We start from the raw sequence: 72089 nt of genomic DNA on the forward strand, positions 1-72089 counted from the left end.
TTTCAAAACATTAAAAAAAAACAATTATCATATAGTAAAATATGTTGTTTTCATCCATTATTTTTTCAATATGTTAATAATAAAATGTTTTACGGAGTTCCACACTTGTATTATCCTGTATGTCCGAAAAACGTTTTTCTTAAAATTGAAAGTTGAAAATTGTTGTTTTGTTAATAAAGAGTTTATTGGTTCATTTATGATAATAATGAAAAATATATTAAATCCTGATACTAAAAGTAAATTCGGCCAATACAAAAAACCAGCTAAAAGAAAATTTTTCTTTCTTTCTTCCAAGAAACACACATGACGTTTTGCCGACTTTAGATAATATTTAATGGGACTGTTCTTTCTGAAAGATTTAAAAAAATAAATAAATAAAACCTTTGTAAGAATATATTATGTCCAAAGTGGAGTTGATGTGAATAAGATGTCTACTTTTAGATCTGAATGTTTGGAGTTTTAAATTTAAAAAAAAAAAAAAAAAAAAAAAAAAAATGAAACTTGAAAATTAGGGAATTGAGTTGTTTAATTGGAGCTGGCCAATGATTGGGCTAACTGGCTTAAATGTTGAACTTGTCGGGCTTGACTGTGCGGGCCTAATGCTGAATTTTGTCCAAGTTCAGTTTGTTATTTAAATATTCACGATCAAGTGGTTCCTTAATTCCCAATATTAATATGTTTTAAATATGGGTTAATGCACATTTATTCACATAACAATGACGATATAAGGGTAACTAGCATTATAAACTGAAAGCTAGACTCTAGCAACATGCATAGAGAATACATAATAGTCGTAAAATTAAAGAAACTTGCATCAAATATAAGTTTAAAATAACATTCCTGCTCCAATGGAATTTTCGTAAAGTTTTGGGTCACATCCGATGGTACAAGTTGCTTTGGTTGTTGTACCCTTATAAATAAAGAGATGGAGAAATATGATTTCAGGAAATCATGTCAAAATAAAAAAAAAAAAAACACGAGTTTCAGCCATCATCGGCTTCGATTTATGTATTTCTACATTTTATTTCGATTTTTCTTAACAATTATAATCAAATTACAAGCCAACTCCAACTACAAAACACTAAAAACATGATTTTTCAACATAAAAATACAACTGTTACGACCGCAAACTAAAAGTTTACACTAAAAAATAAAAAATACATGTATTATGTTTTCATTATAATTTATCAATGACTCAATAATTATAATATTTTTAGATTAGTAACTATAATAACAATATTATCTTTTTAAATCGTTAATATTTCTAACAAAAATTACGATTGTTACATTTTTGTATTGTATTGTATTGTTATTGTTTAAATTATTAGTTATTTTAAAACATCTCCAATGGTTTTCTCAAAATTATAGTATTTAAGGTAATTTAATTGAAAAATGATGGCAAGTGGCAGAGAGTGGAGAGCAAATTGAATAAAAACAAAGACTTTTAATGTCGAACTCAAATGGAAGAGTGTTTGGTTTTTGTTTTGTGGTAGGTTTTTCGTATACACATCACGTTCATGACATGATGTTGATGTGGCCAAAAAGACACATCATGCACACTCTCCATGGTCGGCATGGAAGCTTCTTCGCATGTTGTAAGTGCCTAAGGGCACGCCGCACGCCTTCGAACGCAGATTTTACTCGGTCACAAAGGTTTCAACGGTTGTTTATAAAAAAATTCCAACTTTTTTAAAACATTACCTATAAATAAAGATCAACTCTACACATTGTCTACATAGCAATCACTCTATTATTCTTACACAAATATTATGAGATTTTAAATATCCTTCTTCTATTTTTTGTTTCTAATTTTTTTTTATATCTATTTAACATGGTAACAAGTGTATAAATTTAACATCTCATTTAAATTTAAATTAAATTAAATGATATTTGTAACCATCTAAAATAGGTAGGAAAATATTAGACACAAAAAGTAGAAGAATATTTAATTTTTCAAATATCATACAAAACAATTAGAAATAATAACGTAACATATGTTTGTATCATATTGAATAATTAAAAGATAATCGGGGACTTATGACAATGTGGAGTGTTGAGTATTTTTAAGTAAAATCATAAGAAAGTGGTATTTTTGGTGTGGTCCGTATAGATATGATAATAAAGAATTTATGATATATTTTCTTGAAAATGGGTCGAATAAAATCATCAACAACAAATAAATTTTTTACTTGAATTTTTTTTATGAAAAACTCAGAATACAAAACCCGTCGTATCTTTTGCAATGGAAAAGCTTTCATTTTGCTTTTAATAAATAGTTTTTAATGTTATATACTTTTAATTGGTGAAAAATCTAGTGGTCTGGTAAAAGAAATCAACAAGCTTTGTTAATTAACAAACTTAGTAAAAAATATTTAAGATTATGTTTGGCGTACTAACTGATAAGCTACCTGTTAGCTGAAAAACTGGTTGATAGTTGAAAAACTAGTTGTTAAATAAAAAGCTATCTGATACCTAAAAAGCTAGCTGATAAAAAAAATAACGTTTGGTAAAACTAGCTGAAATATATAAAATTACATAAAAGGATATGTGAGAGTATGTGTTTCTATAATTAATTAAGGGGTGTATTTGGAAATTTTTAAAAAAAGCTCCTAAAAAGCTAGTCTAAGTAGCTTTTCAAAAAACTAATTTATAATTACTTTTTGGCTTACCAAACACGACAACATAAAAAAACTCGAAAAATAAGCTAGTTTATCAGCTAGCTGTAGCGCATCAAACACAACCTAAATTAAAAAAGCTTTCATTATAGATTTTTTTATTATTTTGAAGTTTATTTGTTTGAAAAAACTTATTCTGTGAATGCTTTATATTGTATTCTTTTATCAAACGCATCAAATAAAAAAATAAAAAATAAAAAATAAAAAAACTAATAAAATAAATCAAATAGTATAGTATCATAATATTTTTCATTTAAAATTATATTATTATTTTATATATCTTATGTTATAGGAAAAAAATAAAAGAAAATTAACTTATTAAGGTAATTAATTTTATGATTTGTTAACATTTGGATAATTTTTTTTATATATCTAGATAATAAACTTTTTGGAAGTGTTTATATATGATCATTATGACCGACTGTAACATGTTATATCCAGTCATAATGGTTATATGTGAATGTGAACACTTCCAACAATTTTGTTATTAGATTTGTACAAAAAAAAAACTACCCAGATGTGATTAAACCGAAAAGTTAATTAGCATGATAAGTTAATTTCTTTTCTTTTTTTATTTTACCTTATATTTTTAATTTGGTATAAAATTAAACCTAAATGATAAATATTTTTAAAACCACACCATTTTGGTAAATATCTTTATAGGAAAATACTACTTTGGTAAAAAAAAAAAAAAAATTAAAAAATTAAAAAATTAAAAAAAAAAAAAAAAAAAAAAAAAAAAAAAAAAAAAAACCTTTATATTTGACATGAAAAAAAACACATCGTCGTTTTATAAAATTTTATTGTTTAAGATATCAAATATAAAATTTTAAATTTACTAGAGACTAAAAATATCGGAAATGGAGACCAATAATATTAAAAAAAACACACACACATTGTTTGATAAGTTAAAACTTAGAATGTTGTTAATAGAGTTTCAGGTTTTCATTGCATTTCAAGTTATGGTTTTCAATTGATTTGGTTCTTCGATTCTTCTTTCTGGTATCAATTTTCTTTTCCAGCAAGGATTGTGATGCATTGGGTTGTGGTCGTGAAAAATTCGATGAAGAGACAGTAGGTTGTGACATTAGTTAGCCGGATTTGAAGGACCGAAAAAAAAAGGGATGGTGAAGACGTCGATGTCACTAAAGACGACAATAAAATAAAAGTTGAGGAGGATGAGATATGAGATGGTGACTGGTGGAACCCAGATTAAATTTCTTAAATGTGGTTTTAAGTTTAGGGTTAGGAGCTACAAATATGTAGAGTCTATTAATATTTTTAAATATATAAAAAAAGAAATACATGAATAAGAAAATTAATTAAAAATAAATTAATAATGGCACAATAGTCTTTTTAGGTAAAACAGAGACTAAACGCTAAACAAAAATAAGCAGTAGGGACAATTCGAGTTAAACAAATAAGTTAGGGACCAAACGTACAAAGTACACCTAACCATAGGTACCATTCATGTAATTTACTCTCACATTTTTTTATTTTGTTCACGTATGGGTAACTATTTTTTTCGTATACATCTAGGTAACAAACTTTTTGGAAGTATTTACATATGACCATTATAATCGGCTTGGAAAGTGGTAAATAAAGATAATAAGATATAATTATTTTTTGGGAAATTGATTTATTAAAGTAATTAAATTTTCGGTTTGTTCACATCTAGATAACTATTTTTTTTACATATCTAGGTAACAAACTTTTTGGAAGAATTTACATATGACCATTATGATCGGCTGTAGCCTACTACAGCCGATCATAATGGTCATATGTAAATACTTCCAAAAAGTTCGTTGCCCAGATATGTAAAAAAAAATAGTTATCTAGATGTGAACAAACCGAAAATTTAATTACTTTAATAAATCAATTTCCTAAAAAATAATTATATCTTATTATCTTTATTTACCACTTTCCAAGATTTAATCAAAAATCATGGGGCGAACTATATATAATTTTGTTTTCAACTTCTAACTGCTAAATGAAAAAATGAGAAAAATTCTCTAAACCTAGTCTAGAATAGTCCAAGCGTTGAAAATACTGAAACAGAGTTTCAGAATCGTCAGGTGACAAGTAGTGCGGAAAATAAAGAGTTGTGAGTCAATCAAATTAATAGAAAAACGTTTTTTTTTTACTTAAGATCAATGATTCAAATGTGTCTCATATTCATGAAGATTCAATTATAAGTGTTTGAATGTAAAACACACTAAAATTCTCAAATGGCTCTCTTAAGACTAGTGTAAGCAGCAATTTGTGCAAAATGAGTAGGAATGATCAGAAAATAGCAACTTTATAATGAATATCAAGGGGCCTATTTATAGGCTTTGGAAAAGCCCATGACATGGCTTGACCAATCAGGTGCTAACACGTCATCATGACTTAGTCATCAGTTGACACATTTGCCCTACTTAACGGAAAATGGATGGAATATTCTAATTTCGTTAGGATTCCATCCAAGTTATGAGTCTTCATAATTCTTGAGCCTTCTTGATCATCATTGAATATGTGATGAGCGTCATGTTGCTCAGTTGTCTTCTTAGATGTCATCAACTTCCAGAAGTGTTGTTGACCAAGTTGAGTTGTTTCTTAAGTGTTGGACTGTATCTTGAACTTGAAGATGTACCACCACATGTTCATGATGTACCATGGACGAAATTCATGTTCCTTTGAGCATGTAGACGAGCCATCATTGTACGTGATGTGCCATGTGCAATCTTGTTGAGCCATTAATGTGATCATATTGATCCATTGACTTGAGTTGAGCCACCAAGTATTCCTGTTGAGCCATCAACTCTTATTGAGCCATAGAGTTATGGATGAGCCAACAATGTTTCTGATTATCCATCAATATTCCAGATGATCAATCCATGTCTTGATTCTCCACATAAGATCTAGATGTGTCATCGGAGATCATGATGATCCAACTAGCTTTCAGCAAGTGCTCCATGTCAACAGCAAGTGCTCCATGTGTACAACAAGTGCTCTATGTTCATTTCAAGTGTTCCAACATTTGAGTCTTCAAACACTTGTCGAATTTTCAAGATCTTTTCATCCTAAAACATTATGATAATGTTTATTAGAATATGTAAATCAATACTCAACTTATTTCAAGTGACAATCACATCAAAATATTTCCAACACTAAAAGGTGAAGATATGTTGAGAAAATATGACTATGTTTCAAGTTTATGAGCATCATGTGGTCTCTTATTAAAGGTACAAAATTACTATTTTCGTATTTTTTTCTTTCAATTTTTGCATAATACTCTTTGATAAAATGACACAAAATCACCAAGATCTACCCCTGAAAATGGCAAGTATTTATGTGTTTACTTCAAAAAAATTCGTTGTTTGCTAAAACCCCACGTAAAATAACCATGATTTATGTGAACTTGAAATTTCTGTAGATGTCATCCATGAAACTATCAGAGAATATATGCGAAAATTGAGTTTTTCTCAAACGCATCACAAGTAGGATATGTGAAAATCTCAGATTTGGAAATGATCTTGAGATTTTTGTAAGTAAGGTTCGATAAATGTATGTCTTCTAAGTGTTTTTGAGATTTTCGCAATTAAAGTTTGAAAATATACATTATCTTAACGTTTTGAAGATTTTTGCATTTAAGTGTTACGAAAATGTATATTTTCTCATACCTTACTAGTGAAAACCACTAAAACATTAACTTTTCGAGATAAGGTGATGGTTTAGGATTTCACAAACAAGGGCTACAAATACATTTCTCATACCTCAACTGTGAAACCTCAAGAACATAGATTTCAAGAGATAAGGTATTCTAAAATGTATTTTTCGTAGACAATACCTGCAAAAATGTACATTTTCTCTACAAAGTTTGAGATTTTAGCATCTCTTACTTGCTAAAGTCTCTAAACTTATGGAGTTTTCGGATAAATAAAGAAGAATTTTATATAAAAACATCAATACATGCAGTTAGAAATTGGGGTATAGTAAGGCTTGAAATTCTGAGAATTGTGTAAAACACTTTCAGATTAAAGCATTTGGGTGGTACTCCCAATATTCTTTAATCGGATAAAATTCAGAGAGACAAGAATTTAGAATGCTTTGATGATAGTTTCGTCTGTAGCAGAAAAATGAGACCAAAACCGAATTTTTGATCTTTGTCTGAAAACTATCGTATAGCTGTTTTCAAACTGTCATAAACTATAAAAACTGAAATAAAACGGAAGCCAGGGGCTCTGCCCCTTAGATCCTACTCCGAGGGGCGCTGCCCCCGGACCCACTTTCATTTAGGGGCTTCGCCCCTAAATGACAGTGTACTTTGAAAACTTAATCAAACTTAAACAAGTATGTACTCCACACCTTCCTTACTTGTTTAATATTTATCAAGATCATCTTTGGTCAACAAATATAATCCAATTACACTTAAATAATATTGATGATAACAAATCACCAACACATGTCATTTTTAGGAAATTTGTCATTGTCTTGTACGGGTTTCTGTAAAAGAGTTTTTTGTACCTCATATAAGTTTTGGGAAATGGACTTAATAAGGTAATTAACTTTTTGGTTTGTTCACATCTGGGTAACTATTTTTTTTTGTACACATCTAGGTAACGAACTTTTTGGAAGTGTTCACATATGACCATTATGACCGGCTGTAGCAGGTTACATCCGGTCATAATGGTCATATGTGAACACTTCCAAAAAGTTCGTTACCTAGATATGTACAAAAAAAGATAGTTACCCAGATGTGAACAAACAAAAAATGTAACAGTAAAATACACGAATGGTCCCTATAGTTTGGGTAATTTGTGTGTTTGGTCCATAACTTATTTTTTAACTTAGATGATCTCTACTATTTATTTTTGTTGTGTATTTGGTCCTTGTCCTACCTCAAAAGACTATTGTGCCATATTTATTTATTTTTTATTTTTTTTCTTACTCATGTATTTATTTTTTATATATTAAAAAAAATAATAGACCCACATATCTACATCTCCTTACCCTAAACCTGAAACCACATTTGAGAAATTTAAGTTGGGTCCCACAATAGTCATTTGAGGTATGACAAGAACCAAATGCACAACAAAAATAAATAGTAAGGATCATCTATGTTAAAAATAAGTTATGAACCAAACGCACAAATTATCCAAAACTATAGGGACCATTGGTGCATTTTACTATTACCTTTTCGGTTTGTTCACATCTGGGTAACTATCTTTTTTTGTACACATATATGTAACGAACTTTTTGGAAGTGTTCACATACGACCATTATAACTGGTTACGACCGGATGTAACCTACTACAGCCGGTCATAATGGTCATATATGAACACTTCCAAAAAGTTCGTCACCTAGATGTGTACAAAAAAAAATAATTACCCAGATGTGAACAAACCGAGAAGTTAATTACCTTATTAATTTCATTTCCCATAAGTTTTCAAAAAGAACTCCTTAGTCGTGCAAAAATCAAAAAGAAAAAAATATATATGAAAATGAATATTTATTTTTCTCTTAAATACAAGGACCACAAGAGGCGCATAAACTCATTAAACGAGTTTGGCTCGATTGCTGTCAAGATTGATTCGACTAAGCTAGTTTTCATCCTTAATCCATCCCATAATATTTAATTAAATCTGAGTAAATAAATAAGATTTGTATTTTTCTCTTTTATTCAGTATTTTAGTAGTATTAAATATTTACAATTAATAATATAAAAAAATTAAAACAATAATGTCATGTCGATACTCAATACTGTGAGACATTTTAGCCCGTTTATTTTAACACGTGGTTCTCTTGAACATGAAGCAACATTACAATGATAGAAAAAAGGAAAAAATAAAAGAGAACAAAAAGGGACAGAAAAAAGGTTCGATGGTCGCCGGATATCCCATGGAAGATGCTGTCCTTTTTCTGCAAGACCTAAATTTTGAACCACTTCATGCACGCCCACCACATGATCGCCATTAACACCACAGCCCTTTATTATATCATCTCCACCACCACTAACAGACTCTCCCTCTCTTACTAGCTACTCACCACCTCCGGCCACTCGTCCGCCATGGACTCCATGGTCTCCGGCAAGACCTGTTCAAGGCTGCAGACGTCGATGGTAGCTGAAGATTCTATTCGACTACACACTGTATGATGTGATCTTGAGCCAAAAACGAATGGGTGTCAAAGCTTTTCAGCTCTCATTCAGAGGTTTACTTGACTCTTGAGTCTTGATCATATCTAACAGGGCAACTTAACTCCTTTGGCATTTGCAACTATTTTATCTTTATGTGATGGAAAATCGGATTTTGGTTTGTTTGTGACACTCGATTTTCTGCTTTATGTGTTTGTGTTTAAGTGAATAAATATATTGGGACTCTTTATCAATGATATGTGGTTGGTTGAGTTTGGTTTGACATATCCGCGTAGCTTCTTTTCTTCCACCATGATCATTAATTATGTGATAGTCATTGGTTTTGTTCTTTTTGTCTTGTTAATGTGTGATAAGGTCGTTTGTTGATGTTTCGATTGGCTAGAGAGTAGAGAATAATATGTAATTAAACTGATATACATATTATTTTAGGACCATCCATCTTCCATCCTCTTTCCTTTTCGGTTACCTTTGTTTTGTCTTAAAAACAACAATAAAAATCGTTATTAACATGTTCTTTCAAACTTGATGGTCAATCTAACAAATAAAAATAATAAAACGGTAACGGTAACGGTAACTGTAGTTCAATTATCCGTAGTTACTTAGGTTGTGGGTGTGAGCAATATATTATCACACCCTAAAAGTTGTCACCTCACGAGTTATATCAAAATGGTGTTATAACACAAATCGGAGAAAATGGAGAACATGTTATAACATGAAGTGGTTACTTTTCAAAGATGACATTTTAGCCAATAAACATAGAGGTGTTTGTGATTACTTTTCAAAGATTTTTTATATTTTTTATTTTTTCAAAACGCTAAAAGTTTAAAAAAAATGTTTGACAATTTCAAAAATTTTTTTAAATTGTCTTTTTGGAAAAAAATCGTTTTAGAAGTCAGAAATTGATGACGTTTGATTTTTGTTCATTTAAAAATTAATTCAAACACATTTTAAAAACTTTTCTTTTTGAAAAAAAAAATCATAAGTAAAAAAGTTCTTTTATCAAAATAGAATTTTTAAGTTAAACAATCTCAAACCCCCTTAAAGGGATAATCACTTACAAAGGTAATAACACTCGTTTATTTAGGCTATCTGGTGCGGGCAACAACCCACTGGTATTTTTATCCGATTTAAGAAGGAAATGGCATTAACGGAGGTTGTGGTGGTAACGGGAAGGAACGTCAAACATATAAAGCACAAAAAGGGTGAAGGGGGCGGTGTTTGTGCCATGGTAACACCGTTTTCTTGGTGTCACGTTGGAAAAACGCTGGTGGAGCATTGCCTACACCGGATAGCCTTATATTTAGTCACTTTTTTACATTATTTACCATTGAATTTTTGTCACACCCCAAAACCAAGAACGGCGGAAACGTTTTGGGGCGGAGGACGTCATGTAAAGTATCACAACACAGTAAATGTAAATAAGCAAACAACATCATCCATTGCATTAAATAGATAATTTTAATACAAGCGTGTTCTGTACAGTTTTAAACACCAAAATATAATGTAAATCAAAATAATGTGATGAGTCTTGAATGCGCTCCATCTTCTCAAAAGCTGGCATCGGTACCTGTCTACTGATGACCTGAGAATACAAGTTATTTTGAAAGAGTTTATCAGCATTAAGCTGGTGAGTTCATAAGTGTTTTAGTGTCGGTGTTTGTTTATTAAAAACGTTTGAACCTGTCACAAGTATAAGTTGTAAAATGTATGTAAGTGTTTGTAAAAGTTTGAATCTCTCAGAAAAACCTATATTTTCTATTAAAGTGGCCTTCTACCAAGGCTTAACTGTCTTGTATGCTCGTTTGATGTAAAAGTGTGTAATTTCCCAAGTGTAACTATCTTTTAACAAAATATAGTTTGTACATTAAAGTTTAAGTGAGGCTATCACTAAAAATGTAATGGGTAAATCATTGTAGGACTGTAGTTTTGTATTATTGGAACTACTGCTGTACTAACTACCTTAAACCGGATTTATATTAAGGTACAATGTGATAATTGCACCATACTATCGACTGATAACAACGACATAAAGAACGGTCGTAATAACGGAATGACGTTTGGCACCCGCAGACCTGCAGGTCCGGCTGTAGCTAGCAGCAAGGTGTAGGATAGTCAATCCAGTATAGATCTATACGCAAACTCACGCTCTCCCTCCAAGAGAATTCTGGCTACAACTCGGGCCATGACATTTAAGGCATGCTCCGATATAGTGGATCACAATTGTTATCGTATTCTTATATATGTAATGAAATGTTTCTCGTTCTAGTATAGTTGTATATGTTCTCATAGTATAGTTGTATATGTTCTCTTCCTAGTATAGACTCATGAATGAACTGACTCGTTGATCTAGCAGTTGTAATAGTATGATCCTGTGTTACCCCGATGGTAACTTACTAATGGTGTGTCTAGTACGTATGAATATGGAAGTACTTTTATGTCTATATATGTATATTTGATATATAATTAATATGGAAACGACCTTCGGATGGTCACCCGAAATTCCACCAGACCACATCCAAATCGAGGAAAAGGAAATAGGGCAGGTGGCTTTCCTAAGCGATTTAAACATTATTTACACATCTATACATATATGGGCATGCAATGTATAAGTAGTAAAACAAAGATTAAATAAAAGTATTTGATAAGTAAAAGAGTTTGTAAAACATTTTGATGTAAAACATTTTGAACAGTGATAAAATCATTGGTTTCCTAGTTATTAATCACATGTGATTAATGCAATCACATGTGATTGAAGCAATAACTATAAGTATTTAACTTGTATCCCCCCCCCCCCCCCCAATAAAGTATTTAAACATTTAAAATCATTTCAAAGGTTGATTTAAGGGGTATGAACTCACTTGAAAGTTTTAAGATAGCGAGATGGAAAACCAGGCAGAGTTTCGTCTTGGGAAACGGATTTTTCTCGGGATTCTCGAGAATCTCGGGAGTAAAATCGACCCTTGGGACTTGAGCAAAAAGACCAGAGCTTCGGGTTTGAACGGGCACGGAAATCGAGGCAAGATCGTGAGAGAAAGAGAGAGAATGAGCAAAATTTTCGGAAAGCCTCGCATCCCTTTTATAGGGGTGCTAAACTGCCTCGGTACGCTGGGCGTACGAGGGTACGCAGCGTGTACGAGACGTCATCGCTTACGTATTTCAGATGGGGCGGGTCGGATGGGACGGCGGGTCGGATAGCTTCGCATAGGGGCGACGTGGACGATCCGAGGCCCTTGATTCGAGAAGGCGGGGCGTACGAGGGTACGCAGGGCGTACTCCGGTCCTATCTGCTGACTCCCCTTCGGATATTACCAAGAATTTATATTTAAATTTATATTTATTTTAAATAAACTTCTAAAATTCATATCTCCTTCATACGAACTCCGTTTTCGACGTTCTTTATATCCACGCGTAGGTGAGACTACACTCTACAACTTTCGTTTAGACTCCGTTGGCAAATTCCGAAATTATTTTTATTATTTATTTATTAAAATGACGTGATTAAGGAATTTCTTTAAAAATTCATAACTTCTTTATCTGACGTCGGTTTTTGCCAGACTTTTTACCGCTGAACTACCATTGACGAGACCTTCAATTCTCGTAGAGGTCATTTCGGCCAAAAGTCGTTCGATCTCCGATTCGAGTTTTTAGTTGTCTGTTGCTAAGCTGGACTTGGAAAAATTATAACTTCAATATATGAAGTCGGATTTGGGCGTTCTCTTTACGTACGATCATGGTTTGATGACATTTAAACATAGAAGAAATTTAAATAGGAACTTTTTGGACTTTTCAATATCGAAGTTAATTTTATTAACTCAAAAGTGGTTACAATACTTGACTTTTTAAGTCACTATAAAGAGTTGAAATATCGGGTTGTCACAATTTTTTTTATTTTTTTTAGTTCAAAAAACACATTTATACCAGCTATTATACATCACTTACCATTGAATTTGTTTTTATTGTTCACATTTAGCCGGTTTTAGCCAACTTTGGTATCTCTGACGATTCTCCGGTAAGTCTCCGATTAACATAAGTTTTCCATGGGTTATGGGCCGTTAGAAAGGCAATCTTATTCATCAAAAACAAATTCCATAAAAACCCTTGAGATCTCGATTATTTTAATTTTTTAAAGAATTGATTCTTGAACATGAGTTCTTGTTTCTTTTTTGTAGAACGGAAAAAAATTTATAAAAACTATACAAGCAAAACGCTACAATAACTCCATCGATCTATTTCCGACTGGTTCCCACTTTTTTAAACCTAGAATGTGATTTAGGGTTCTATAGACCATTTCTTATCGTTTCCCCCTAACCAGGAAATACCATCAACCCTCCCATATTGGTCATTGTTGTTCTTGTTCCCTTCTCTTATTGTTGCCTGATTGCATCTCGATATCAATTTTCTAATTGACATCTTCAATTTGTTTCGTTATTTTCTAATCAAAAAATTCAGATTGAGAAATCACTACTGATGTTTTCCTCACCGTTGCTCTTTTTTGTTGTATCTTGTAAGTCCCTTGACTTCGATTCCTTATACTTTTAGTCTTTCTATTTGATTTCCCATAATTTCTAGTTGATCAGTTATTATTCGGGATTTGGGATGTTTTTGGAAGCAAATTGTTTATACACAGATTGAATTGCATTTTCTTTGACTGCTAAAAGCTTTGGATGATTTAATACTCTTATTGTATCTACTTTTCCTTATCTTCTCTTCATAGTCCGCTGTACTTTTTTCTTCTCTATCTCATCTATGAGCATAGCTCAAAAGCCATTGATTTCTAAGCCATGCATCTCTGATTCAAAGATGGTTATTTGTGACATCCCCATTTTCATGGCCATAAAAGACCGATTTTGTTTATACTTGTTTGAAAATCAGAGTAACATTTTAAGTAAAAGTGTTGCGGAATTTGTCCCTGAACAAAATATGATAAAGATTTATCAAAAGCATTTCCAAAGAAATGTATTTCATTAAAAGACTCGGGATGTCGATATAGATCAAAAGCATAAACAATACAACATAAGCCTTACTACATTATTTCGTATTTACAGGCCTATAATCCATTATCTCTCATCCAACATCTATGCTCATGTGCCACTACCTGTAATACAAGAAACTGAGTGGGTCAGACTTGGGATCCTGGTAAGCACATAGGGTTTTCAACCCATAATAAATAAGTTTATTATTTTCATCAACCAAACAAACCCGATGTACAACCTTTGACCAAAAGATAGATCCAAGCCCCTTGGCTCGATCTAGCACGTAAAGTTACAAACTTTACGTGCATGCATGGAAGAATGAGCCCAAATGGATCAAAAAGGAAATCCCAACATGCATAAGCCTTTCCATGGGTTCTAAAACAATTGCTTTCTACCTTAGGGTCCCTCAAGAACCCTGGATCCGAGACCCTAGCCCTCAACCATGCTTGCAATCACGGTTGGTATCCAAAATGGCTCTTAGAAGCCCTAACTTCCTTCAAGAATAGATCTATAATAATAATGAGCAAGGTATAACTTTATACCTCAATTGCACTGTGGAAGATGCTCAAAATCGGATCCCTCTAGCCCCTTCTTGTTTCTTCAAGCTTTTCCTTCCTTTCTTAGACCACAAAAGCATCAAAATCACTCAAAAGGCCTTAGATCTTCACTCACACGATTGGGGTTCGCTATGGGGGTCTTCTGGGAGCAAATGGGACGATGGGTGACTGAATGAGATGTTTAAATAGGATGCAAATACTCATATTAGGGTTTTTGTACAGCCAGGACCTATTCATCGAGTCCGGGACCCGACTCGCCAAGTCCATCACTTAAATCTCGCATCCCGCTTCTACTCGGCGAGTTGGTCCTTCAACTCACCGAGTCCAAGGCCAAAAATGCAGAACACTTCGATAAAAATAAAAAGAATTACTTACCAAGAACCAGGTGCTACACTTGGAGTTTATGGCCGTAAACCCAAGTGTCTTGGCCGTGAACTCCTCTTTTGAGGGTTTAGTGCTTGTTTGACAGGTTACAAGTTCAACTGAAACTTTCATTCACATATTCCTTTGATGTATTTAAAGCTCAGAATGCTCAAACGGACACCAAAAGTGCTAAAAGTTACCAGAAGCAAGTTTGACTAGATTGAAATGTAGGGTTTGTATAAGATAGAAATTCTGGTTTGTCACACACGAGAAGTGATAAAACTATGAAAACAGAAGGATTCATATTGTAAATGCAAATCTTGGTGATTTTTGGATTATATTGATGCATATATATAAACTGCCTCATGACAGTTTATATAACATCAATTGTGAAGATAAAGGATTCAATTGAATGGACTCAAATTGGTGGCCCATCTGTGTAGATTGTAAAGCATAGAATACTTCACATACCATTTGCCTCATTTCAATACAAACTTTAATTAAAATACAACACAAAAGTCATCAAGAGCGACATTAAAAGCAAGAAAAAATGAGGAAAATATTTTCCATTTTAGCACACTTCACATATCAGCTACTGACCACAAGTAAGCTTCTCTTTCTGTAGCTTGTTTTTCATTTTTTCTATTGAACATTTGCTTCTCAAATCCTGCAAAACAAACAAACATCAATTCATCACTTCCAATCAATTCAAAAATAATTTCAAAGTACTTTGATTTTTTACTAATGATAACAATATGTATTATGTAACAAATAAAGTACATAGCTGACATAAGAAAAAAACAAAAAAAGAATTTTGACTAACCGTTGCTGCGGTCAACCCCATCCCAGTATCAACCTGGTCTGATACCATAGCGATTTGGTGCAGCCTCAAAGCCTCTCTTCAACTAGCTGTGATTAGGGACTTGTTGAGGAACTATAAATCCTGATTCTCCCATCCTCTCGTTGTCTCCTATATCTGGAAGAATCACTTCTGATTGCTTCTTCTAAAACATTACACAAATAATATCAGGCAGTTGAATTTGAATTAGGGTTTAGGGTTTAACTTCATTACTACCTTCACTAGATGTGTCATGGGGTCACCCCATCTAACTCTTTCCTTCAGCATATTATCAAGATCTGGATCATCTCTGAAGAAAAAAAAGATGCATCCAATAAGGGTGTGTATTCTTTTTATAGTGGAATTCTAATGTTTGATTGACAATTAATTTGATTAGTTTTTTTGTAAAAACGACTTATTTATATAAACTTGGTAAGGTTTCTTTTCGTTTACTTTCGTAATTTAGTAAAATGTAAAATATATCAAAATATAATAGAGCTAAATCGATAAATAATATGCAAACATCCTTAATCTTACTAGTCTTAACAGTCAGACATGATTTTCAGATTTGTTGTTCAGTCCATTGATATCTATGTTATCATCTTGTGATTATACAAGATGTAGAGATCTCCAATAAGAATCTTTAAGATATTCTACATGAAATATAATTAAAGTAGTAAACAAAGAAACGGGTATCGACAGTAAACACTTGAGTAGTAGATTAGGGAAAAATAATGGAATACAAGTATCAAATTATATTTGAACCTGAATTTGGGGACGTGATAAGATTGTGATATTAGAAGTTGTGAAATGTAGTAAACAAAGAAACGGGTATCTGTAATCATCGTTATTGGATACGAGTGAAACTCAAATAGAATAAATATAAATACTCACAAATCCATAGCCTTTTGATCTTCCGCTATGCTTATCAGTTATAACAACAGCCTCCGAAATTTCCCCAAATTGTTCAAAATAACGATGTAGCGTCTCGATCTGTGTCTCCCATGCAAGCTCTCCAACGAACACCTTTGTATATGTAGTGTCCCCAAATGGATGATTCAAGAACTGTAAACTTGATCCGCTTCCTCTAATCGGCTGATAAGCAACCATATAATTACAATTGTGTAGATATACAAATGGTATCTATATACTCAAAATCAGAAGATAATTTCAGTTCACATAGTGATTGAATTGATGAAGAATTTAGAGAGAAACCCTCGTAGAACCCTAAGAATTATGTCAGCGATGGAGAGAGACAGTGAATGATGTGGCTGAACACGCCGATATAAAAGCCCTAGTTCGTGGGTGCGCACTTATGACGTCCAGAGCATAAAAGCCCTAGTCCTTCTTTGATACCGGGGACAAAAAACCTTAAAATCATCGCCGTTTTGAGTGTGAGGAGTCGTAGAGCACCAATCGCTAACTCCATGAGTTCAGCTCCCTGATTGCAGAATGCGTATGAGTCAATGAGTAAAGAAAATGCATAATACCACTCCCTATAGTGGCTTACAACACTGAGAAAAAAGATTGGAAACATCAAAACAAACGTCGTCGCGAGGCACTTGATCACGAAAGCAAGAGCAATTCTGCTATGAAGACGAAGGCCCTAGGGCTTTTTCTTGCTAATTGGAAAAGGCGGGGGGTTTAATTTTTGGGATCCAATAGGCGGGTGAAATCCCGCTTAAAACGCGTGTTTCATTAAAAAATTATAAAGCGACACACTTAGATGACACATATTTTATGAAAGCGCCCTCCGCATTTCCATTTTTTTCTTTTCTGACACTAATTTTAGGGCACGCAAAAATGCTTGTCTTCTATCCTTCATATTTTGCAAAATTGACATTATTTTTTAGAGCACACACAAATGCATGTCCTCTATCAACGCGTGTCATTGTTTGCGCGTCACTAAAGGGTTGTTTTCTAGTAGTGGCGATCACTTAACCCTTCTACGATGGGCGTACTCTTTCACTGGCCACCTTGCATGCATGGTCTTTTCTTGCCATCTTTCTCCATTAAGGACCAATATTGCTAATAACTTCAAAGTGCTATAACTCCTTCATTCTAAGTTCGTTTTCGACGAACTTTATACCCACGAAAAGATGGCGAGAAGCCCTACGCTCTTAAGTACACACCCAAGCCTTAAAACTTTTTGAATAAAACCCGAGACCCACAAAAGATCGAATCGCTTATACCCTAAGCCTCTGAAACCATAACCGAAGTACTTTTCAAAACACGGTGTCACATTAGCAAACTCATCAATTGTAAATGCTCTAACAAGAATAAAACTTGTTTTACTAATAACATGTTCTCGAGTTTATTTTAGGTAGGGCGAAGGCAAGTTAAGGAATTCTAAATTGAAAATTTTTGTTAAGTTTTTTTTAACAAAGGAAAAGAAATCGATGAAAAGGGAGCAGATGGAAAATAACTTACAAACCATTCGAGGGAACAAAAGGATAATATGCTACAAACCATCTACCCACTTTTGAGTGGATTAAGAAAGGAATAGAAAGAAATGTGCATAAATTACCTATTTGTCCATAAAAAAAAAGTCTTGTTTATTTCCAATCAAGGGCATATATATAATATGTTTATTCCATTCTGGTTCTTTTTAACTTGAGAACATTCATATCTGTAATGGATGAGTGGGAGGAGAACTGTGATGGTTTGCAGGTTAAATCTCAGTCCCAGGAAAATTATTCTGAAAGTGTAAAGCTGAAGTTAAAAGAAGGTTATGAAAGTAGATGCACCAAAAGTGTATCTGTGAATCAATTGCCTTTAATTAAACATTGTAATGCTTATTCTTTATCGAAATCATATGAATACATTGAAGATTTAGGCATTACGATGATTCCTAGCAAGACATCAGATTGTGAAGCTCTGTAAGTAAATCAGATGACTAATGTATACAAGAAGAAATCAATTGAAGGATTTAGAGCAGCAGGCTCTCTCTCTCCGGTGAGACCAAGCCTTCGTCACTTACGTTGCCTCAACCAACGACTCAGGAAGCTAAAGCTCGCGGCTTCCCTGATTTGATCTCCATTCCTATAGTTAAAGGGGTTTTTGGTTGCTGATCCCACCCCTCTTCGTGCAAATCAAAAACCTAGAAGAGGAGATGATGTGAACCGAAAGCCTGGAAGAAAATTTAACCATGGCCAGAGAAGATGAAGTGGGCGACTGAAGATGAAGCGGCCGGAAGTGTGTATGTGTGAGAGTGTGTGTTGTGGTGGCTGTAGAGAGAGAGGGTTGGTGAAATTTTATTTTTTATTGTTTATTTTTTATTTTTAATTATTTAAATATCAAAATAAATAAATAAAATAGAAAAAAGAAATGAAAAGGGCAAACTCGACTTTTCAAGTGTATTAAGGACTAAAACCCCTAAAAAAACTTTGATTTTGGACCTTCCATGTAAATTGAAAACTTTTTGTACCCTATCCAAAAAAATTTAAATACCACAGGGACCAAATTTACAATTTTGTCTTATTTGTGAACCTGCCCCTTCCCCTGCCCGCACCCGATTATTTTAAACAAACACCCGTACGGGATCGGGGTTTCATGAAACTTTCTGACATCCTTATAAGTGAATTAAGAACCAACATGTTCACAAAAAATAGATTCAACAGGGTTGATCCGACCTCTTAAAAAACTGATTTTTAAAATATATGTTAAAGAAAATTTATGCAAATATTTCATGTTGTTTTGGGGATTTTTTTTTTAAACTGCAAAACACATCATCTAAATCTTACTCTTGAGCTATATATTTGTCAATCACAAGACATGAACTCATCCCTTTATTTTAAGGTTTTTTTTGTTTTGTATTATTTATAATTCTAAAATTAATAATAATATAATAATAATATCATTTGGTTTTTTTACCGAATCGACCACAGTCAAACCGTTAAAACCTATTCAATAACTGAAATAACCATCTTCAAAACATTGATATGTGTCTAGAAAAAAAAACGATTTCACATTTTTTAAAGATTAATAATGATCAGTATTATTATTAAATAAAAATGAATTAGTTTTCTTTTACACTTTCAAATTTTGAAAATTGAAACCAATTTCCTACCGTTGCAAAATAAAGTAATAATTTTAAAAAACACTATATGTACGTGAAAGTAGTCTCCCTTTGCCCAATTGTCCATCACATTCTTCCTTTCTACGTCGTCACAACGCTCCCTCACTAAACAGGTATCTAGGGTTTTTCATTGATCCTCAAATTTCTTAATTTCTACTAAAATTTCGCCCCGTTTGTTTCATTCATCATAATCTACACTTATTCTAATCCCTATTTCATCAGGATTTGGTTAAACTTTGCTCAATTCAATCGATTATGGGTCAGATCCAATACTCCGAGAAGTACTTCGATGATACGTTCGAGTACAGGTAACAATTCTTCTCTCAAACCACTTCGATTTGTTCTCTATTTCTCCTAAATCGTGCTTATCCTGTTCAATCTTTCGTATAACGATCTCTAACAGTTAGTTTTACGATGTTCTGAACTTGTTATTGATAGGCACGTAGTTCTTCCTCCAGAAGTCGCGAAGCTTCTTCCGAAGAATCGTCTTCTAGCCGAGGTATGTTGTTGATTCCAACGATAATTAGGGTTTCATATACGTGTTTATACGAGTTCTAGAGGAACAAAATCGATCATTACAACTATGAGACTTTTGTGATTTTGATTTTGTGTAGACGGAATGGAGAGCAATTGGGGTGCAACAGAGTCGAGGATGGGTGCACTATGCGATCCACAGACCAGAGCCACACATCATGCTGTTCAGGAGGCCTTTGAATTATCAGCAGAACCAAGAGAATCAGGCTCAAGCTCACCAAGGTCTGCTTGCTAAGTGACCCAACAACAATTAGTATTTTGTGGTATGAAGTATGAACACACATCTCATTTCCTGTAGAAATGGGTAGATGATAAAGTTTGATAATCTGGCATCTGAATCATATTTCAGAGTGTTATGTTACTGTAGTTTGGTTTATGATGATGATCATGTTTTCAGAATTTTAATAGTTACTCCTTGCTATGGATCAGTTACTCCATAATACTTTGGATTTTTTTTTTCAAACTACATTTTTAGAAAATGCAAAGTTTGAGAATTGTTATTTCTCAAAACTTTGATCAAAATTTCATAATATATATTTTATTTAAACAAGAAGTAGGTTCGAAAATTGAGAAACTAGTTTGAAATTCTGAAATTATTCATGAGTTTTGAACCTTGTTCATCGTGTGTTTGAGTTGATTTTTTAATCGTTTTCAAAAATGATTTTTTAATCGTGAGAAAGAGATACGAAATTTTGGAGACGGGGGGTGGGTTGCAACTGTTTACATCTTATTTACCCATATTAATTAATATTAATTAGAAATGAACTTACCAACAATAGACTTTGGGATTTCAAATTTTTGTCAAAAATCTTTTGGATATTTTGGTCCTTATAATTATTTAGTTTATAGAAAAGGTCACTGTGAGTGTTTTTTTCATTTTGTTTTATTTTTATTTTATAGAAGCAATATGTTTGTAGGTTTGGTCAATGTATAAAATAAAATAATTTAAAGAAAATTTATTTACGCATTGTTTTACTGAAACGCGCCATATGTTAAAAAAATCTATACACAAGTGTTTGGTCAATGTATAAAATAAAATAATTTAAAGAAAATTTATTTGCGCATTTTTTTACTGAAACGCGACAAAAAATATATACACAAGAGTTCGTATACCCCCCCCCCCCCCCCCCCCGGGAATATATTGTCATATTTCTTCCTTATATTTATTGTTCTTGCGCTTTGACCACATGAGTTTTGTATATTTGTTGTTGGTTTGCTCTCTATACTTTCGTTGTTACATAATTTCGCTCCAGCGAAGCCGTAGTAACTTGCTAGTTTTAATTATTTTGAATAGTTTTAAATAGTTTTTAAAAAACGGTTATGAAAAGGTAAATTAGATATATCATTCAAAATCATAAATAAAAAAAAAAAATTCATTAATAAAACCAATCTAATTAATCGTGAATTTTAAAAAATATTGAAATAAATATGTTTAGGTTGATTATCGGATAGATTTTTTGAAAAATTACATAGAACTAGAAAAGATTCTCCTGCATTGCGGGGGTTAGAGGGTATTCGTTTCGTAATAAAATCAACTTTAAAACTTTTCAGTTATATTAGCAATGTACTTGCATTTCTTTACATGCAATAATCACAACATACTTGCTGTGTCTTTACTCATACTAGCAATGTACAAATGGCATTATGCTTTCATTTCAAAATGTAAAAAAAAAACATTACAATGCCTATATTGGAAAGGAGATGCCTCAAGCCAATGACTTTATCAGCTTTCCATATCTTACCAACTGCTCCAAATGAGTTTGCAATTATTTCACCATCTTCTTGTGTTGCACCTCCTCCCATACTTGTAACTAATGTCATACAAAGTATAAACAAAAGTGTGTTGCTATTTGAAGGGACAAAATTGTAAATCTAATTTTATATTGATCTTCAGGTTTATTTCATTTTCTGTTTTTTATTGCGTTTAGTAAATTTGTCCCTGCTTAAGGTTTCTTAAAAAAAATAAAGATAAAATAAGAAAGTACTAATCCTTACTTACCCTCTCGATAAAAATATATGTGAGTGTCCCATCTGCATATTCTCGAAGCTCTTGCTTGCTAAGTGTTCTGTTCATATCTTTATCAAGTGCAAGGAACATATATGTAGTGTACATGAAAATATAATGAGGGTAGTTTCGTCTTTTTATATAGAATCAAATTGTGTCCTCTTCCTCCCATTAAGATGGATGAAATCCATCAATCATGAAGATAAATTCTACCTACTTGGTATATAAAATTTTGTTTCATTAAGTATATAGTTGAGGGTATTTTGGTCTTTTGGAGACTGGATATACTTACCACATACACAACCCGAGGGTGGAGATGTTGATTACATCAATGATTATGCTTCCACCAGAAGGCTCCACCAACCTCAACAGGATTAGAGTTGATTCCCTACCTCCAGTTGTATTCCTTCTAAAGCTTAGGTGACTAACTAACAGGAACACTGGAAACACAGATTCCATTCCTCTCGTCCAAGAAAGTAGATCCCATTTGGCTGCAAAGATAAAGGAAGTATATTTTATATTCAAGATCACATAATGTTTTAGAAGGAAGTGGAATTTGTCATGAGTTTGGTTGTTATGAAATGGAAGGGAATTGAATTCCAGTTCCAGCCAAATCTTATGGAATTTTGGGAATAAAGTCTTGAAGAAAAATAAAAAATTGTAAATACTTCTTACCATAGCAGCTAATCCTTTTGTTGTCAAGATAAACGTGACATGTATCAGACCATATAGAGTCTATGCTGCTGATTCAATCTGTTCAATTTGTTCCTCTTAAAAGGAATCACCGTGAGAGGATTCATAGTCCAAGATGAGATCAAGGGCATGGTCATAAAATGGAACTTGGTTGCTTAATCCACATAAATTAAAATCATCTTGAATATAGTCATCATCAACTTCACAGAAGAATTCATTGCCACGTAGACTACAAAACCTTGAAATCCAAAATGTTTCCTCCCCATCTGAGCTACTAACATCTAATTCCTCCACATCACTGTCTGTTTTAGATTCCTCTACCACTTTTTCCTCTTCTACATATCCATAAAAAATTGTTATTAAAGGATAAAAATCAAGTATGTCCTCCATTGTCAACAATTCCCATAACAGGTCTGCAACTAAAATCAAATGGAAGAGTTGCTTAATCTACTTCTCATGTTCACAGGCATACAAACATAACAAATAGATTCATCTCGTTCTTCATATTCTATAATCTATCATCCAAACAAAAAGACTGCAATTTCACATGAAGAAAACTACCTCATATTGATATTATGTAACACCCAAAGTTTGGAAGGCCAAGAAAAGAAAGAAAACCCCAATTTTAAGGGGAGACTCAGCGAGTCCAAGGAGGGACTCGGCGAGTCCGAGCGGGATCCGGGTCGAGGGGTAAGCGACCGACTCGGCGAGTCGGCCAAGGTGACTCGGCGAGTCTGGTCTGAACGAGGAAAACCCTAATCCCGGGAGTTGTATCCTATTTAAAGAGTGCTATGTCCCTCCTTCAGCCCCCATATCACCCTAGAGAACCTGTACACCCTTGATTTCATGTGAGCTTCCATCATTTGAGAGTAATAGCTTGGAGAAGGAACTTTGGGAAAGGAACTTGAAGATTAAGAAGGTTGCTTCAAAGGAAGAGGTGTAGATCCGAGATCTACTCCAGTGGTGTCCATCTTGGAGGTAACAAGCTGCTATTTTCCCTCCTTTACACCTAGATCTATGTGTTGTTGTTGGGGTTTTTAGCCATGATGTTATTCTTTCAAGTTAGAAGCCAGATCTGAAGTTGCTACTTCAGATCTAAGCATATGATGGTCTTGAGAAGCACAAAGTATCAGCCCTTGAGTGGATCATGGAGCCTCTTTGACTTAAACCCTAGTTCATGGTGTATTTTGCCTAGATCTCCTTGTCTACGCGTAAAGTTTGCAACTTTACGTGAGGAATAGGCTTGGGAAGGATAGATCTACAGTTTGGAGTCCATGTATGACTCAAAAGCCCTCTGCATGTAAAGGGATTTGAATGGACTCGACGAGTCCTTTGAGTGGACTCGGCGAGTAGCATAAAGGTGTGGAGCAACTCGACGAGTGGGATGAACAACTCGTCGAGTCAGATGAAGATTGCCTTGTACTCGGCGAGTCTGTTCTTGGACTCGGCGAGTCAGGTTGCGAAACCCCAAACCCTTCGAGTTGGGACTCGAATCAGTGAGTTGGGTGGAGACTCAGTGAGTTGGACAGGTCAGGACTCAGAAATCGGTAGACTCGGCGAGTCATGGACTGACTCGGCGAGTCGAGACGCGAATGGAAGGAATCTGAACATTTTGAACTCGGCGAGTCAGTAGGGTGACTCGGCGAGTAAGGTTGACTTTGACCAGGGTTGACTTGGTTGTCTTTCGGGGGTCAGTTAGACTCAGTATTGCTTTGATATTGGTAGTTCGGGGAGCAGGAGTTCAGTGAGTTGTCGGGCAACAGCTAGTGAGATCATCAGCAAGTTCAGCCAGTGCAGGTGAGTTTTCCCTTTGTGTGAATGGTTCTAAGGCCACAATGCCGGCCCATGTAGTTATGAGTAGAAGACCCGGGGGTTAGCCCTAGGCACAGTATGCTAGTATGATATTCAGGACGAAGTCCAGTAATAGCGGGTGGGTGCCCAAGGATTTATTTATATGATAGATTATACTTGTTGTCTGTGTGATACATGTATGTGCCTGGTAGGGAGGTGAGTGTGGGCGAGGTCCCGTATCTCACCAATAGCAGAGTGTGGATGGGGTTCCATATCTCATTAGAAGCAAAAAAGGGGCGAGGCCCAAGCTAGAACCGGAGTGAGAGTGGGTTGGACCCGTATCTCACTACCATTAGGAGCGTAGATGGGGTTCCATGACTCATCAGTAGCAGGACATGGGCGAGGCCCAGGATAGGCGAGGCCTTAGGACAGAACCATTTGCATGTGTTTAGTTATGTGTTGTGATATGTTTATGTGTTATTATTTGTTGGCGGGTGAGGCCCTGTGACAGGCGAGGCCTAAGTAAAACAGATTTGTATCCGAGCGGGGCTCGAAGCCAGGCGGGGCCTGGAGTGGCGGGGCCGTTGTTGGGGGCGAGGCCTGAGGTAGGGGGCGAGGCCCAAGATAGCGGGCGTGGCCCAGTATGTGCAGTATGTGGTTATGCATGGTATGTGGTAGGGTGGGGAACTCACTAAGCTTCGTGCTTACGGTTTTCAGTTTTGGTTTCAGGTACTTCCGGTAACGGAGGGAAGAGCTCGGGGTGATCGCATAGCACATACCATAGATTAGACAACCTGGGAATGTTTACTCTGATAATGAACATGTGTTTTGAAAACTTATACTCATATTATGTTTTGGAATGATGACTTTGCTTTAAGTAATGTTTTATTAAAAGAAATTTTTGGTCTTAAATTTTGGGTCGTTACATATTACCAATATTTGATGCATTTCAATGAGCTCATTTGGTTACCGACAACATACAATCGTACAAAAACAGATAAATGGCTAAAGTCATAAGTATAACCTACAAAATCGGCTTTTTAACAATGATATTGCATGAATCTCGAGAGAGAGGCAGAAAAGAAAAACCTTTACTTGGTTTCTTATTAGGATAAGATGACACAGAGAGTCTGGAGTTACCAGCTGATAAAGGGTCTTTGTTACGATCATTTCCATCTATACTTGACCCCCCTTCGCCTCCAATCAAATCCATGGTTGTTTCTGTTTTTGCTTTCGATCCTCCTCCACCTCTCTCCCTGTACATTTTATCCTTCTTTCTTGTCTGTATCTCGTTGAAAAAACAAAGTCTAATGGTGGTGTCGATTTTAACACATCAAATCAAGTGTCTGAAATCAACCAATTAATGAAATCGAAAACCCATTAGTGACGATTCCTTCAGATCAATGTTGAATGGTTTGGCGATAGTTTATCCTGCGAACCTTTGCAGGAGGTAGAAGATGTGCTGGGCTGATCATGGGTTTATAGAAGAAATAGAACAGACTAAAGAAAAATGTAAAAATATTACTCCCCATCTTCAAGGATCGGTGCGGATCGGTGCAAGGGACAACGCCATCTTCGTCGATATTCCCGATGTTTTCTCCACCGATGATGATGAAGAATTTTATTGGTATTCCCAGGCTCAACGAATTGAGTCTCATACGACGTCCACAATGTGTCCCACTGAACCTTAATCAAATAGAGAATTCAGCGAGTCGCAATTCTTAACAAACCCAACACCTCCGGTACTCCGACTACCTGATTTGAATCCTCAATTAGGGCTTACAGAAGAATGATGTCAAAGAGGGAGCCGACAGAGATGAAAATTTAGGCGGAGGTAGAGATAATAGAAAGGTGGTCAGCGTACAGGAGGTGGAAGTAGTGAGAAGAACAAACCCATCCAGCTCCAATCGACGAAGCAAAAATGAAGGAAGAAGACGGCGCGTAGTGGGGAAGGCGGTAACTAAGGCGTGGAAGTCAACAGAGAAGAATGGATGATAGAATGGGAGTCGATGTTCAATATGTAGATCGGTGGGCAGTGGGTTGTTGAGGACACAGCACGTAGCACCTAGTGTGTCAGCAAGCAAAGGAAAAAAAAAAAAACAAAAAAAAACAAAAAAACAAAAAAAAGTTTTCAACTTGCATGGAAGATCCAAAATCAAGATTTTCCTTTGATTTTGATCCTTAGAAATTTGAAAAGACTATTTTACTCTTATTATTTCTTTTTTATATTTTCTTTATTTATTCTAATTGTTTTTTAATTTTAAAAAAAAATGGGCCCACGACATTACAACAACCCACCTCACTACCTCACCCTGCATTTCTTTCGCTCTTTCTCACTCATCAAAAAAACGTCGGCTTCATCGTCTTCATTCCCGTCAAAAAGCCCTAATGGTCCCCGCCCAAATTTCTCGTTGTCCCTCATCATCGGTAAGTATGTTACTTCTCATCGTCTTCACTCCCCCTCTCTTTCTTGAACCAATGGATACACAAACCTGCAATTACGAAACCTCGATGATTGGACCCAACAATCGGATATCGCATGTCCACCGTACTCCACTCCATTGTCGGTTTAATAAACACACCTTTGATGAAACCCCCTTCCCCTTCAGGAGGTCTGATTAAACTTTATCTATGTAGCACTTTTTCTGGTAAACTTGGTCAGGTTAATTGAAAGTCTTATCTTTATATAGAACTTGTATGGAGAAATTAGATGTTCACATTAGATCAAAAGATGAAGAAATTCGATGTAGATGTAACAGAGAAACAGAGGTGAGTTTGGGTTTGAAATAAGATGCAATGTGTTTGGGTTTTGTGGATTCCACATTTGGAACAAAATAGTAGATTCCAGGTTAGGTGATTCAACGGTAAGGAGAGATAGAAGCAAAGATCAGGTTTATGGGTTATGTTCTCCGGCGACGAAAGTTAGCTCAGTCCTAATTTCTTAGGCGTTGTAAGCGATCATCAATTATGTGTGTGTGTGTTAGAGATAGTTGCAGGTATCGAATCGTCAATTATGTATTATTTTTTAATTTTTTGTATGTATGTGATTTGGTTTGGAAGAAAATAGGATGATGAAGACAATCAAATAAGAGAAATGATCAGAGAGAGAGAGAGGGGGGGAGGTAGGGTAGAGTGGAATCTTTTTTTTTTTTTTGACAAAACTACAAATTTGGTCCTTGTGGTTTGCAAAAATCTTTGGATGGGGTCCAAAAAGTTTTCAGCTTGCTCTGAAGGTCCAAAATCAAGGTTTTTCTGGGTTTTTGGTCCAAAAATATTTAAAACTACTGATTTACCCTTTCAATTTCAATTTTATATTTTCTTTTCGTATTTATTAGAATACTTTATGAAATAAAAATAAAAAAACAAAAAAGATAGACCCCACTCCACCTCTCTCTCTCTCTCTCTCTCATCACATGACCAAAAACCCAATTACTCCATCGATTCTTCCCACAGTTCCATCATCTTCTCTCCATATTCTCTCCATGGACACACGAACTGCAACCTCATATTGTTACAGTTCACGATAAGCAAACACTCTTCACATCACAATTCCCACTGTCGACCACCACAATCATAAACACAACCTGCAAATCAGAAAGAAAACACACACAAGTTAATTTTTCTTCAATCGAGTTTACACCATTTTTTTCTTTCTCGAGTGTGTGTGTATGTGTTTCAGTTTTTCACTATGTATATTGAACCCAGATGTCAGATCTTCGATTATTTGTGGAAATATGCTTCAATTTATGTTGTTTATCAACCCTTACTTCTTAAGAGCCCTAATTTCTTTGATGGTGGTTGTCCGATGATTAACAACATATATGGAATCCCTTACACAGGTTTGTGTTGAACCAAAGGTTAGGGTTCTGATTCAAAGACGTAGTAATGATGATGACGACACTAATGGAGCAAATGAAAACTTTGACAGCTGGAACTCAATAACGGCGCGTGCAGGTGAGAAAAAGAAGAAGAAGAAGAAGAAGAAGAAGAAGGGATGGGGGAATTAGTGTGCATTCCTCATATTCTAGTTCATCATCTCATCATCGACGCATACGTTACCAGTTCATCATCTCATCATCGACTCATCAATTGGGGGAATTTGGTGTTGTTGATGATTGTGTTTAGTTGGAATTTTTCACAACCTCAAAACAAAACCCAGATGGAACACAAGCTCTCTTTTTTTCCACATATTTGGGTTTTTTAATAGGAGCTTTTAGACAGAAACGATTGGTAATTTGGAATATATGTGTATGTGTTTGGTTTATGTGGATTTGTTTTTATTTTCAAGCAAGAAAGAAGCACACAAGTCCAACCATGGCGTTTTATTTTAAGAGAGAAAGAGAGAGAGAGAGAGAGAGAGAGAGAGAGAGAGAGAGAGAGAGAGAGAGAAAGAAAAAGAGAGAGAGAGAGAGAGAGAGAGAGAGAGATAGGGAGAGAGAGAGAGATAGAGAGATGAGGAAGAGGAAGAAGAAGAAGAAGAAGAAGAAGAAAGAGAATTGGGGAGGGCTCCGATGGGGTGGGGAGAGAGAGAGAGAGAAAGAGAGATGCAGTGAACCAACCTAATTCCTTTTTGCATTAATATTTATAAAATAAAATATAAAAAATACAAAAAAGAAATTTAAAGGGCAAAACAGTCAATTCAAGTGCTGCATGGACCAAAATTACAAGAATTTTTTAAGTTTATGACCAAAAACCCAGAAAACCCTTAATTTTGGACTTTCTGTGCAAGCTGGAAACTTTTTGGATCTCATCCAAAGATTTTTGCAAACCATAAGGACCAAATTTGCAGTTTTGCCTTTTTTTCTAATTATTTAAATTCTAAATTAAATTTTTAAAAAAAAGGAAATAGGAAATAAAAAGGGAAAAATTGACCTTTCAAGTGTACCATGGACCAAATTCACAAGAAATTCTTAATTTTATGACGAAATTCACAAAAAAAATCGTGATTTTGGACCTTCTATGCAAGTTGAAAACTTTATGGATCTTATTCATAGTTTTTTGCAAACCATATGGACTAATTTTGCAGTTTTGTCTTAATATAATTATATAATAAGTTGAGAAAAGTAAAGAATCTACTAAATTCTAACTGTTTTATTAAAAGAATATGTTTCATTTTTGAAAGATTACAATCATCCTTTTTTTTCTAAAATGAAAAGAACTAGAGCACATGGGTGGATCCAATGTAGAGCCCGGGATAGTGTTTCCCTTCACTTATATAGTGTATCAAAAGATACTTCAACTTCATGTTTATATAACATGACTTTAGGTTATCTAAGGATTCGATTAAGGTTTAGGTTTAAAACCGAAACCAAAGTACATCGGAAAAAAATTAGGCCATCCGAAATTTTTTTGGGATACCTCTTTACTTTGAACCTGGCTCCGCCACTACTAGAGCACAAAAATAACGAATATGATTAATTCTAGCCCTTCCTCCTTTCTCTTGTAATCGATCACACAAAGGTTGTATAAAAACGAAGAACCGAGGTCCTTTTTTGTTGTATGTTTGCATGTCCTTCCTCCTTTCTCTTGTAATCGATCACACAAAGGACAAACATGAGCGTCTCCTTCCTTCCTTCCCTCGCTCGATACTTTCTCTTAAATCTGGATTGTAAGTCATGTGGTCACAATAAAATCAAAAAATATCCTTTTGTGCGAGATAACGATGGTGAATTGGCGATGGTGTCGGTGGTTGATGGTGAATCAGCAGTGGTGTGGGACGAGATTGAGATGATGATGGTGGTGTGTCATCATGACTAAATCTAGGCTAAATTAATGTCAATTAGTTGTCTGGCACTTAACAAGTTGTTTGTTAATTACGACATATAAATATAATACACGTCCCTTACAATTTGTGCTTTTCCTTTCACTTCCAGTTTCACACTTCCTTGACCCATGACTTTTATCCGGATACTATTTAATTCCCAATTTGTGTTCTTCCTTTCGAGCCTAGTTCTAATACCACTGTTCGCAAATCACTTATATATAAAAGAAAACTCAGAAGATGTATCAACTGTTTGAAATTGTTTGAGGAATCAATGACAAAAAAACATAACAGAAAGGCAAAAAATCTAGCCACTATCTCTACTATATCCAAAATGGAAATTCAAAAACACAAACTTAATTGATTTCCCTTACAAATAGCTTTTACATAAGTGATTTTTACATTAAGCTTTGTAACTTACAAATAGCTTTTACATAAGTGATTTTTATATTAATGAACTAACAACATGTTAGAAAGAAACAAAACATAAAATAATAATTGACCTTTAATATGTTGAAAATTTATATTAATGTAACCCTTCTAAGTTCTAACTAAGTACTCACTACGGAGATATGAAGTTAATTTGTTTTCGGGTATCAAGGTATTCCACGTTATAATTTTCACTATAAAGATTAACTTCAACATCCCAAAAAACATTTAAAAAAAAAAACGAACGTGTGCATGTATATATTGATTGAAACTAACAAGACATAATTGAAAGATATGTTGGAATTACACTCATAGCAAGATTTACTTAGTTGTTTCGCATGAAATGGGAGATTCCTTGGATCAATTTATGAGTCTCTTGAGAGGTTTTTGGGTCCACGTCAATGGCGATCTTATTGAGATAAAAACTGTGTCCAACTCCATTACTCATCAACAACTCAACCTTCTTCCCAGCTTCTTTCATCTCTTGATAAAACTCCATCTCCGTTTCTATCATCAAGTCATCCTCCGCCAAACACACCAGATACGGCGGCAAATCCAACCCACGCAGCGCCTCTCCCTCTCCCATCGGACATGTTATCGGGTGGTCTCTGGTGGTGCCCTCCGGCAACCCCAGCTGCAGAAACTTATACAACATGTCCCGAGTAAAAAACGGAGACTCTGGTTTTTCCAACTCCGACTTGCTTTTCACCGATCTGAGAAACCCTGGATGGATGAGAATCGCTCCGGCCAGTCTCAGTGGATGGAGGTTTTCTCCGGCTACCCTTTTAGCCACCTGATGGACTATGCTCCCACCGGTGCTGTTTCCGACGAGGAAAACACGGTTGAAGTCGCCTTTACTCGACACCCATGGTTGGTGTGCTTTTTTATTGGCCAAATCTTGGAGCCAGACAAGGGTGGAGTAAGCTTCATCAATGGCGGAAGGGAGGCGATGCTCAGGGGCAAGATGGAGGTAGGTACTAACAACGATGGCTCCAGTTTCACATACGAGTCGGGTGTAGGTATTATAATACATGAACCAGTCAGCTTGGCTGATGCAAAACCCTCCACCATGCAAGTGGAGGATTATGGGCAGCTTTCTGGAGTCGTCGGGAACCTCAGGGAGATAAACTCTGACGCGAAGATCATCGGAATCTGGATGGATGAAAAGGTCATGGGTTGCTACGCCGTGGATGAAGTTGTTGTGTGGCGGGACTGGATCAGACATGAACTTGAATTCTGGTGGTCCTGTCCATGTCCGATCAACAAAACCGTCGTCATAGACTGTGAACCAGCCGGAAACTTGGTCGACGATTGTTCTTTGGGGAGCCATATTCATATTCTATTGCATTGAGGTGGAATGGTGGATGAATTCAATTGTATCTATTTACAGTTTCGAGTGGTGTTGGGGTTTTTTTATAGAAGTGTTGGATGAAATTGTTTACGGATTCAATGGTAAGAAAAGGTGATTAAAAAATATGAATAAAGTAGAAAAATGAGGGGTAAGGACAAAAATGTCCATTCCATGCATTTAACAATTGTTAAATTTTGTCTAAACTTATTTTTGGGTAATACAAATATAAATTTTAACATTAATAAAATAAAATATTACTAAAAATATAGGATGAAAGAAGTAAACACTATGTTTAATGGAGTTGGAAATCTATATTAAAATTTTTAAGCGAAGAAAATATTTTTAAAGCTTTTTTTTTTTTTTTTTAATTTATGGTTTATTTATCTCGATAATCTCCTAAAAATTATATTACAGATGTTCTAAACACAAAAAGAAAAAAAAAAAAGAAAAAAAGTGCTTTCTTTTTTAAATATCTAATTTTTTTAAATCTCTCGGATAACATAATGTTTTCAATCAATTTTTTATAACAGTAATAAAAAACAAATTGTTTGCATAGAAGTTTTTTATATATAATATAAGTTTTTTTACGTACATAATATTGTAATACGGGGAAAAATTGTTATTAAATAATAATAAGGGACAAATTGCATTCTATGTTTTAGTCATTTTTAATATTAAACATTATTAATCAATTTATTCCAACCTACCACCCAACTTTCATATTTTACTACATCAACCATTGTATTTTCAACTTTAACATGTTGACTTAGAACCACTTAGAGCATATGGTAACAATTTGAAGTGGAGTTATAACAAGAAGCAACAAAAAGAGGGAGTGGTGTTTATAGTGTTATAACACCCGTTAAGAGTCGAGATAGAGAGAGAATTTGTGCAGCCAATAGAATATCACATTTCATCTAGTCATGACCACAACAAGAAGCAACACAACTAGATACAACAAGAAGAAATGGTGGTGTTCATCTTGTTATGACTAAGTTATGAGATGTCACATTAGCAATAATAAAATCTATCGTTACCCATATCATATGTTCTGATCCATTTATTCCAACAAATCACCCAACTTTCATATTTATATTTTCATCATGTAAAATTTCCCAAAAAGTTTTAATATTTTGGATAAATCTACAAAATAGTTCCAAATTAACTATTTTTATAAAAAAAATCCCTAAAAACCCATAAAATATTGCATTTTCATCATTTTTTCAATTCAGCCGGTAACAAATTAAGGTGTGATCATTTCGTAAATTGTCGCAAATTGTTGGAACTATTTCGTCAACTGACATAAAATATTGAGACTTTTCTGCAAAACATATATTTATTATTTTTATTTTTATTTTTATTAATTTAATGAAAACTCAAATAAATATATTATTTTCTAAATTTGTTATTATTAATATTATTAAATAAATACATTTTAAATAAATACATACATATATATATATAAATATATATATATATATACACACACACACACACATAACAAAATACATATAAATATAATAAATACATATCAAAAACATGTGTATGTGTGTGTGTGTGTGTGTGTGTATATATATATATATATATCACTGTTGTAAAAATCCCGATTAGGTTCCGATTAATCCTTAGGCGCTACTCGACCGATTAGAGGGCGCCTAGCGATTAATCTGTACATACATAATGAGTGAAATAGTATAAAACGATGAAATTGTAACATTTTCAAGAAGTTTTATCTCAATAGAAACTATTTGAGGCATGATTAGTGTTGTATTAATCATAGTAACCTATTTTATTATGATATTAGTGGTATTTATGAACTTTGGTATAATATTATTCATATTTAATTTTATAAAATTTAGTAAATTAGCAATTAATGGTCCCCGATTAATCTCCGCCTAGCCGATTAATCGCTTAACCCCAGTCCCTCGACTAGCTAACGTCGAGCGTTTTTTACAACCTTGATATATATATATATATATATATATATATGTGTGTGTGTGTGTGTGTGTGTGTGATATATATATATATATATATATATATATGTGTGTGTGTGTGTGTGTCTCAAAAACAAACAAATCAGGTCATGCTTAAGTATGATGGACCAGACCATGCTTAAATATGATGGACTAGAAGTGCATGATAGACAGACAACCATACTCAAATGTCACACCCCTAAACCTAGATGGCAAACACGTCCGGAGGCGGACGACTTCGTGTATAGTATCATAACAATTAAATATGAATGAAACATAGCAACCAAACATCATACATTGAAGATACACATTTACATAGTTTACATATTGAATTTGTTCATCAGTTACACAAAAGTAAGAAAGTAAAATTTCTTGAAGTTGCACCACTTAACCTCATAGTCGAGCTTATTACCTGCTACTGGAATTCCTGAGAATACAAGTTGTTTTGAAAAGCATCAACTAAAAACTTGGTGAGTTCATAAGCAGTTTTGAATAAAAATGGTTTTTGTACTTGTTTAGAATCGTTTTCATAGTGCATTTAAAATCCGATATTTTCTAATAAAAATGGTTTGAAATATTTTTGTTCGATCTTATATTAATGCATGTGTGTTAATGTTTACAAAAAAATAGAAAGAGAATGATTTCTAGACAACCCGATGTTGTCTGCGTTAGATGATGCTGGAATCTCAACCCCCGTGGTTGAGTACCGGTGTGCATAGATTTCCGTTTCATCAAAAAGAAGGTTTCCCGTTTTATCCAAAAAGAACATAGGATGGTTTCCTGTTTTATCCAAAAAGAACATAGGATGGTTTCCCATAAATCTTATAACGTTAATTCCTCTAAGTGAGTCGTTATAACCCTACTAAATAATGACAATTTCGCCTGTCTTTGCGTCCTTGGGACGCCGACGGAATAGGATAAGGTTTTTGTCATCTTAGACTGACCTAGTCTAACTGTAGCGAACAACTCAGGTGTGAGGTGTCACCCCCGTATAGATCTATACACAAACTACCGCTTTCCCTCCAGGAAACTCTGGTTATAACTACAGGCTACGATTGTACACTCAAAGGTGCCAACCGACAAGTCTCACTAGATCCTTAATCGAAAATTTAGACGGAAAAGAAGGAAGAACACATATAAAACTCATTCTCATGCCCAATAAACATGTAAGTAGACCACTAAGGCCCACTATACGTGTCTATTATTTCCAGGCTCAAAAGGAATATGAATGTCTATCCTGAACCCAATATACATGTAAAATGACACTAAGGCCCACTAAACATGTATATTATCTCCAGACCCAATAAGGATATGAATATCGTTTTTAACCCATTTGTTATTGTTTTGTTTATTTTAGCTCAATTACTTACAAAATTGATATAAAAATCCCACTTTTTGTAAAAATGACGTTCTTGGCCCAATAAGCCACAAAATTTTCAATTAAGGCCCAATTATAGTAAAAATAACACTTTAGTCCCCATTTTGTTCAAAACTTGTGTTTTTGACTAGTTTGTGGTAAAAATAACATTTTAAACCTATTTTTTGCTTGATTTTTGTGAAATACACATTTTTATGGTTTTTGGCTTTTCTGACCTAGTTGTTGGAAAATTTGTAGAAAAATCATCATAAGACAAAATTTGGATCTGTAAATTCTGGAAGTTTGTAAATTTTGTCTACTTTGTTCAAAAAATTTCTCATAATTTTTATTGGCCTCTAACAAGTGTGAAATTGCTCACCTTCACAGGTTGGTCCGAAATTATTTCAAATCTGATAGGCAGTTTTGTAAAATTTGCCAAATATAGTAGGAAAATCATATGAAAACGTGAGAGTAGTTATTTTAAAGGTAATAACCTGAAATTTTTGCATGTAAAACAGTTTTGAAACATATTACCATTAAGGAGGTCAAAACAGTTCGATATTGGACTAAAACTTTTCTGTCATGGGCAGATTTTTGAGTTTAAGTTATCTAAGTTTGTTCACAACACTTGTTTTTGCTATTTTAAGTATATAAATCCCAAATCTACAAGTTTACATGTATTATATGTGATGACACATATTTTTCTCAAGGTTTTTACGAAGATCCAAGTGATAAACTTCATTTTCAAGTAAAGATATAAAAGTTGAACACATAAACATGCATATATACATAGATCTAACACAAAAACACTTGTATTCTTCCCCAAAAGCATTATAAAACCGAAAACAAGGGGGTATGAACTAACCTTTGGGGTTTTTGAGATGTAGAAGAAGATGAAGAAGAATTTTTGAACCTAGATTGAGTTTTTGGTGGGATCTTGAAATGGAGGTGGATCTAAGAGTTTTAACACAAAGCAAAGGATGTAAACAAGATTTTTAGCTTGAAGGATATGATAATCTTTAAGATTAACAAGAGTACTTACCAATTTATGAAGGCTTGAAGAGAGATTTTTGAAAAACTCATGCACACCCACGAGTTTTAGAGAAAGAAAGAAGATAATTCCTTTGAGTTATAGAGAGATGATGAAAGTAGTGTGGGTAAGTTTGAAATGAAAAGTCGAGAGGGTTTGAGTGGTGTTTGGCCGAGATAAGGAAGAGAGGGGGGAGATAGTGTAACACCCATGAACAGAAAGACCAAGAAAGGAAAGGAAAACCCTAAGTCAAAGGGGTCAACTCGTCGAGTCCAGGGTGGAACTCGACGAGTCCGAGCGGGATCCGGGTCGAAGAGTAAGTGACTGAATCGACGAGTCGGAAAGTGGACTCGGTGAGTCCAGTCTGGATTGGGAGACCCTAATTTGGGGACTTGGTGCCCTATTTTGAGCAAGGTCTAGCCACCATATCCATTTTGAGCAAGATCTAGCCTTGGTGACGTGATTTGAAGCTTGGAAGAGAAAGAGGTTCATAGTGGTGCAAGAGGAAGCCTTGGATACATAGTTGGTGTGACTTTTCAGATCCTTTGAGGTAATAAGCTGACCTTATTGCATTTAGATCTATCTTATGGTTGAGATTTGGGCATTTTGAGTATGGAGGAGGTTTATTTCGAGTTTGGAGTAGATCTGAGGTTGCTACCTCAGATCTAGGCTTTTAAGGATCCAGAAAGCCATAAAGTTTATGCCAATAAGTTGTTGGTGAAGCCCCTTGGTCACAAACACTAGCCCTAGAGTGTTTTAAGCCCATATCTCTTTGGTTTCACGTAAAGCTTGCAACTTTACGTGAGGAATAGACTTTGGAAGGGTTGATCTATGAGTGGGAGGGGCATGGCTTGAAAAGCCACTGTATGGATTAAGAACTGAAGCGACTCGGTGAGTCACATGGGTAGACTCGGCGAGTTAGACGAAGGTGGGCGTAGACTCAATGAGTTGGAAAACAACTCGGGGAGTCTGTTGAAGATTCTCTTGGACTCGACGAGTCTGTTCTTGGACTCAGTGAGTCAGGTCGCGATGCACTACCCCTTCTGGTTAAGGCTCAGATCAGTGAGTTGAATGGTGACCCATTGAGTTGGACAAGATGGGACTCAGAGATCGTTGAACTCGATGAGTCTTGGGGTGACTTGGCGAGTTGGGTCGCATTATGAGAGTTCTGAGTATATGTACTCGACGAGTCAAAGGACTGACTCGGCGAGAAGATTCAGTCAGAAAGGTTGACTTTGACCAGATTTGACTTAGTTTGGCTTCTAGAGTTCAGTTTGGAACTAAGTGATATATGTATTGATATTGGTAGCTCGGGGAGCTAGTGGAGCAGCAGTTCAGAGAATTGTCGGTCAGTAGCAAGAGGGTTATCAGCAAGTTCAGCAGTGCAGGTAAGTTTCCCTTTGTGTGAATGGGTCTACGACCACAATGCCGACCTATGTAGTTATGAGTAGGAAGACCCGGGGGTTAGCCCAAGGCACTGCTTGCTACTATGATATTTCGGACCAAGTTCCGATGCCGGGCGGGTGCCCAAGGAATGGTTTGCATGATAGAGTATACTTGGTGTCTGTGTGATGCATGTATGTGTCTGGTAGGAAGGTGAGTGTGGGCGAGGTCCCATATCTCACCAATAGCAGAGTATGGACGGTGTTCCATATCTTATTAGTAGCAAAGCATGGGCGAGACCCGAGATAGGCATGGAGTGAGTGTGGGCGTTGGCCCGTATCTCTCTTACCGTAGGAGCTTGGACGGGGTTCCATGACTCACTAATGACAGGTGAAGGGCGAGGCCCAAGACAGGCGAGCCTAAGGACAAGAATGCAGTAGGGTATGTTCAGTTATGTGTTATATGCTATTTTGTACAATATGTGTATAGCGGGCGGGGCCCAGAGACAGGCGGGGCCTAAAAGAAACAGATTTTTATCCGAGTGGGGCTCGAAGCCAGGCAAGGCCTGGAGCGGCGGGGACGTTGTAGTGGGCGGGCCCGAGGTAAGGGCGAGGCCTGAAATAGCGGGCGTGGCCCAGTATATGTTGTATGTGTTTGTGCAGGGTATGTGGTAGGTTGGGGAACTCACTAAGCTTCATGCTTACGATTTTCAGTTTTGGTTTCAAGTACTTCCGGTAGCGGAGGGAAGAGCTCAGGGTGATCGCATGTCACACACCATTGATTAGTCAGCCTGGGGTGTTTTACTCTGATAATGAAATATATTTTGGAATTAATACTCTGAATGTATGTTATGACTTATGATATGTTTTTATGAATATGCCTTTGGTAATGATTTAAAGAAAAATTTTGGTATGGATTTTTGGGACGTTACAAGTTGGTATCAGAGCCTTGGTTTGAGGGATTCGGACATACTCTCGGGTGTGTCTGAACTCAAACTAAGGGATTGGTCTAAAAGTTTTCAAAATGAAAAGACAGTTTTGTAAAAAGAGTTTTTAGAATGGAAATAGTTTTAGAAAAGCGAAAAGAATTCAGAAAGAAAAAGAACTTTGATAAGAGAAAAGGGTGTGGTGCATGCAATCAGCCGAGCTCAAGTAAGTACCCCAAAATACTCATACAAGATTATGTTATGTTTATCAGTTAGTAGAGCAGCATGCTAGATTAGAACTAAGGATCTAAGAAGGATGCCTTATGTGCCTGTTATATGTGCTTTGAGTTGCATGTTAGTGTCGATTAGACAATAGTAGGATAGCCTGTTTAGGTTATGCCTGAGTTTATGAGCTTATGTCGCATGCTAGTGCAGATTCTTGATATGAGATTATGATTTTTGAGTATGTTATGGTTATATTTTTCCCTTGTCCGAATGCTGCTTGGTTTGTGCATTGTGGGATTCTGAGTGATGGGAGTTAGCCATTAGGTGAATACGTCACATCACATGTGATCAGGGTTGAATAATCTCAGACTGCTGGATTTGGCCCTATTACGCAGCTCTTGTCTGAGTCCAACCATTGTAGGGACGTGTCTTCTACTCGAAGGATTATCTGAGCCTCGTCACATGTGACGGTATTCAGGTGATGGCTAATTGGCATCACAAGCAGGCCTTCAGCAGCTGAGGACTGGTTTGAGTTGAGTCATAGGTTTCCCTAGGGTAAGCCTAGGATAAGATAGTGTCGAGAGCAGTAGTAGTGGAAAAAGGGACCTGGTGTAGTCGAAGCAGTTATTGAGGAAAGTATAAATAGATGTGGAAGGTAGTATGGGCCCGTACTACTGAAAGTAGAGGATCCGTACTCGATTCGAGAAAGGCCGAGATGAGACCGGGAAACTTGTAGTGTGTGCGTATGATCCCTTAGCAGTGATGAGTATTCTGATAGTTATTGCGATATGTTTTCAGCATGGTGACATTGCGAGAGAGACCAGTGGGCGGATCAAGCACCGAAGAGGGATCAAGGTCGGGTTCAGGGGCCGAGCAGCTCGAGGAGCGGATGAGGGAGTTGATATCAGCGGAGGTTACACGCAGTATCCTAGATCATACTCCTGTGATCTTTGGCACGATCAAGGAGGGTATACTGGAGATCATGGAGGAGAGGTTGGGGGCCTTTCGTACCAAGATAATGGATTTGATGGGAGCACGTACTATGACATTCTGAGAGTTTATAGCTTGCGGAGCGCCAGGTTATCATGGGGCTAGGGACCCCATCGCTAGCAGCAGCTGGTTGGCCGATGTTGCCAACGCATTCCATACGAGCAGGTGTCAGAGGGGGACAAGGTCAGACTCGCATCCTATCTTCTGAAGGACAGAGCGAGGGATTGGTGGGAGGTGGTTGGTCATGTCATTGGTGATGATTACGCATTGGATGCGATGACATGGAGCGATTTCTCGGCCAGGTTTAGGGCTGAATTTTCACCGATTAATGAGGTGCAGCAGTTAGAACGGGATTTTCAGGATTTGACGCAAACTACTGAGACATTGGCGGAGATCACCGCCAAGTTCAGGGAGAGGGCCCTCCTTGTTCCGTAGTATGTTGTGGACGAGGAGATGAAGAAGGCCCGATATCACGAGATGTTGAGGGATGACATCAGGGAGTTCGTGAGCAGGTCCGGCTGTAAGATGCTGGAAGATATGATTTCTCGAGCTAGAGAGAGGGAGATTGATTTGGAGCAGATCTGGAAGAGGAAGACGGATGAGGTTCAGGTAGCCACAGGTTCGGGCAAAAGGCCCAAGGGGTCAGATTCGAGATCGATAGATTACCAGAGTCGCGGCCGATGCGGGAGGTACGGCAAGATGGATGAGGGTGCGTGTAGGAGTGGTAGTGGTGGAGATTCGGGTTGCTTCAAGTGCAGCCGGACTGGTCATCTTAGAAGGGATTGTATTGCTACCACCACACAAGGATCAGACTTGATATGTTTCCACTATAGTCAGCGTAGCCACAAGAAGGTCCAGTACCCCAGTTTGTTTTCGGCAGGACGGGTGATAGCACCTGCCCCTGCAACTTTGAGGATCACATATGGTCGTCAGGGCCGAGCAGAGGCGCCTGCGGTAGGAGGCAGGGCTTTTCAGATGACTACCATGGAGATGCGAGCAACGCCGGACGTCGCAGGTATGTGACTTTCGTTTTCAGTTTCCTTCATTCATGGTTATATTGTTAAGGTTCTGCATCATTATTGGTATAAGTATTTTAGAATTGTGTGGCTTGCTTGTGATTTAGTTATATGCCATCTGCATACCTTGGATATTAAAATGGTAGTTAGGGGTCGTGCCCAATGGAAGCAGGTTACTTAGGATGCAGTAACTATAGCATGCTTATGTGGGACTCAGTAGTGTCCCTCTAAATTTAGGAGGGTGTCATCGGCTAACGGATCGGTTAGATCCCTAGCTGTGGCAAGCTTGGGATTTTCAGCAGATTGTCTGAGGTATAGTAGAGAAGATTGGGAATTTCTCTCTAGCATTGAGCAGCGAGGTATAAGCAGGATCAAAATGGGGGAGAACCCTACGAGAGTACAAGGGTAAGAGCATGCAGATCCAGAATGAGTACGCGACCTCTGAGAAGGAAAAGAAGTAGCACAACGATTGATGGATTGAGGATTTCAGCGTTGGGAGTTTGAGAAACTTCCCAATAGTTAGTTCATGTAATCAAGATGGTTAGTATCTTGTTGGAATTTCAGGATAGAGGATCGCCTGCAGGACTCGAAAGAGTTGGAATGAGGATCTTGAGGACTGTTAGCATGGGGTGCTTTCATGTTAGTAGTCAGTGGTAGAGATAGAATGTAGAGCATGGTAGAGCGACGGGGGAGCCGCAGCTTTCTCTAACAGTGGTCAGAGGTGGAAAGTGTTGTAAGACTACGGGGTAGCCGTAGCATTCACTAGCAGTCAGTAAGTATGGAAGGTGCTGTAAGACTACGGGTAAGCCGTAGCATTCCCTAGCAGCTTAGTTAGCGGAGTGTGGGCGAAGTCCTGTATCTCCTAGTTAGTGAAGTTGGGGCGAAGCCCTTACCTCCTAGTGATCCAGGTAGGAATCAGGATTGAGTAGTGGATGAGAATAATATGGAGCTTGCCTGCATAACCCTAGAAAGGTGAGACCTTGGGAGAGGCTGCTCCAGGATATAGTTGGGTGAGACCCGTGGGCGAGGCTCGTATTAGAGTAGTAGTATAGGTGTGACCTTAGAGCAGGGTTGCTTAGTAGTATAGTCGGGTGAGACCCGTGGGTGAGGCCCGTGAGTTTTAGTAGCATAGGTGGGACCTGGTAAGGACCTTAAGGTCGAGTTAAGGGGATCGAGGATCCCAGGACTTGTAGCGCCAGAGTGGCAGAGTAGAGGGGGCAGTATTAGGTAGCTTAAGTTTCCTCGGAAGTCACTGGGAGCGACTAGAAGTTTGTGTTGGGGCTAGCGACCAGTGGGAGCCGGTAATCCAGATATTGATAGATCAGTAGGGACCAGGGTGGTCTCAGTTCATCCGGAAGGCGGATAAGGGACATCAGAAATTTTCAGTCAGCGGCAATGATGGTAAGCAGACTATGGTGGAATATAGTTAGTTGATCGAGGGGTGCTATGCACATCACAGCAGGTTCGATAATCTCAGAGGGAAGGGTTTGACCCTGCTGCGCAACTCTCTTCTGAATCTAACCGTTGCGGGGATGAATCTTTTACTCGAAGGATTATCTGAACCATTCGCTGGGAGGGGTGCTCAACACTAAGTTATAGTAGTAAGAAGTGTCCAGTGGATACTGGCGGTAATGACCCATACTGGAAGTAGTGGGAGTAATGGATTTAGTGAAGGATAGGACCTTTACAGTGATAGAGGAAGTAGCTGGTTATGGAACGTTTCCTTGGGGAGGCCAGAAAATGCACAAGGAAAAGGGGGTGAACCCCTAGGGTGTCCAACATAAGTACTCGGGGAGTACCAGAAGGTTTGTCAGTTGAGTAAGTTGTGCTCCCAGGATGGTCAGGGTTAGGGTTAACCTGAGAATATTATCCGCAAGGATTAATATTAGTCAGAATGACCGGGCGGAAGGCCAGCAAAGGTAGTCAGCGGGTGTTAGGTTTTCTCAAGCAGAGTGTTGATTGCAGGGCGATTGGCCGTAGAGAAACTTCAAGGATGAAGTTTAGTTTAAGTGGGGGAGAGTTGTAACACCCATGATCAGAAAGACCAATAAAGGAAAGGAAAAACCTAAGTCAAAGGGGTCAACTCGTCGAGTCCAGGGTGGAACTCTACGAGTCCGAGCGGGTTCCGAGTCGAAGAGTAAGTGACCGACTCGACGAGTCGGAAAGTGGACTCAGCGAGTCCCGTATGGATTGGGAAACCCTAATTTCGGTACTTGGTGCCCTATTTAAACGTCTCATTCTCTTCTCTAGGGTTCATATACAACCTCTCTAACCTAGAATACCGAACCCTAGCCACCATATCCATTTTGAGAAAGATATAGCCTTGGTGAAGTGATTTGAAGCTTGGAAGAGAAGGAGGTTCATAGTATTGCAAGAGGAAGCCTTGGATACATAGTTGGTGTGACTTTTCAGATCCTTTGAGGTAATAATCTGACCTTATTGCATTTAGATCTATCTTATGGTTGAGATTTGGGCATTTTGAGTATGAAGGAGGTTTATTTCGAGTTTGGAGTAGATCTGAGGTTGCTACCTCAGATCTAGGCTATTAAGGATCCAGAAAGCCATAAAGTTTATGCCAATAAGTTGTTAGTGAAGCCCCTTGGTCACAAACCCTAGCCCTAGAGTGTTTTAAGCCCATATCTCTTTGGTTTCATGTAAAGTTTGCAACTTTACGTGAGGAATAGACTTTGGAAGGGTGGATCTATGAGTGGGAACCCCTGCATGGCTCGAAAATCCACTGTAAGAACTGAAGCGACTCGGTGAGTCACATGGGTGGACTTGGCGAGTTGGATGAAGGTGGGCATGGACTCGACGAGTTGGAAAAACAACTTGGCGAGTCTATTAAAGATTGTCTTGGACTCGGCAAGTCTGTTCTTGGACTCAGTGAGTCAGGTCACGAAGCACTAACCCCTTCTGGTTAAGGCTCGGATCAGTGAGTTGAATGGTGACCCAGTGAGTGGGAAAGGATAGGACTCAGAGATCGTTGAACTTGATGAGTCTTCGGGTGACTCGGCGAGTTGGGTCGCATTATGAGAGTTCTGAGTATATGTTCTCGATGAGTCAAAGGACTGACTCGGCGAGTAGAGTCAGCCAGAAAGATTGAATTTGACCAGAGTTGACTTAGTTTGGCTTCTAGAGTTCAGTTTGGAACTAAGTGATATATGTATTGATATTGGTAGCTCGTGGAGCTAGTGGAGAAGCGGTTCAGAGAATTGTCGGTCAGTAGCAAGAGGGTTATCAGCAAGTTCAGCAGTGCAGGTAAGTTTCCCTTTGTGTGAATGGGTCTACGGCCACAATGCCGACCTATGTAGTTATAAGTAGGAAGACCCGAGGGTTAGCCCTAGGAACTGTTTGCTAGTATGATATTCCGAACCAAGTTCCGATGCCGGGCAGGTGCCCAAGGAATGGTTTGCATGATAGAGTATACTTGTTGTCCGTGTGACGCATGTATGTGCCTGGTAGGAGGTGAGTGTGGGCGAGGTCCCATATCTCACCAATAGCAGAGTATGGACGGTGTTCCATATCTCATTAGTAGCAAATCATGGGCGAGGCCCGAGATAGGCATGGAGTGAGTGTGGGTGTTGGCATGTATCTCACTTACCGTAGGAGCTTGGATGGGGTTCCATTACTCTCTAGTGACAGGACAGGGGCGAGGTCAAGACAGGCGAGGCCTAAGGACAAGAATGTAGTAGGGTATGTTCAGTTATGTGTTATATGCTATTTTGTACTATATGTGGTTAGCGGGCGGGGCCTAAAAGAAACAGATTTGTATCCGAGCGGGGCTCAAAGCCAGGCGGGGCCTAGAGCGGCGGGGTCGTTGTAGCGGGCGGGGCCCGAGGTAGGGGGTGAGGCCCGAAATAGCGGGCATGGCCCAGTATATGTTGTATGTGTTTGTGCAGGGTATGTGGTAGGTTGGGGAACTCACTAAGCTTCGTGCTTACGGTTTTCATTTTTGGTTTCAGGTACTTCCGGTAGCGAAGGGAAGAGCTCGGGGTGATCGCATGGCACACACCATTGATTAGTTAGCCTGGGATGTTTTACTCTGATAATGAAATATGTTTTGGAATTAATACTCTGAATTTATGTTATGACTTATGATATGTTTTTATGAATATGGCTTTGATAATGATTTAAAGAAAAATTTTTGGTACGGATTTTTAGGACGTTACAGATAGAGTGGTTTTTGCATGGAGGTTAAAAATTTAGTGCATGGATGTATGAAAGATAATGGCTTTGTTACATGTAGTATAATATGGAGGTGGCAACAAAATTCAACCTCCTTCTTATTGGTGTCTCCTTTTTCTTTTTTTTTCTTTGTAAAGGCCCAACCGGCCCAAGAGGGTTCTCGGCCCAAAAAGGATTGTTTTTAAGTTTTGGGCTTGGCCCAAAAGAGTTCTTAGTTCATTAAGAAGTTTTCAACCCAAAAGACCAATTGAAGAAGTTATCAACCCAAAAAGACCGATTGAAGAAGTTATCGGCCCAATAAGGAAGTCTTATGGCCCAAAGAACTAAGTTGAGGGCTTATTGGCCCACAAGGGCCCAATAAGAAGGGTTCAGCCCATTAAGGGTGTTTTAGCCCTAAAAATGTTAAGATGGAGTTTTGGGCTCATTTATGACCTTATAAAGGTGTTCACATCTTAATCTAATTTTTTTCAGTTGTGACATCAAACTAGGTCACACTTAAGTATGATGAACAGATGCCCATACTTAGCATGCCCAACTAACACGTTGTATTCGAAAGATTTGATCAAATAAAATAAACAAAAGAATGTTTCTCCTATAAATAGAATATCAGAGATTAATCTTTAAAACACTTAAGGTCAGAAGTGTCTTCACATTAATATTCATTGTCATCTTCAAAAACATTTTCAAATCTTTAAACCGTTTTTTATCTTCACATCAATATTCATGACCGCCTTCAATAATGTTTTTAAAAATGGTGATGAAAATTGATGTGAAGACACTCCTGACTTTAAGTGTTTTAAAGATTGATCTATGATATTCTCTTTACTAAAGAGATATACTTTTGGTAAGATAAAATGTCTACCCACTGTTGTGTTGTCGAACCCTTTTTTTCTTGAAGTATTGCAACTTTTTTTCAAAAAAAAATTATCATAGATAAAGTTGGAATAAATCTAGGGAAAATGATTATGGAAAATAACTAACCGTTGAGTTTGTTCTCATTTTATCTCTTTTTTTTGTACCCAATATATCATTAGACTTGTTGTTTGTGTTCACCATAACCATTTTGACCGGCTATCATAGGTAATAGCCGGTCAAAATGGTTATAGTGAATATAAACAATAAGTTTGATGGTATATTGGGTACAAAAAAAAGGTGCCAAATGTGAACAAACTCAATAGTTAGTAACCCTCGAGAATCATTTTCCCATAAATCTAAGTTTTAATTTAAAATTAACAAAGCTATATGTATTTTTTTAAGCTAGAAGATATATAAGGATGTTAGAAGACTATAGTCTACATCTAAATCAAAAAGATAACAGTCACAACTTTTTAGGTCTTCAGTTTTCTAAAAAACAAACAATCTACAACAATTAAAGTTTGTGTATAATCTATGCGGTGCAAACAAAATAGACAAGAAGATTTGTTGATAAAAAAGAAACACAACCTAAAAAATAGATGTTTGAAAAAACATGAGATAGTAAAGTAAAATCTACTCTACTAAATGAAGATTAATTTTGTCACATGTCAATCTTTTATAAGTTTTGATACTTGTCATTTTGTTGTATTATTGAAATAAATAATATTTACATGTTAATTTATAGGTTTTTTTCAAATTTTAAAATTAAAAAGTCACATAATACTTATATATATATATATATATATATATATATATATATATATATATATATGTGTGTGTGTGTGTGTGTGTGTGTAAAATATTAAATATGATAGTAATTGCAATGAATATGTTTCTTCCTTTCTTATTTCAAAATTTTATTTTAAAAAATATTTAACTTTTACATTTTGATATTTAGTTTTTTTTTAATTAATTTATGTAATACATAAGCCTCACGTCTAATTAAAAGAAAATTAGAAAGAAAAAATATTAACCTAAACAAAATCTTTCACAAAAATGATGACCAAAATTTGTAATTTGGTAACATAAATAAAGGCAATAAAAAGAGAATAAATCCGCTAATCGAAAAATAAAACAGGAACCATTTCGGGTCAACTGGTATACGAACTTCGCTCGAGCTGTTCGACCCATTTCGGTTAGATGAACTCATTTGATAGCTCGAGGCAACTTCAATCCCATAATAGAGGTCGCCCAAAGTTTTGTAGTTGGCGATTGATAGCTTTCTAAGCAACTTTGGCTTCACATTTTCTCATCTACAGGTAACATGAATCTGATTATCCTTTTATTTCGCTTTGATTCTATGATATCTATATACGCATAAGCATGATCGAGAGTTAAATTAGGGTTTTGGTGGCTTCATTTCATTAATAGATAACAGAGTATTTTAGGGAATATCACTTATGGTTTTCCATTACAATGATTTATTATAGGGTTTGATTCCATGGTGGTGGTATAGATTATAGAACAACCTCATCTACAATACTTCTTTTGTTTTCCTTTTGAATTCTTTATAATCAGCCAATCTAGCGCAATCCTTTCTGCACTTAGTCCAAATTCTGGATTAATTCGAATGATTGATTCCCTTTTTGAGAATTAGATACCATAAATCTTAGGTCATAAGTTGAATTATCCCTACCTAAACTTTTTATACCTCCTAATTTGGTTCCCTACTACAGAATTTTATTTACTACGTATTCATAACATAGAATCAGCCTTGATGAAATGATCAAGATCATACATTTGTTTATGATTTTTGATACCTAACTGTATGTAACAAATTTCCTTTTGTTGATGTATAGATTCTTTTGAATTAGTCTACATTTAAAGACCTTGATGTCAAGAACACATAACATAATGGTAGCAACAGGCTTGGTATCTTTTGCAAGTGCAGGTTTAGCTTTTCCCTTTTACATGTAACGCCTTGTTCTAAAATATTCATTTATGGATTTCAGAAGCCAAGGCTAGGGGCCTTTTGGTCATTTTTAGGCTTTGATTTTTGTTCGAGAGGTTTGGGCTGGGGTGTGTGGCTAGAAGCGTAGGGCATCTCGCCACCTTTTCGTGGATATAAAGTTCGTTGGGAACGGACTTGGAACGAAGGGGTTATGACTCTTTGAAGTTATTGACAGAAATGTCCCTATTGGAAATAAATGACTAAAAGAACCATGCATGCAAGGTGGTAAATGTGCGAGTACGCCCAGCATAAGGTTGTGGTACGCCCAACGTTTAAGGGTAAAAGGATTGCAGGTGCTTAAGGCGTACGCCCAGTGTCCAGGAACCCTAATTTTAGGGTCGAGCCACTATATAAAGAACATAACACCCAGGGTATCAGCCTTCATCTCATCTTCATACAGCTACCACGAAACCCTAAACCTTCCTTGTGTGTGTTTTGGAGCTTGGAGGCCTTGGAAGAAGGATTCTAGTGTTGTAAAGCCATTTTCTCAAACAAGTGAAGAGCAAGGAGAGAGTTGGACCAAAGGAGAAGATATAGATCAGAGATATTTGCTTCATTTCGGACCTTTTTAAGGTATAAAGTTTTGAACGTGATGATTAATCTCTTAGATCTTTCTTAGTACAAGTTTATGGACTCTTTTTGGTCCCAAGAATGGATCTTTGAGACTCAAACACGTTTCTAAGTCCAGGGTTGCCTCCCTTAGAGTCATATGAACCCCATAAGAAGTAAAGTTCCAACCTTTTGGACTTATTTGTGCTCATGCATGAGATCTAGCCCTTTGAATGAAAGTATGTTGTCACATTTTGAGTTTGGGCTTATTTGGTGGATTGCAAGTCACCAAGTTAGTGACTTTATGAATTAAGACATGGAAGAGGACTTGGATCTGAGTTTGTAGCCTTTAGATTGGAGTATTAAGCGCTTAATGGAAAAGTGGTTTAACAGGGTTGTACGTTGGCATACAAGGAGTTACACACGGCATACAAGCCATCAGTTAGTACGCTTAGCGTACCTAGGAGTACGCCCCACATACTCTGCCAGTTTGGGTTTTAAGTAATTGGGCCTCGGTGTGGGTTGTGCTTTAGACTTTGGGTCTTTGGGCCTTAGTGGGCCATCGGGAGTCAGTTAATATGGGACAAGTATATGTGTTAGGGCTTAGGGCAAGGCCCAATAAGGGATTGGGCCTAGTGGGCTTAGGAAGCTTACCTAGTGTTGGGCCTTTTTCAATATGGTTTGGGCTTTAGATTTGGACTGAGTGGGACTAAAGGGTAAAATGGTCATTTTACCCTAAGGAGGATCATTGTGTTAGACTAATGGTTATTTTGGTATTGGTACCTCGGGGAGCCGGAGGTAGCAGCTCAGGAAATTCCAGTTAGCAGCCAGAAGAGTATCAGTCGGGTTCAGTAGTGCGATGTGAGTCTCATCATTGTGTGAATGGGTCTACTGCGACAATGTCGACCCATGTAGTTTGTGAGTAGGAAGACCAGGGGGTTAGCCCTATGCACTGTATGCTAGTATGTAACTCCGGATTAATGTTCGATGTTGGACGGGTGCCCGAGGAATGTTTGCATGATAATTTATACTTGCTGTATGTGTGATGCTTGTATGTTCCTGGTAGGGAGGTGGGTGTGGGCGAGGTCCCGAACCCCACCATTAGCAGAGTGTGAATGGGGTTCCATATCTCATTAGTAGTAGAACGGGGGCGAGGCCCGAGATAAGAGGAAGGTGAGTGTGGGCGGGGACCCATATCTCACTAACAGCAGGAGCTTGGACGGGGTTCCATGGCTCACTAGTAGCAGGACAAGGGCGAGGCCCAAGATAGGCGAGGCCTTAGGACAGTAATGTAGTAGGGTATGTTCAGTTTATGTGTTATGTGCTATGGTTATATGTTTGCATGCATCTAGCAGGCGGGGCCTAAAGTAAAACAAATATGTATACCGAGCGGGGCTCGAAGCCAGGCGGGGCCTGGGATCGATCAGGACCCGATGTAGCGGGCGAGGCCCAGTGCTTGCAGTATGTGATTATGTATGGTATGTGGTAAGTTGGGGAACTCACACCATTGTCATTTAATCTGTGATGTTTACTCTGATAAAATAAAATATAATAATGTTTTGGACATGATACTCTAATATGATATGTTTTGTATAAATGGTTGACACTTGTGGTTTGTTTATGGAATTAAAAATGAAAATTTTGGTATGGATTTTTGAATCGTTACATTACATGGCGTAAATACATTGATTTTTGGTTCATTTATTAATTTATTTAGTCTTTCTTGAAATAGTAAACATTAAATTTAATGTTAATTGTTGAATACAGAACTAGGTCATCATCAAAGGCCCCTGTTATTGATTCATCAAAACCATTGCCTCCTCAAGCAACTTTTAGAGGACCTTATATCAATATTGGAATTCGTGATGTTGGACTCTCATTATCAGACTTATTCCAAGAAATAATCTTTTTTAGCTACTTTATTTTTATTTATATCATGTATTGTAGTAACTAAAGTGTTGTTTTGTAACTAAAGTATTTAGAAAACAATGTACTTTGTTAAAATGGTTAAATTAATAATATCAATCCGTTTGTTTCTATTATTGTTATTCTTGTTCTTTCCGGCCACCATAGTGTGAATGAATATCACATGTGTGAGTGACAAATGGTGTACCAAATTTATGTTAATTTGTTAATGTACTTTTTATGAGAACAATTATAGATAAATATTTACCTTTTTTTTGTTGATTTGTATATGGTTAGATTTGGTTTTGTTTTTCTTGTATTGTGGTTTAGAAATAATAGCATGCCGTTCAAAAAGAAAGTTTCAAAAAAAATTAAAAGAAAAAAATCGAAATAAGACTCATTATCCTGAAACTATCAAGTATAATAGGTATTTGGATTAAAAGTATACCAAAATGAGCTAGCAAAATGATGGTTTGATTCATTTTGACTAAAAGGAGTACAAAAAATGGTTGTCTACTCCGTGAAAATGGACAACAATTTTGCAATAGTACAATTTTCTTACATGAAAATGAATTTTCTAACAATGAGCTAATCCCGTTGCACATGTTATATAAATGTAAACATGTAGCAATTTAAAATCGACTTTAACATACAACAAAATCGACTCAAACTCACATTGAAACCTAAAAAACCAATTCAAACTTAAATTTCATCAATAAAATTGCATCTTTGATGCATGTGGTTACTAGTGGCTTACGATTCAAAAGGAAAGGGGCAGAGGATGGATGTAGGGGGTAAAGGTAGTATTCGCGAAGTAGCAGGAAATGAGAGAAGCATAGAAAGATATGAATGTCAACGGTAGTAAGGGGTGTGGGAGTGTTTTAATTTGAGAGGATAAGGGGGAAGATGTACTTTTGTAATGTTTTTTTTTAAATTAACTATGTAAAATGATGTTTTTTTTTTTTTTTTTGGAATTATGTTGACGAAAAAATTGATGGTTGTTTGAGAAGCTAAAAGCGACAAAATTTGTACATAACATAGTTTAAGTAAGTAAACTATATGTGAAAATGTAAATGTAATAATGTTTTTTGAACAAGGAAATATACAAAAATGATAAAAATACGTATAAAAGTAATAATTTATTCGGTAAAGATTTTCCCCTTTTATATTGCACTGAATTTATTTAATCTAATAATTTGTAGTTTAACGGTTTTTGGAGGGGAAAAACCTTATGGGATCCTTGATACATCGGTGTTAGTTGAAATTTTTGCTTTGTTGCTCAATTTGTCTCTTTGCCATGATCGACATTTCAAACCTACACGTAAAGTCTTCCTTGTTAACCTACAAAACACACACTCTGCACCACTAGAATCAAGAAACCACAAGAATTTTCTTTCAAAATCGATAAAAATGGCTTCTTTATTATTCCCAACGCCACCAACAACCACCACCAACACTCGCTTACTTCCATCACGTCCTCTTCACCACGCAAAACCCATAATTCTCAGTTCCCACTCATCATCACCACCCTCATCTCGCCGGAAAAACCTCCTCCCTCCACTCCGAGTAGCTGCCCCACCTTCCCCTTCCACCACCGAAACTTTCATTGATCCAGAATTCGAAGAATCCGAAACCAGTTCTTCGTCGAAATTCTCATGGAGAGATCACTGGTACCCTATATCCCTAATCGAAGACCTCGATCCAAACCTCGCAACCCCTTTCACTCTCCTCAATCGCGACCTCGTTATCTGGTTCGACAAAACTAACAACCACTGGGTTGCTTTTGACGACAAATGCCCTCATCGCCTTGCTCCTTTATCGGTATGTTAACCCTCCAATTTTACCCTTTTCATCTAGGGTTTTATCGATCTTACAAAATTCGATTCTTTCAGGAAGGAAGGATTGATGAAAACGGACACCTACAGTGTTCTTACCACGGATGGTCCTTCGAAGGATCCGGATCCTGTTCTCGGATCCCTCAGGCATCATCAGAAGGACCCGAAGCTCGAGCCGTTCAATCACCAAGAGCATGTGCTACCAGGTTTCCAACAATGGTGTCTCAAGGTTTACTCTTTGTATGGCCTGATGAAAACGGTTTAGAACGAGCTCTTGCCACTCAACCTCCCTTGTAATCACCAAATTCTTTTCACTATTATAATATTCATCACCTATATTTAATTGATCAATCATTATCCCCAATTTTTAATGTCGATTAGGTTGCCTGATGACTTCGAAAACCCTGAATTTTCAACAGTCACAATTCAACGTGATCTGTTCTATGGATACGATACTCTCATGGAGAATGTTTCTGATCCCTCACACATTGATTTTGCTCATCATAAGGTGATAACACAGTCCCCCCTGCCTGCCCGCTGCCCGGATTCTTCATATCTGCTGCCCGAATTCTTAATTTCTTGAATGATTCTACAGGTTACAGGGAGGAGGGATAGAGCTAAACCACTACCATTTAAAATGGATTCCACTGGTCATTGGGGTTTTTCTGGAGAAAACGAAGGAAACCCAAAAATCAGTGCTAAGTTTATCGCGCCTTGCTATTACATAAACAAGTAAGTTTACACTTTACACTTTACACAACTAAAGGGTAATACAGGTATTTCACAACTAGAAAAGAGATTACTTAAAGAAATTTATTATTGTTTTCAGGATAGAAATTGACACAAAACTCCCTATTGTGGGTGATCAAAAGTGGGTAATTTGGATTTGTTCCTTCAATGTACCAATGTCACCTGGAAAAACTCGTTCCATTGTTTGCAGTGCTAGAAATTTCTTTCAGTTTACAATGCCCGGGCCCGCATGGTGGCAGGTAAAGTGTGTGAATTAAACTAAATGACTATTTTACCCTTGTGGGTCCCATTCGTGTATCTAAAATGATGAAAATTGTAGGTTGTTCCAAGGTGGCATGAACATTGGACATCAAACAAAGTATATGATGGTGATATGATTGTTCTCCAAGGTCAAGAAAAAGTCTTCTTATCACAATCAATGGAAGATGTCAACAAAAACTACACAAAACTCACATTTACCCCAACACAAGCTGATCGATTTGTATTAGCATTCAGAAACTGGCTCAGAAGGCATGGAAAAAGTCAACCCGAATGGTTTGGTCAACCCAACATCCAATCACTACCCTCCACGTATCTATCCAAACGCCAGGTAAGCTTTTCATATTCCTTGAAATCTTTTTGTATGTTTTTGTGATCTTTATGTTGTTTGTGGCAGATGTTGGATAGATTTGAGCAACATACATTGAAATGTTCTTCGTGTAAAAAGGCTCATGAAAGATTTGAGACATTGAAGAAGGTTTTAATTGGAGGGTGTGTTGTACTTTGTGCTGCTGCTGGTGTACCTTCTGAGATACAAATGCGTGTTGTTTTTGCGGGATTTGCGGTTTTGAGTGCGGGGTTGGCTTATTATTGTCATGAACTACAGAAGAATTTTGTTTTTGTGGATTATGTGCATGCTGATATTGATTGATTAAACTTTGGTATAAAATGTATTTTTTTGGAATTATTAGTGAACTGTATATCATGTATTTTATACTTTGGATATAGAAATTAGATGGTGGTGTTATACAGTAGGATCAGAAACATGAGATTTGTATGGATATAAAATGATGGGGTTGTTTTAGCATATGCCTGTTTGTTCTTTTCCTACATTTATATCATAAATTTGTACTTATGGTTAAAAATAACCTAATCTACAATGTTACAAACGTGTACAATGATATTAAAGTAACTTACACAAGGAAATTGTTAATATAAATTGGTTATTTTTCATTTATTATTGTTTGTCCTTTGTTGCAATTCTTTATTTCTTTGTATAGCAAATTGTCAATTTCTTATATATATATATATATATATATATATATATATATATATATATATATATATATATATATATATATATATATATATATATATAGGACAGTTCAAATAAAAACAATAAATAGTGTGAGAACGTAAAAACATTTTTTTATATTATTATTCTACAATGAATTTTGTATCGACAACTTTATGTCATTATTCAGCAAAAAATAAATGAATAGTCAAAGGTTAAAATTAAAATTAGAATTTACTACAAAAATGCACATACATAAGTTTATAATAGAGTAATAACATTGTAATGAATATATGACTAATCGAAATTTAATATTTATATTAGGAATTACTTCAACAATACACATATACAAAATTAATTACAGAATAATAACATAAACATAGTGTTTTTACGTTCTCACACTATTTACTGTTTTTATTTGAACTTACTTCTATATATATATATATATATATATATATATATATATATATATATATATATATATATATATATATATATATATATATATATATATTGCTCTGTTGCCCACATATTGGGTTAGTGGGTTTTTCAATTACCTATTAACACATGGTATCAGACAGTCCCTGGGACCTTTCTTTTTCCACCTTTTTTACTTCCTCTTTCCCCTAAATCTCTTTCTTCTTCTCTTTTCTTTTCCGGTGAACAATGTCTTCATCTCTTTTCTTTTCCGGTGACTATGTCTTCAACCTCCATAGATCATACCCTCCCAATGAATACACTCCTTCATATGATCACCATCAAGTTATCTCCTTCAAACTACCTTTTGTGGAAAAATCAGATGATATCCCTGCTTGCTTATCAGAACTTTCTTCCTCACATTGACGGTTCTGTAGTCGCTCCTTCTCCTGAAGTTCTAACTGATGGCAAGTCCAACCCTAATCCTCTCTATACTACTTGGAAAATAGATGATCAACGAGCCGTCATTATCCTTCATGCCTCCCTTTTTGAGGAGGCAGTTGATGAGATTATTGGCCTTCTGTCTGCTTGCCTCATCTGGCTGGCGCTTGAGACCGCCTACAGCAACTCTTCTGTTGAAAGGATCCAAAACTTGCATGACCAACTTCGTCAATCAGTGAAAAGTGTGTCTACTGTTACTAAATTTGCCCGTAAATTTAAGGGTTTGTGTGATCAATTGGCGGCCATAGGACATCTCGTTGATAACTCGGACAAGTTACATTGGTTCCTGTGCGGGTTAGGGCCCTCATTTGAAACTTTTTCAACTGTCATGAGAACCAATCGGCCAGCGCCTTACTTTCGTGACCTCTTGGCTCAAGCCGAGAGTCATGAGTTGTTCTTGAAATCACTGCATGGTTCCACCCATTCCGCTGTTGCTTTCTCTGCGGTTCGCCCCTCCACTACCCCCTTACATAAATCTCACACCAGCTTCCGGCCTTCACGTGGAGGTTCCAATGGTGGTCGGGGACGTGGTAGGCGACCTCTCCACTGTCAACTATGTCGTACTGATGGTCACTATGCCAATGTTTTCCCTCAACTTTCAAGTTTTGCTGCTAAAACTACTACCACCCGGTATCGATATTGCAAATGCTTTTCATGCTCAATGCACTATTGCTCCTTCATACCCGGATTGGTATGTTGATTCCAGGGCTACTGACCATATGACATCATCCTCGGATACGGTCACTCCGGATACTACACAATCGTCTCCTGCCAATGTCACTTTTGGGAACGGTAATTGATTTCCTCTTTCCCATATTGGTCATACTATGGTTCACAATCAATTTCGTTTAAATGATGTGTTGGTTGTCCCACGCCTTACCAAAAACTTACTTTATGTTAGTAAATTAACCGCTGATAATCATTTGGATGTGAAAGCGGGTTATATGTGCTTCATTACTGTACTCAAGCCCTTGTTGTTGCTTCATCCTTAAAGGCTTCATTTGAGTTATGGCATTTACGGTTGGGTCATGTGGCTATTGATACTATTATGCTTTTAAATAAAATGGGAAGGTTATCTGTCACTTCTTTACTACCTAAACCTCTTTTGTGTTCGCCTTGTCAAATGTCTAAGGCACAATGATTATCTTTTGAAGTTAATGAAAAACGGGCTTTATACCCACTTGACTTGGTTCATTGTGATTTATGGGGGCCATCCCCAGTTTTGTTTGTTGATGGCTATCGAGATTATGTTTTGTTTGTGGATGATTATTCTCGTTTTGGTTGGTTATATCCGTTAAAAGCGAAATGTGAATTCCATGTTATCTTCTCAAAATTCATGAAATTTGTACAAACACAATTCTCCAGAAAAATCAAAAATTTTCAAAGTGACAGGGGCATCGAGTTTGTCAATCATTATGTTCTTCAACTACTTGAAGAGAATGGCATGCTCAATCGCTTATCATGTCCATACACCCCTCAACAAAACGGTCGGGTTGAGCGGAAGCATCAACATGTTGTTGAAACAGGATTGGCTATGCTTTTTAATGGTCATGTTCCGCCAGCTTATTAGGAAGATGCTTTTAGCTCGGCTATTTATATTATTAACCTGCTTCCCACTCCGGTATTAGATGGCAAATCTCGTTTTGAAGTTCTTTTTTCTAGACAACCTACGTATGGGAATTTTTGTACCTTTGCATGTCGTGTATTTCCATATCTTCGGGACTATCCCTCCGACAAACTCACTCCTTGTAGCCTACTGTGTGTCTTTATGGGATACTCATCACAATATAAAGGTTATCGGTGTCTAGATCCGACTACGTCTCGTATATATATTACCCGCCATGCTCGTTTTGACGAGTCCACGTATCCTTTTTCCGGCAAAAACTCCACAACTGATTTCAACAACTTACCTTTGGGATCCTTCATGACTGATTTCCCATTTATTTCACCCATAATAGCTCCCCCAGTTGTCTCGAAATCAGCACCCCCTTCACCTTCCTTTGGACGCGGCTATTGTGATGATGCTATGCCTCCACCTAATGAACCAACTTCGCCAACACCTCTGCCGACTAGTGAACCCACTTCACCGACCTCACAAAGCACTTTATCACCTTCTGATGAGCCATCTTCCCCAATTTCCATGGCTGCTTGTGTTCCACCCTTTCTCCATCTCACTGAATGACTACACATGCAAAAATCGGTATCTTCAAGCGCAAACATAGGGTTGATTTGGATTTTACTAATATCACCCCTCTATATATGGTGTTGTTTGCGGCCTCTGATCCTAAAGGTTTCAAGACGGCTGCTAAATCCGTTCATTGGATGCAGGTAATGCAACAAGAGATTAATGCTCTTCATAATAATAACACTTGGACACTCGTCCCTCGCCCTTCCGTTCACAATGTCGTTGGTTCCAAATGGTTGTATCGTACAAAGTATTTATCTGATGGATCAATTAACTAGCACAAAGCACGTCTCATTGCTCAAGGGTTCAGTCAAACATACGGGATTGATTATTCTCACACGTTTAGTCATGTGGTCAAAGCCGCTACTGTTCGCATAGCTCTTTCTATAGCTGTCATTCATGGTTGGAAGTTGTGTCAACTTGATGTTAATAATGCCTTTCTCCATGGCCAGTTAAGTGAGCTTGTATACATGGAACAACCACCGGGATTTGTGGATTCTCGCTTTCCTAATCATTTATCTCGGTTAAATAAAGCTCTTTATGGGCTCAAACAGGCTCCCCGTGCTTGGTTCCAACGTCTTAGCAATTTTCTCCTACAAAATGGGTTTCGGTGTAGTCGTTCTGATCCCTCCTTATTTGTCTTCTTACAAGATGATTGCCTCATGTATCTACTTGTTTACATTGATGATCTCATCCTCACTTGGAATTGTGACTCTGTGCTACGTTCTTTCATCTCTCGTTTACATTATGAATTTTCCATCAAGGATTTAGGAGATCTAAATTACTTTCTAGGCCTTCAAGTTACTCGATCATTCGATGAAATGTTCCTCTCTCAATCCAAATATGCAACAGAGATTCTTAAACGAGCAGATCTTTTAGACTCCAAACCCGTTCATACACCTTTAGCAGCGAATGAGACTTCCACCTCTCTTGGTGAACCATGCCAGGACATCACAAACAAAGTCTCTCTCAATCTTTCTCCCTCCCAAGTCTCTCTCATAACCTCCCTCAACTTTTTATAAAGATTTAGGGGCATCCCAACCCTTAACTTAGCCGAAAACTGCACAAAACGGAGAGTTAACGCGAAAATCAGCCACTTAGGATCGAACCTTCTTAGGGCCGAAACCCTAAGAGGCGAGACCCCAAGGAACCGAAGCCGAAGCAGGAAGAACTGAAAGAAGCTTGAGGACCGAACCTCCCCAAGCAACCAAAGCTGAAGCAGGAAGAACCGAAAGAAGCTTCGGGACCGAACCGAACCCGAAGGTCCTATGTAACATCCGTAAGAAGCGAAACCCTCCTGCCGAAACCGAACCTGATAAGGAACCGAACCTGCTAAAGAACCAAACCTGCTAAGGAACCGAACCTCGCCTGCTCGCCTGAACCGAAACTTGCATGGACCTAACTTCACCTTAGGCTCTCAACCCCAAGGAATGAACCCTCGGCTCCGGATCCGAATTTCGCAGATTTCGCATCAGTTCCCGGTTTTCGACCATTTTCGCGTTTTAAGCCTGTTTTTCGTGATTTTAACACGGGATTTTCACCCAAACTTATATTTTGACATATAAGACCCCGTATTTCCATAATCTAATCACATTTTGAGGGTAATCATTTCCTAAGATTAAAATATAGTGGGTAAGTTATTTAGGTGGAGTGTTGACTTATCCTTCGTACAAGAACACAAGTTACCTCCCATACTCATTCCATGTCCATCCCCAGTCACTATTCCACCATACATGGTCATTTCATCGTCCTTTTCCCACCATTTTTCCAGCCACACTCTTTATCAAAGGCTAAAAAATTCTTATCTCTCCTCCCATTACACTCATTCTCCACCAAGAAGCAAAAATTCATTCTCTCTCACTATCCCTCTCTAATCTCGAAAATTCAAGGCTAATCACAAGTTCTTCATCTACTCCTAGTAAGTAATATCACTCCTTACATGATTATTTCTCTTTCTTTCTACTTAAATCACGGATATCCTACACCAACATCATCATATTTGTGTTAGATCTTCGAATCTTCAAGTAATCTTCTAAGTGTTCTTGAGTTGAACACTTCTTTTCTTCATTATCCATCTACTGAAATCACACAAGGTGAGTTCATACCCCCCACATTTTCATGTTTTCATCAAGTTTTAGGGGGGATACAAGTTAAAACACCAACATCATAGCTAAACTCAAACAACAGCTTTCAACAAAAAAAAAAAAAAAAAAAAAAAAAAAAACTTGATATTCATTCTTAAACTGTTTTGAACATCTTAAAATTTTTATTTCTCAAAAATATATTAGGTGAAAATAGTTCACGTTTATAAATTTAAAATGACTACTTGCACATCCCATACGATTTTTCTGCAATTTATGGTGATTTTTACAAAACTGCCTATCACTGTAGCTACGAATTCAGACCTGTTTGCGATTATGGACATTTTCACACCAGTTACGAACTCCCAAAAATCATAATAAAATTTGTGAACAAACTAGACACATTTTATAAACCCTCAGTGTCTACGGATCTAGTTTTCAATTTAGTATGAATTTCTGTGATTTTTCTAAATCAGTGCAGAAATGGTAGAAACAAGATCACAGATTACAACTTTATTAACACTTTGTAACAGGTCGAGCAAGGTGTAAAACTTTGATGTCTTCGTATTTTGCATGAGTTTTCTATTTGGATACATTTATATTATAGAAAAATGTTCACTAAATTGTAATAATTCCTTATTATTAGAATCTAATGTATTATGAAGCATGGTAAACATAGAATCGTTTTGCTATATACATTCTACTCACATAGAAAGTGAATACTACACACTACAAACATTTGGATAAACTGTAATAGGTATAGTTTATGTTACATATACATTACAAAAGAATACACTTCTACAAAAAGGGGTTTTCATTATCACATTACGTAAATCTGTTAATGAATAAATTTGTGAGACATTCGCTTCACGTTACTTCCAAGTAGCGCAACAAAATTCCTTTAATTATAACCAGAATCTCTTGTAGGGAGTACGTGATAGTTGTGTATATATCTATATTGGGTTTGATAAACCCACACCTTAGCTACATGCAACAGCTAGACCGGCACATCTGAGGTGACAAATGTCATTAACATTCCGACGCCTGAAGAACGTCGTATATAAGGCCAACTAAGTCATAGTATGGTTACAATAACTCACATGGGGTATTAACAAACATAAGATTTATGGGATTTCCATTTAAACTAACAAGTTTATGTCGATTTAAACATGCATGATTCAACATTTTATATGGAAAAATACTAGTACACTATTAGTCTTGGCATTTTAGACTACAATACATTTTAAAAGGGAAAATATTGGATTTTCTGGAACAAACACTACTTTTACAAGAAAGGATTTCAACATTTCATTATAAAAGCTTATGAACTCACCAACTTAATTGTTGACACTTTTTCAAAACTACTTGTATTCTTAGGGAATCGGTAAAACAGGTAAATAGTGGCTTTTAAGGATGGAACGTTAAGACGTCAAACATTGTATTTTTGTCAACATAATGTAATTGATTTAGAAACATGTAAACTTATACTATGATGTAAAATTTTCAATTATATTTATGTTGGTTGTTTGTACTTTGAGCACTATTATACTCGTTGTTGGGATCCTATACATGAAGTCCTCCACCCCCGGATGTTTCCGTCATCCTTGGTTTGGGGGTGTGACAAAATGGTATCAGAGCATTGTTTATAGTGAACTTAGTATATCAAACCACATAAGATATACAAACTATAAATACATTGGGACTAAAAGTCTCTGATTGAACATTTTTCAAATAACTATGCTTTTAGAAATGAAATAGTTTATTGATAAAAAGCATAAGTACATGCATGCATGCCAGTATTGTGGCACATCCAAGATAAGCTACGAAAAGTAAAATAAATTGGACAAGTTAGACACTAACATTATGCCTCGAGGTATGTAATCAAGTCTACGAAGGATATAGCCTGATCAACTATATTCGTCCGAGAAGTGACTAGCATATGGTGGGGAATAGTTGTAGTGGGCAACAAGTCTATTAATATACCAACAATCATACGAGAACCATAATTACAAACGAACAAATATTTAAAATACTAGAGAAGTATTTTATGATACTAAGAGTACAAACATATATGTTTATTTTAATAACGAGCCTCTTACACCCCTATTCTCGTACGGATGACATGGCCGGATTCCATCTATCTGGAGACTCGTACTTCCCTAATGAGGGAAACGTTGGTTGGCTCGAGGTAGAACCCGAGGAGATGCTCGAGGAGGATCCTAAAGAAGAACTTGAAAAAGACCCAAAAGAGGACCCCGAGGAAGAAGATGAAGAAGAGGAAGAAGAAGAAGAAGAAGAAATGGAGGAAGACGAAGAGGAAGGCCTCAAAGTGCATGACCCTCTCCCTGCACATGCTCATGCGCATGACTATCCAGGACCGACTCCCCCATGGGGATTGAACTTAGGATTGTGGAGCCAGGAACAAGGCCAAACCCACCCGTACGGCAACAACATAGGTTTCTACAACCTCGACAGGGGAGGCTCGGCCGACAGGGCCCTCCCTATCATTATCCACCGTATAGCTCGACACGATGTAGCACCTGGTTCCTGATACGTAAAATTTATCTAAGTATTGATCATTTTTAGCCTTGGACTCGGCGAGTTGTAGGTCCGACTCGCCGAGTAGGGACGGGGTCCGGGGCACGTTTAAGTTGGCGACTCTGCGAGTCCATACCCCACTGTTTAATGAACCCCTAAATTTCAAGGGTTTGCACCCTATTTAAACCCCTCATTTCCTCCCCAAGCTCGCCCCCATTCACCCTCAGAGCCCTATACGTCGTTTAAGCTTGTTCCTTGTGAGATTGAAGCATTTTGGTGTGTTTTCTTGAAGTTTTGAAGAGGGAAGAAGAGTAGATCAAGAAGAGAAGAAGGAGGCCAGGCTTATTGGTGTTATACCAGTGATTTCCTTGAGGTATAACTCATTTTCCCTCTGTTTTTATGCTTGTTGTCCCTTGTAGCTCCATGAAAGTCTTTCTTGAACCTTTTCTAAGCTTGTGCATGAAGTAGAATTCGTAATGGGTTGATTATCCGCTAGATCTAGTCATGTTTGAGCTCCAGAAGCTGAGATTTATAACCTTTATGGGAGCAAATTGCATGAATGACCTAGATCTACCCTTTTGGTGCATTTTGAGCCCTAAAACTCTCATGGATGTTTATTTACACGTAAAGTTGGAAACTTTACGTGTAAACCAGGCCCTAGGAACCCAGATTTATGAATGGCATGGGCTAGATTCAAGCAAAATCGCGAGTATAGTTTTTGCATGAGGCAGACACGGCGAGTCGTTCATCTAACTCGGTGAGTCAGGTCGCGAGTCCCCAGGTTTTTCCCCTTTTCGTGTTTGCGGGTTGGAGTAGTGAGTCATAAGGTGTGACTCAGTGGGTTGGAAGCCAGACTCACTCATGAAGTCACTCGGCGAGTCAATGCCATGACTCAGCGAGTTCATGGCAATCTTCTTGTCTCAAGAACAACTCGACGAGTCACGGCTTAGAGTGTTTTTCGGATGAAGGTGAACTCGGCGAGTTGTTCATACAACTCGGAGAGTATGATGAAGGACTATTGGACTTGGGTATAGAGAAAGGGACTCTGCGAGTTGGCAAGCCAACTCGGCGAGTCTGGTCAGCTGGCAGTTGACTGTGACTTGACTCATGACTTGTTAAGGGTAAATGGACAAGTTACCCTGAGGGCGGTTAGCAGTATTTGACTAAGTGTTTGGTGGGAATTGCAGCCGGAGGATTTCTGGAGCAGCAGCAGCAGACAGACCATTCCCACACAGATCAGCAGCTACTACGAGGTGAGTTACCTTCCAGTAGCGGTGGGTCTAAGGCCACAATGTCGGCCCACTAGTAGGAGATGTATGATAGATGATTCTCTTTGTGATATCATCTAGGCTTGCTACTACCTGATATGTTATATGTTAGCATGATATGTTGTATGTGATAATAGTAGAGTTCGGTTGTTAGGACCGAAGGGTAGTTAGACACCCCAGATACGTCTGACAGTATATGATGATATATGTTTGCATGCTGGCTTGTTACGTCATATGCGATAGGGGTAGTAGGAGGGGACTAGTCCTCGAGTTCGGTTGTTAGGACCGAAGGGTAGTTCAGGCACCCCAGATATGTCTGATAATATGTTATGTTATGATATATGTGATAGTAGTAGTAGGGGTGAAATAGTCCCCGATAGGGCTGTAAACGAACCAAACGAACACGAACAAGGTCTTGTTCATGTTCGTTCGTTTAAGTTAGCCGAACAACAAACGAACACGAACGGATAAACGAACGAGATTTTCTTGTTCATGTTCGTTCGTTTAACAAATTACTTTGTTCATGTTCGTTCATTTATGTTCGTGGACATGCTAAACGAACATAAACGAACAAAGATAAAAAAAACACAATTGAACATATATGAATATAAACGAACATATAATATAACAATATAATAAAAAATAATTGAATATAGATGAATATAAATAAACTTAAACGAACGAACATAAACGAACGTAAATGAACATCATAAACGAACGTTCACGAACATAAATGAACGAACGAGACCATTGTTCATGTTCGTTCATTTAACTAAACGAACGATAATTTTTGTTCATGTTCGTTCATTTATTAAATAAACGAACATAAACGAACTTCTCGCCGAACAGTTCACGAACGGTTCGCCGAATGTTCAGTTCGTTTACAGCCCTAGTCCCCGAGGTTCGGTCGTCAGGACCGAAGGGTAGTCAGCACCCCAGAATGGCTTGACATGGGTAGTCAGCACCCCAAAATGGTTTGACACGGGTAGGTCGGCACCCCAGAATGGCCGTACCGGGTAGGTCGGGCACCCCTGAAATGCCCGACAATATGTATGATATGCGATTGTATGGTATGCGGTATGATGGGGGAACTCACTAAGCTTCGTGCTTACAGTTTTCAGTTTTAGTTTCAGGTACCTCTTCTTCGAAGGGGAAAGAGCTGGCGCAGTAGCGGCCCATCATATACATGCTCCGTATTCCGCATCATGAGATCTTCCTGAGGATTTGTACTCTGACATTATTATGTTTTATGAAATGTTTTTCCAGACATGCGATATCTTTATAAAATGTTATGACCGGTAACGTTTTAATTCGAATGTTTTGCTAAGTATATTTTTTCAAAAATGAAATTTTTGGCTCGTATTTTTGGGGTGTTACACACGATCAGCGAATCTGGGCATCCACCAATCAGATTTTGGAGGTGGGTGCTACGGCGGAAGTCACAACAGCCCATTTTCGGCGCTTGGATCAGGATCACGACCACACCAAGAACCGCACCGAGGTCCTGTAGCGGGAATTTGCTCTTGCTCGTAGTGAAGCTCGAGAATACCGGGAGCGTCAGGCCAAGATGGAAAGACGATTGACGGCAATGGAGCGTCAGGCCGCCGAGGATAGGGAGGTGATCAGGGCAATGTGAGCACTCATAGCCACCTTGCGGGGACCATCAGATGTCACCCGCCGCAAGTAGTGTTCACACTACTCACATTTTGTTATAAAATAGGTTTTCGAGTATGCGTTAGTGCTACTCTTTCTTGCAAGTAGGGTCGACCCCGCGTCTAAGTGATTACACTATTCGAGGGGTCGTTATGCTGTCAAAATTTTCTTAAACATTGATGTAATGTAGACCTCCTATGAGGTCAAATTTTCTTAAGCAATATGTACTAAATTTATATCAATGAAATTAACTGGAATTTTTATCTTGTTGGATATTTGGCATGAGAACCCATAACTTGACAATACAAATAATTGTAAATGATAACTCTAAAACTCTTAAGTTGTACCTCTAGGTTATGTGTAATTAAGGGGCGATCGACTTTGTAATGGTGAGTCCGCCTTAGGATATGTTCCTTGTTTAGTTGTGGACTTAGGGCAGATTCATTAGGTTCAACGGTTTATCAAAACTTAATTACATGCGACCAACGTACGTCGAGTGAATTTTAGGAGTGGATCAAGTACAAAGTAGAACACAAGTGTTCGGTTGAGTCACTATTACTAAATTCATAAGTCTAATCATATAGACCTTATTTTGGAATTGTTTGCAATTACCATGAAGTTGAGGCATAACACTAATAATGTAGCACAAATAACACCCGACTCACTCTTACTATTAAAAACTTACCAAGGTTTTTGTTAATTTGTCAGAATTATGCCACGGAAAAATCCCATACCTAATTGCAATGATCCACCCTCTCTGCCACCATCTCCACCACCACCTCCTCAATTCAACCCTGCCATGTTTCAAGCTGCCGTAACAGTGGCAGTAGCGGCTACAATGTCGCAAATAGGTACAAACGGTGTCGGTGGTTTTGGATCTGGTGCTACGCACTCTAATCACGGGGACAGTGCAGGGCATGTGAGGGAATGTTCTTACAAATATTTCATGAATGGCAAACCCGATTCTTTCAATGGAAGCGGGGGCATCGTCACTCTAATGCAATGGTTCGAGAGGACCGAAGCAGTCTTCGAAATTTGTGCTTGCCCCGAATCGAGCAAAGTCAAGTATGCGGCATTCACTTTCACTGGTAGAGCTCTCACTTGGTGGAATGGTCGAGTTAAGTCACTTACTCCCACAGTGGCTAACGCCATAAGTTGGGAAGACTTGAAAGCCTTTATGCTAAAGAATATTGCCCGAGGGGCGAGGTGCAAAAACTTGAAGAGGAACTCTGGAATCTTAAGATGAAAGGCACTGACCTTGAAACTTATACGGTCCGATTCAATGACCTAACACTCCTTGGTCCGGTAATGGTCACTCCATAAGGGAAGAAAGTGGAACGATACCTCTGGGGATTATCATCCCAGGTTCAAGATAATGTGATGGCATCAAGACCCACTACTTTTGAAAGTGCCAAGGAATTGGCACAACCACTTATTGATCATAGGGCCAGCCGTGGTACTGTGGTTGTTGCCCCTGATCAAGCAAGAGGGGGAAACAATAAAAGAAAATTTTGGAGCAACAAAAAGAAAACAATCGGGACCAAACTCTGCCAAGAAACAACAGACAGTTACGGTTCGTGCTGCCACTACTCCTGCCAATCCAACACCACCAAGGCAATATGTTGGAACCCTTCCCAAATGCAACAAGTGAAACTTCCACCATACTGGTGTTTGTCAGGAAAAGCATTGCAGCAACTGCAACAGGAAGGGTCATACCACACGATTCTGTAGAGCACCAGCCCAACCCATTACTCAAGTCCCCAACACCGGAGTGGGTCGAGCCTGCTACGGCTGTGGGGAAACGGGACACTTCAAACGAGACAGCCCAAAGGCACGAAACACCAATGCTAGAGGTGTAGGAAGAGTCCTAGCTATAGGACACGGAGAAGCAGTCCAGGATCCCACGGTGGTTACCAGTACATTCCTCCTCAGTAACTCATATGCATGTGTACTTTTTGATAGTGGGGCAGAGAGGAGTTTCGTGAGCCACCAATACAAACATTTACTTAAATGAAATCCCCAAGCACTAAAAGATTCATACGTCGTAGAAATGGAAAACGGGAAAGTAGAACGCATTAGTGATATACACTCAGGGTGTATTCTCACTCTAGACAACCATTCATTTAAAAACGACGTAATGTGGGTCACCATAAAAAGTTTCGACATCATCATTGGTATGGATAGGTTAATTTCTAATCGTGCCGTCATTTTATGTTACGAAAGGGTCGTCCGCCTTAACCTACCAAATGGAGAGACCCTACTCATCTACGACGATAAACCCAGTACTAATTTACAAATCATTTCTTGCGTCAAAGCTCAAAAGTATGTTCGATTTTAACGCGGGATTTTCATGATTTTAACGCGGGATTTTCACCCAAACTTATATTTTGACATATAAGACCCCGTATTTCCATAATCTAATCACATTTTGAGGGTAATCATTTCCTAAGATTAAAATATAGTGGGTAAGTTATTTAGGTGGAGTGTTGACTTATCCTTCGTACAAGAACACAAGTTACCTCCCATACTCATTCCATGTCCATCCCCAGTCACTATTCCACCATACATGGTCATTTCATCATCCTTTTCCCACCATTTTTCCAGCCACACTCTTTATCAAAGGCTAAAAAATTCTTATATCTCCTCCCATTACACTCATTCTCCACCAAGAAGCAAAAATTCATTCTCTCTCACTATCCCTCTCTAATCTCGAAAATTCAAGGCTAATCACAAGTTCTTCATCTACTCCTAGTAAGTAATATCACTCCTCACATGATTATTTCTCTTTCTTTCTACTTAAATCATGGATATCCTACACCAACATCATCATATTTGTGTTAGATCTTCGAATCTTCAAGTAATCTTCTAAGTGTTCTTGAGTTGAACACTTCTTTTCTTCATCATCCATCTACTGAAATCACACAAGGTGAGTTCATACCCCCTACATTTTCATGTTTTCATCAAGTTTTAGGGGGGATACAAGTTAAAACACCAACATCATAGCTAAACTCAAACAACAACTTTCAACAAAAAAACTTGATATTCATTCTTAAACTGTTTTGAACATCTTAAAATTTTTATTTCTCAAAAATGTATTAGGTGAAAATGGTTCACGTTTATAAATTTAAAATGACTACTTTCACATTCCATATGATTTTTCTGCAATTTATGGTGATTTTTACAAAACTGTCTATCACTGTAGCTACGAATTCAGACCTGTTTGCGATTATGGACATTTTCACACCAGTTACGGACTCCCAAAAATCATAATAACATTTGTGAACAAACTAGACACATTTTATAAACCCTCAGTGTTTACGGATCTAGTTTTCAATTTAGTATGAATTTCTGTGATTTTTCTAAATCAGTGCAAAAATGGTAAAAACAAGATCACAGATTACAACTTTATTAACACTTTGTAACAGGTCGAGCAAGGTGTAAAACTTTGATATCTTCGTATTTTGCATGAGTTTTATGTTTGGATACATTTATATTACAGAAAAATGTTCATGAAATTGTAATAATTCCTTATTATTACAATCTAATGCATTATGAAGCATGGTAAACATAGAATCGTTTTGCTATATACATTCTACTCACATAGAAAGTGAATACTACACACTACAAACATTTGGATAAACTGTAATAGGTATAGTTTATGTTACATATACATTACAAAAGAATACACTTCTACAAAAAGGGGTTTTCATTATCACATTACGTAAATTTGTTAATGAATAAATTTGTGAGACATTCGCTTCACGTTACTTCCAAGTAGCGCAACAAAATTCCTTTAATTATAACCAGAATCTCTTGTAAGGAGTACGTGATAGTTGTGTATATATCTATATTGGGTTTGATAAACCCACACCTTAGCAACATGCAACAGCTAGACCGGCACGTCTGAGGTGACAAATGTCATTAACATTCCGACGCCTGAAGAACGTCGTATATAAGGCCAACTAAGTCATAGTATGGTTACAATAACTCACATGGGGTATTAACAAACATAAGATTTATGGGATTTCCATTTAAACTAACAAGTTTATGTCGATTTAAACATGCATGATTCAACATTTTATATGGAAAAATACTAGTACACTATTAGTCTTGGCATTTTAGACTACAATACATTTTAAAAGGGAAAATATTGGATTTTCTGGAACAAACACTACTTTTACAAGAAAGGATTTCAACATTTCATTCTAAAAGCTTATGAACTCACCAACTTAAAGGTTGACACTTTTTCAAAACTACTTGTATTCTCAGGGAATCGGCTTTTGAGGATGGAACGTTAAGATGTCAAACATTGTATTTTTGTCAACATAATGTAATTGATTTAGAAACATGTAAACTTATACTATGATGTAACTTTTTCAATTATATTTATGTTGGTTGTTTGTAGTTTGAGCACTATTATACAAGTTTTTGTGATACTATACATGAAGTCCTCCACCCCCGGACGTTTACGTCATCCTTGGTTTGGGGGTGTGACAGAAAAGCTACGCCGACAAAAGGAGAAAATCCTTGGAATTCCAGGTTGCTGAGCGCGTCTTACTGAAGGTGTCACCCTGGAAGGGCATGATACGCTTTGGAAAGCATGGCAAACTGAATCCAAGATACATAGGACCATTCGAGATTCTTGCCAGAATCGATTTCGTAGCTTACAAACTCCGACTACCTCAAGAACTAAGTAACATACATCCTACCTTCCACGTTTCTAACTTGAAAAAGTGTATGTCCGATTAGACTCTTGTTATTCTACTTGATGAAATCGAGATTAACGAGAGCCTCAACTTTGTGGAAGAACCTATAGAAATTCTATACATGGAAGTTAACTGAACCAAAACAAAGTCGTATCCCAATAGTGAATGTTCGTTGGAATGCTAAACGGGGACCTGATTTCACTTGGGAGTGGAAGGATCAAATGCAACAGAAATATTCACATCTTTTCCCTAGTCTTTCTGTAACGTTTTAAATCTAATTTCGGGACGAAATTCTCTTTAACGGGGGGGATAAAGTAACAATTCAATATTTCAAATCAATGTAATAGTCTAAGTCAATCATTTTAACTTATTTTAATGAAAACAACATCAAAAATACATTGTTCAAATTAACTTTCTTGGGATGAATAATGTAGTAGATATTGCAACGAGGTTTTCAAAAATATAAAGAACACTAAAATCCGATTTATAACGAAGAAGTTATGCTCAATCAATAATCTGCGTTAAAAACCAGTAAAACACTATTAAGTGTGAAAAGTGAAATTTCAATCAAGTACTTTTTAGCCTTAACAATCTAAATGAAAGTCATAGAATACGTTAAACCATGAATTTCCATAAAAAGAACATTCAAATCTGACTTCGTATGAGAAAGTTAGGATTTTTCTGAGATTCGACATAGCAGTATACAGCCCAAAAGTTTATTTGAAGATCGGACGATTTTTAGACAACACAACCTAAACGAGAATCGAAGGTCTCGTTAATAGTAACATAGTGATAAAAAGACAGACGAAAACAGACGTCGAATGAAGAAGTTATGAATTTTTAAGAAACTTTTCTTGTCCCGGCCTATTAAAAATATAACATTATAAATAAATTCAAATTTAGCCAACGGAGTCTAAACGAAAGTTGTAGTGCACAGTCTCGCCTACGCGTGGATATATAGGACATTAAAAACGGAGCTTGTATGCAAAAGATAGGAATTTTGAAGTTTGAATATTCATTTTCAAAGTAGTACGCCCCGCGTACTTGAGGTACGCCCAGCGTACTCGGAAGAAGGGTCAAGGGTTGGCCATGTTGACGCTATGTCACCCTCTCGTTGCATGCGAGCCATGCATTCATACTAGCTCCGATATGTAAAGACTAGGCTGGACACGTACGTTACGCCCAACGTACGCCCCGCGTACGAGGAGGCCTCAGCCTCCTATAAATAGGAACCGAGACCTACGGTTTTAAGTGCCAATTTCCAACCTCTCTCGTATATTCGCTCACTTTTAAGCCTCTCAAGTATACCCTGATGCCCTGGTGCCAATTTCCAACCTCTCTCTTATAGTCTCGAGAAACTAACCTCTTTCCAGTTGAAGCGCTGCCCGCATGAAGTCTAACTTTTCATCACTCTTACCAAGTGAGTTCATACCCTTGTATTTTCATAGTTTTTTATTGTTTTAAGTGGGGGGGTACAAGTCTAATACAAGGATTTTGTGTTACAAACAAATGGTTTCAAAACGGTTTACAAAATGGATTTCAGTTATTTTCAAAACAAATAAATTTTCAAATTGTGTTAAAATGACATCAAGTTATCAAAAGTATCTCAAAATGATTAAACTCTTTAAAGATGTTTTATAAACTTATATTTTCCCCAAAAATCATATATATATATATATATATATATATATATAAGATTTAAAAGGCTTAGGATTGATAACTCATTATTTTATTCAGTTTGAATACCCTTTGTAACTTGTTGAGCAAGGGGTTGCATTCATGAAAAGTTAGTATCAATATAGAATGTACATATAAATTATAATAGGTATAATTTATGATTCAAGAACACTAACTCACGAGTCAAGTATACAATACAATAACACACTATTTTACACAGAACAAGGATTTGATTAAAAACTAAACATGTGTGAACAGTTTACAATGTATGTCAAGTATACTAAACAAAGAATGTACAATGAATCATTTGTTTCAGAATGATTGGGTGAGTCAATAGATTCAGGTTGTTTATTCATTTAAAACAACACATTTAAAGTCCTGATATTATAACCAGAATCTCCAATCAGGGGATCAAAACAAGTTGTGTATAGATCTATATTGGGATTGACAACCCCGCACTCAGACTGCTAGCTACAGTCGGGCATACACGTCTATGAGTGACAGTTGTTATCACCAGTTTTTTTAACGCCTTCAAAGCATTGTTTTAAGCCATCTAGTCTCAGTATGTTTATAATAACTCATTAAAAAGATATTAATAATACGGTTAGTGTATAATT

The 72089-nt window shown here is 37.0% G+C and overlaps 4 protein-coding genes and 2 pseudogenes across 4 annotated transcripts; 3 read left to right on the forward strand and 3 right to left on the reverse strand.

Moving 5' to 3' along the window:
- Nucleotides 1-15609: 15609 nt before the first annotated feature.
- On the reverse strand, nt 15610-16652 carry LOC145006550 (uncharacterized). Its single transcript, XM_078965630.1, has 4 exons — nt 16437-16652; nt 16158-16195; nt 15780-15852; nt 15610-15708 (listed from the first exon to the last, which is right to left on the reverse strand). Exons 1-4 carry the CDS (start codon nt 16650-16652, stop codon nt 15610-15612), a joined length of 426 nt encoding a protein of 141 aa, XP_078821756.1.
- Nucleotides 16653-19614: 2962 nt separating this feature from the next.
- Nucleotides 19615-20559, forward strand: LOC145036422 (cyclin-dependent kinases regulatory subunit 1-like). The gene is made up of 4 exons (XM_078984868.1): nt 19615-19733; nt 19843-19928; nt 20059-20119; nt 20235-20559. The coding sequence occupies exons 2-4, from the start codon at nt 19876-19878 to the stop codon at nt 20391-20393; spliced, it is 273 nt and encodes a 90-aa protein (XP_078840994.1). The 5' UTR covers nt 19615-19733; nt 19843-19875; the 3' UTR covers nt 20394-20559.
- A 1888-nt stretch (nt 20560-22447) lies between these two features.
- On the reverse strand, nt 22448-25907 carry LOC145006558 (uncharacterized; annotated as a pseudogene).
- Nucleotides 25908-30945: 5038 nt separating this feature from the next.
- Nucleotides 30946-32229, reverse strand: LOC144998316 (putative carboxylesterase 17). Its single transcript, XM_078958119.1, has one exon. The coding sequence runs from the start codon at nt 32167-32169 to the stop codon at nt 31159-31161; it is 1011 nt and encodes a 336-aa protein (XP_078814245.1). The 5' UTR covers nt 32170-32229; the 3' UTR covers nt 30946-31158.
- A 15787-nt stretch (nt 32230-48016) lies between these two features.
- Nucleotides 48017-50587, forward strand: LOC144998327 (uncharacterized; annotated as a pseudogene).
- Nucleotides 50588-51844: 1257 nt separating this feature from the next.
- ACD1 (Pheophorbide a oxygenase family protein with Rieske 2Fe-2S domain-containing protein) lies at nt 51845-54239 on the forward strand. Its single transcript, XM_078984875.1, has 7 exons — nt 51845-52409; nt 52481-52716; nt 52805-52931; nt 53019-53155; nt 53253-53412; nt 53493-53762; nt 53829-54239. Exons 1-7 carry the CDS (start codon nt 51999-52001, stop codon nt 54081-54083), a joined length of 1596 nt encoding a protein of 531 aa, XP_078841001.1. The 5' UTR covers nt 51845-51998; the 3' UTR covers nt 54084-54239.
- Nucleotides 54240-72089: the final 17850 nt, after the last annotated feature.

This window comes from Lactuca saligna, chromosome 1 (assembly GCF_052625555.1).
Source record: "Lactuca saligna cultivar CGN05327 chromosome 1, ASM5262555v1, whole genome shotgun sequence".
Taxonomy (NCBI): domain Eukaryota; kingdom Viridiplantae; phylum Streptophyta; class Magnoliopsida; order Asterales; family Asteraceae; genus Lactuca; species Lactuca saligna.

Coding starts and splice junctions, on each gene's coding strand:
- ACD1 (XM_078984875.1), top strand. CDS start 51,999: ATGGCTTCTTTATTATTCCCAACGCCACCAACAACCACCACCAACACT. Junction 52,410..52,480: donor ATCGCCTTGCTCCTTTATCG/GTATGTTAACCC, acceptor CGATTCTTTCAG/GAAGGAAGGATTGATGAAAA. Junction 53,156..53,252: donor CCTTGCTATTACATAAACAA/GTAAGTTTACAC, acceptor TATTGTTTTCAG/GATAGAAATTGACACAAAAC.
- LOC144998316 (XM_078958119.1), bottom strand. CDS start 32,169: ATGAATATGGCTCCCCAAAGAACAATCGTCGACCAAGTTTCCGGCTGG.
- LOC145006550 (XM_078965630.1), bottom strand. CDS start 16,652: ATGGTTGCTTATCAGCCGATTAGAGGAAGCGGATCAAGTTTACAGTTC. Junction 16,196..16,436: donor GATCAAAAGGCTATGGATTT/GTGAGTATTTAT, acceptor TATTTCATGTAG/AATATCTTAAAGATTCTTAT. Junction 15,709..15,779: donor CCATGACACATCTAGTGAAG/GTAGTAATGAAG, acceptor GTAATGTTTTAG/AAGAAGCAATCAGAAGTGAT.
- LOC145036422 (XM_078984868.1), top strand. CDS start 19,876: ATGGGTCAGATCCAATACTCCGAGAAGTACTTCGATGATACGTTCGAG. Junction 19,929..20,058: donor GATGATACGTTCGAGTACAG/GTAACAATTCTT, acceptor TGTTATTGATAG/GCACGTAGTTCTTCCTCCAG. Junction 20,120..20,234: donor AGAATCGTCTTCTAGCCGAG/GTATGTTGTTGA, acceptor GATTTTGTGTAG/ACGGAATGGAGAGCAATTGG.